This window comes from Hydra vulgaris, chromosome 04 (assembly GCF_038396675.1).
Source record: "Hydra vulgaris chromosome 04, alternate assembly HydraT2T_AEP".
NCBI classification, from domain to species: Eukaryota; Metazoa; Cnidaria; class Hydrozoa; order Anthoathecata; family Hydridae; genus Hydra; species Hydra vulgaris.
Window position 1 is genome coordinate 13,416,303 of NC_088923.1, and position 72,089 is coordinate 13,488,391.

The window sequence follows — 72,089 nt, forward strand, 5'->3', positions numbered from 1 at the left end:
CACTTAACTGAACACGTTTCATTTTGGGATCTGAAATTGAAAAAAGTATGCGAAAAGATGTAAATAAGAATGATTTGTAAAGATCCAAATTTTTCATTTGTTCCTCTGAAAGTCAGACCAATCGCTCGGCTATATTTCTTTAGCTTGTTTTCTCTTTTGTGCACCACTTAACTGAACCCGTTTCATTTTGGGATCTGAAATTGAAAAAAGTATGCGAAAAGATGTAAATAAGAATGATTAAATGATATAAAACGAAAATGTAATTTACATAAAAATTAAAAAATTATGCAAAATAAGGCTAAAAAACAATAAACTTAAGGTGTAAGCTCTTGTAAATAATTCCTTAATATCAGAATCAATAAAAATGATAAAACGAATGATAAAACAGCTTTAATAATAGTTTCACGTTGTTAATAAAAAAATATCCTCAAGTGAAGTTGTTAAAGCGCAAAAAAAAAAAAAGTCATTAAAGCGCGAAAAAATTGTTAGTTTAAAAAAAAGCTAAATAGAAAAAACCATGATAAATCCATAGCCTAATTTTTAAGCATTCAATATATTACCAAACTCGAATGTGAATTTTTATTATAATGTATTTCTTCATTTTCATAGCACTTGTTCTATTTTCAGTTTTTTCTGGACTAAAATTTGTTTAAAAATAATATTTCTTGAGGATTGTGGTGCCCCCAAACGCTTGGTGCCCAAGCCAAATGCCTTGTTTGCCTAAAGGTTAATCCAGGCCTGCCCTCAAATAAATTCTTTTATTTATCTGTCAAAGAGTGCGTCACACCAGACATGCTTATTAGAGATGTATCAACCCATGTTCAAACATAATTGTGACAAGCGCAAAAAAAGCAAATAAATAATTTTACGCCGTTCAACTGAAGAATTACCTCGATAAAAATTCCTAATAAAAGCTAATAATTTATTCCTGTAAATTGCAGTAAATAAAAAATTACAAACCTTTGATTTGATTTCCACAGAAGTTTTGCTTGTGGTCTTAGCAATATTAAACATTTCTCTCAGTAGCATGTTGATATATAGCTATCTGAAAGCTTATTTCAGTATTCGGTGTTATTGGAATAAACTGAAGAAGGCAGTTAGTTAGCGAAAAATCCAGTATAACATGCAGTGATTAGTCAAATAAAAAATGAAGAAAACATACATAATGCAAACACTGAACTCAACCTTTAGACATAAGCAATAAAAAAGAAGGTCGAAAAAATGGTCTCTCGATTTTATATTGAAAATGCATCAAATCAGGCCGTGTAATTTGAATAAGCCATGGCTACACTAACTGCAATATTGTGATTGGAGAACTTTCTGAGTGGTTTTATACTTAAAAAAGGAGCACTTATCTATGAGATATTTCCTTTAAACGCTTGGATAAAGTTTCTAGACAGTTTTATACATATTTTATATTGCGCAAGTTCAAATAATAGAGAATAAAAAAAGAGTTCAAGATCACGGCATTTAAGACAACAGCATTTAAGACAATGGCGCGACATCAATACAGCAACAAAAAGAAATTTATCCAGCAGTTAAAGTTCAGAAAGAAACATCTAAGAGTGGATTTTCTCACAGTTGTTGAAGCAAGAACACCTACAATACAATTTGCTTGCAGTAAAGCTTTTAAAGTCTACAAACTGTACACAGCAAACATTAAGTCCAGAGTCTTTAAGATATAACAATTATTTAAAACTATAAACATTTAAATGATTGGTAAAAAATGCCGAAAACAGTTAGCGCATAAAGCAGAAATATTTATCAACTCACCAGTTGTCTTGCGGGTATCATCCAAGGAAAGCGTCTGAATACAAAAACAAAAATTACAGGGGACATCGTGAATTACATGCTCGTAAATGTAAAAAAGTTGAAAAAAACCCCACCAAACATTGGTCAAAAAAAAAAAAAGAATTATAATTCGTTGTAAAAATCATTGTAAGTATGTATGTTTTTTTTTTAAATATCTTCGCTTCCAACAAGGCTGCAAGCAGAAAAAGGGTGAGACTTAATTGAATGAGTAAGAAGTAAAAAAGTGTCGAGCACGATAAAGAGATCCAACCTTAGCAGATGCTAATTTTGAAATGGATTTGATAAATGGTTTCCAAAAAAGATCTGAAGTAAGATTTAATCCTAGAAGATGAAGGGTAGAGACTCATCGAGTACATTACCGTTCATAAATATAGGAAGATCTAAATTATTGCGACAACGAGCAGCTGAAATAAATTGGGTTTTATCTGAATTAAAGTTCACCAGCTACTCTAAGTCCCATGCTATAGCAAAAATGAGATTCTTTTCAAGCTCAAATGCCACTTCCAATCAATTAGAGAGTATTGGCATTTATCAAGACAAGAATAAATGGTAGTATCATTAGCGAACAATGCCACCTTTGAAGTGAGAATATCCGTAAGATTATTAATGTAAATTAAAAAGAATATGGGGCCAAGGATAGAACCTTGAGGAACCCCTGAAGTTACAGGATATGAAAATGAGTGCTGTGTAGTGATTGACCAAACCAGAAAAAAGCCGAAACCGAAATAAATTAAAATTTCTGGTTCTTTACTTCGGTGCCAAAACCGAAATTGAATTTTCGGCAAATATTTTACCGAAAACGATACCAACATTTCAGCTAGACAAAAATAATTTCATTAAAAAATTTTATTTAAAAATGCAATTTTGCATTTGTCATTTTTTATACTCTTATTAGTTTGGATTGGTTACACGCGTATCACAACTTGAGATTTAATACATAAGTTGGCAATATAAGTTATCAGCGAAAGTTAACAACTGGCAAATTTTCTCTGAAATCGAGATTTTTTCGAGATATTTAGTGAAAGTTGTCAAAACTTTTATGAAAATTTTAAAAATATTTTGTAAAAGTTCTCAAAATGAACTGTTTTTATAGATTAGTTAAAAATTTAAAATTTCATTTCAAATTTTTAGGTTTCCGGTATGTTTTTCAACCAAAATTTTGCTTTTACCGAATTTATAAAAAGTAATAAAGCCGAAATTTTGGTATCGGTTCAAATTGAAATTTCGACCAAAACCGATACCAAAAACAGAATTTCGGTCAATTGCTAGTCCCAATGTCCCAATGGACAGCACTAGCAATTGACCGAAAAGTTGTCCTCAATAGGACAACTTTTATATTACGATTGGAAAGGAAGGATTCAATAATCTTAAAGATGTTACCTGATATACCGTAAGAAGAAAGCTTATGGAGAAGACCAGCATGCCAAACTTTATCGTGAGCTTTAGAAATGTCAAGAGTGATAGCCTTAATCTCTCCACCTTTATCTGATAAAACCCATCGGTTATTACTGTTAGAAAATCAGCTGTAGAACGAGAATATCGAAATCCATATTGATGATCAGAAAGTAAAATTTATTTCAAGATGAGAGATTAAGTGTTTGTTAATTAAAGGTTCAAAAATCTTGCTTATGATTGGAAGAAGAGTAATGGGAAGACTAATAGACGAGTCAGATTGCTCTCCAGAATTTTCGAAAATAGAAATAACAGATGCCGCTTTTCAGCAGGCTGGAAAACAAGCTCTGATAACAGAGCTTTTACACACACACACAAGCACATGCACACTTATTCAAACATCCAAAATATGATTTTGTACTTGAACGATAAAGAAGGTTTAAAAGGATTCTATACAATAACTTATTTTTATATATTTCTAAACAGAAAAAAGTTCCTAATAGTAAAAACATCAAATTTTACGGAGACTCCTAAGCGATTTGTATTACTGCTCCTCGCAACACACAGGTTAATAAACGATACGCATTAAAATAAACTGAAAATAAGTATGCAACAGTGTCAATTTTTTAATATATATATATCTAGAAATATATAGAAATAATTTATTTTTATTTTTTTCCATTCAAATTTAGATTCTGACTGCCTTAGCCATCCTTAATTTCTGTTTCAGCCCTCCCACAACGTTCTTGACCTTCCTACCCCACTATAAAGGGGCGGATCCAGCATTTTTTGGTCTTTGAGATAGCTAACTTGCAGACATGGAGCAAACTCTAAACATATATATGTTTATACTTATGTAAAATAAGGGTGCTTTGCAAAAAATTGCGATGATTGGAGCCTGGGAACAAAAAGCTCCAAAATTTTCGCCCCTCTCTGCCCCAAACTATAGAGCAACACGTTGATAAAAAATTTTTTTGTACTTTTCTTAATTAGACTTATATTCATCGATAATTTTTAAGTTTCATAGTATAATCTCTCAGCGTTTAAAAATTATGGTCATATAAAATTTATAACCTTCTCAAATTTAGGGGGTTCAAACTTTATATGGTGATAATTTTTGAACGCCAAAATAATTTACAATGAAACTTAAAATCTATCGATGAAAATAAGTCTTACTAAGAATAGTACAAAAAACATTTTATCAACTTGTTGCTCTCACGGCACGGAGGGAGGGGCGAAAATTTTAAAGCTTTTTTGTTCCCAGGCTCCAATCATCGCAATTTTTTGCAAAGCACCCTTATTTGACATAAGTATATACATATAAATGTTTGGAGTTTGCACCATGTCTGCAAGTTAGCTATCTCCAAGACCAAAAAATGCGGGATCCGCCCCTATATATATATATATATATATATATATATATATATATATATATATATATATATATATATATATATATATATATATATATATATATATATATATATATATATATATACATATAATATATATATATAAATATATATATATATATATATATATATATATATATATATATATATATATATATATATATATATATATATATATATATATATATATATATATATGTATATATATATATATGCACCACATTCCTATTGTTCCTGATATGCTAAATGTTTATGTCTTGTTCATAATTCAATCAATTTTATATTTATCTGTAAGTTATAGTACAAAGTTCAACAAAATTTATAATCGCCGTACTTTGGTTTTGAAAAATGACTTAAATAATTTAAGACAATTGCATAAAATTTAAGCCTATGTTTGGTTTAATTTAGATGGAAAGTAAATGCATTAAATTAAACCAAATACACAGGCCTTAATTCTTTGCCATTGGTTTAAATTATATTTAAACTACTTTATATATAATCTTAAACTGATGTGCTAAATGTTTATATCCTGTTTACAATTCAATCAAATTAATATTAGTCTTTGAGTTCTACTTTTAAAAAAAAAAAGTTTACTGTGTATAGTAAATATATGCATAATCAATATGCATATTGATCATGTATATATTTATTATAATCCTAAACTTTTATTTTGAAAAAATAAAACTCATAGACAAATATATAATACTAAATCAAAAGTGGTATGATACAAATATAAAAGTAGAACTCATAGACAAAAATCACATATATTACTAATTTCATGAATTTGTTCTTATTACGCTTCCAAACTTTAAAAGCAATATAGCAATAAAACGTTATTACCGTTTAAATTTAAACGCATGAAATTTAAACGCAATTCAAACACATAAAATTTATTGTAATAAAATTAAAAACTGAAAAAATAATTAAAAATTAAAAAAAATTTACTTTCCAAAATTAAAAAGTACAAAGTTCAACAAAAGTTATGATTGTCATGCTTTTTGATAATGCATTCACTTATTATTATGGTTGTCATGTGATCTTCTACACTACGCATTGCTATTTCATTGAAGATCAAATTACAAAAAATAATACAACTTTTATCTGCGTATATTTTTTTGTGTGAATTATTAGAAACTGCTCTGTGTGTATAATTATTGTAATTTTTTTATACATTTAAGTTCGATTGAAATTTTTAAAATTGTTATGCTGAATAGCTCGTGAATAAATTTAAGAAGTTTTAACATTTGTATACCAGTTAACTTGGTGTAGATAGTCACTCGTAGTAAAAAAGTTGTAACTGTGATTGAAGCGATTAATTTTAAATGGAGTGTCGGTGACTTTTGTATTACCTAGGTTGTGCAAGCAATGTTTTCAAGAATTTTAAATATAAAGAAAGAAAAAGTTGTTACGCCATGTGAAGATCTAAGGTTAGTCAAATAAAGCTAAAATTTATTTACGTAGCTTAAAGATTTGATATATACGATATAATAATACCTTTTTTAAAAATTTTATTAATGTAACGCTCTTAAATTTATTACTTTAAATACGAGTTTTATTCCATCTTGCCTATTAAAGTTTTCATTTTATACAATCCAGAAAAATTTCATCATTTTTAAATAATTTTCTGCAAATATAAAACGTTCAAACGGGTACTGCCAAAAGCAATTTTTTTTAAAGTTCCTAACTGTAGGTTGAATTTAAAATTTACATTTATTTAATACATGTTGAATATTATTGGAAAATTTATATATTTTATGACATTTACTTTTATTTCAAGTTCCAGGAAATCAGTAAAAATAGAGAAAGAGTTTCAAGCTATCCCTAGGTATTGATAACATTCCTATATACTTCTATAATATTTATACATAGTTGTTATTATTATTATTATTATTATTATTAATATCATTACTGCAATATATATATATATATATATATATATATATATATATATATATATATATATATATATATATATATATATATATATATATATATATATATACATATATACATATATATATATACATACATACATATATATATATATATATATATATATATATACATACATACATACATACATATATATATGTATGTATGTATGTATGTATGTATATATGTATATATGTATATATAATTGTTATGTTAAAGGGATATAAAAAGAGGCGGTTTAGTTAGGTACTTTTTAAAATGGTGATGAGTATTTTGCACACACACACACACACACACACACACACACACACACACACACACACACACACACACACACACACACACACACACACACACACACACACACACACATATATATGTATAAGAAATTTTGTGTTTTTGTGCCTTTAGGTATTTATCGAAATGATGTTGAAATAACTGGGTCAATTAAGTTTTTTTAAATTACCAAGCAGTTGACAGTTGAATAATGTCAACTGTACTTAGGAAAAAATTAACAATGAAAAAAAAAAATTCAAAAATTAAAAACAATGGCATAGAATTAAAGCTAGTGTTTGGTTTAATTTAGTGCATTTACTTTACATTTAATCTTAAATCAATACAGTAAAACTATCTTTATAACAGTGTTTTTTGTTGACAATGCAAACTAATATGTTTATTTTTGTATAAAAAAAATGTAAGCATATTATCAAATCATTAGTTTCATTTTCATTTTGTCATGTGATTCTTTTTTTATTGTATTGATGCATTACTCATGGTTTTTTTAAACACATTTGTATTTAAAAAATTTATTTAAAAATTTATGGCATTTGAAATGTAAAAATACAAAAAAATAATTTAGAATAAAAATAAATAATTCATAGCAATAATAATCAGTTTCCAGATAATGTTTTTTATTTTCCAAAACATCAAAAAAATGTTTTAAAAAAAGTATTAGAATTATAGTATAAGTTATTTTATTTATGAAATCTGCTGCCAACTAACCACTTAGTAAAGTTTGTTGGCAACAGATACTATTTAGTTTAGTCTTAAAAAATATATTAAAGAACTATATGTATGTATGTATGTATGTATATATATATATATATATATATATATATATATATATATATATATATATATATATATATATATATATATATATATATATTATAGATTAAAACTTTAATATTCTCTTTATATATATATATTTATTTATATATATATATATATATATATATATATATATATATATATATATATATATATATATATATATATATATATATATATAGATTAAAACTTTAATATTCTTTTTCCTATAGCAAACTTCCAATATTGGATAAAGATAAGATTCGTGTTCTTATTTATAAAGACGCGGAACCTAGAGGAGATAGAACACTGCTTTTTGATTCTGATGCTCTTCAAAGTGCAGCTATAAATGTATGTTTTGTGATTACAAATTTTTTTTATTTAGTGTAGTTCTTTCTTATCTACTAATAGTAGATAAAAAATCTATAGACATTATTTTACTACGAATAATTTTTTTTTTTTGTCTATTTTAATTTTAATTGTTTTAAAATGATTTTTTTTCTCTAAAAAGCTTTCTGTTGACTTGATATTTTTATTTTTATACTGTATATGATCTTTACAGTGATATTATACAAGTGCCTTATGTTAAATTGCATTTAAGTTGTTAAAATAGAGAAATCAAAAACCACTTGGTTTAAAGTAAAGGATTAGACAGCTGTTTAAATTAAATATAAAATAAAGATTAGAAGCTGTTTGACATCAGCATTGTTTTACTTTCCATTGAAAAGAAATCTGTAACAAACAAAATGCTTATTTAGAATGTTAATTACAGAGATAGTTTTCACAAGGATTTTTAAGTCATGAATGAAATAGTAAAATTCCTACTTTAATACATAATGGCTAAAAATATTTTTTTTTCTATAAACAAAAACTTTAATTTTTAAATATTAACAATAATTATTAATAATAAAAAAAATAATAATAAAAAAAATGCTATTAAAATAAAATGGATATATAAAATAATATTAAAAAGTTTTTAAATTTGTTTGAAGGAAAATGGATATTCAGAATAAAAAATTAAAAAAAGATCTAAAAGTGAGTATATATTATATAATATACTTCCTTATCTGTATTATAAAATTTTATAATTTAGTTTCAATAAAATATAAATTAATTTTGATAAATTATACAAGTTTAGTAAAAATGTAAATATGTTTTTTTAAATGTAACTAAAGTTTCTAGATGTAATGTAAAAACGAAAAACAAAACAAAAAAACAATTTATTTTAAAAAATGTAAAAACAGTTTCAAGGCAATTTAAAAAAAAAGTTTTCATTAACTTTTGATTAGCTTATGAAGTCTGTTTTGTTTTTTTGTGTTAAATAATAGAATAGAACATTAATAATCAAAAAATGTGAACAATATTAGATTAACAATAGAATATTAAAATAAAATAGTGATTACATTAGCAAAATATTAAACTTGTTTAATGTATCATCTTTTTATTTTTGTCTATATTTATTACATTTATTTTTTAATTTTTTAACAATTGTGTTATATAAAACCATAAACATCTTTATGGTTTTATTTTAACGGCTCCTAAAAGCATTGTGAAAATTATAAACCTTTAGTAACATAAACACAATTGCAGACTTAAAAATAAAAATAAAAATTCAATAGACGAAATTTATTTAATAAAGCAGTTTTTTTGTATTTAAGTAGTTACTTTTGCGGTTCTAGAAGTTAAATTAAAAAAAACAATAAAAAAATTGTTTAGTTTAAATTATTGACCTCCAAAGTCTGAATGTTAAAAATGTATCTAAGACTATTGCAATTAAAAATCAATTTTAAAAAATAGCGTAATGTTTAGAATTTAAATTTTGCAAAAACTAAAATTTCGAACAATTTAAATAAAATAGTTTTGGCGTAACTAAAATTAACTAAAATATAGTATATATACTTGTGTATGGTGAGTCTACTGCAAGTTTGAACATAAGTTGCATGCAGCATAATAATTTAAAACAAGGCAAAGTTCTTTTCAAAATAGTTCTTGGGATATGTAATAAGATCAGATCTATTTATGAAACATGTTAGACTTTACTAATGACATTTTTTTTTAGCTATTTTCTAAATAATATTAAGATGTTTTTCTTCATAAGAAATTTTATAATTAGAAATAACAACTGCATATAAAGAGAAAACCATAGAATGAGGCTTGACTTTAAACCAATGAAAAGAAATAGAAGATAAACTGGTCTGCATCATCTCTTTATTTAGATAACTCATTTAACTTGTTTATTTACATAACTTTTATAATTACATCAAACTATTTTCAGTTCAAATTTGTTCAGATTTCAATAAAAAGTTAGGTGGTATAAAAAAAAGTTCTTTTTTTAGATCAGACTTAAGTTCAGACTTAAAGTTAGTTCTCTTATATCATATTTGTACTAAATTATAGTCTTTAATACTGAAATATGACACACCAACTAAATTATAGTGGCCTTTTATGCTGAAATATGATATATCCACTATAAATCTAAAAATTGTACTGAAATATAACATACGGACTAAATTATAGCAGTTTTTCATACTGAAATATGATTCACTGACTAAAAAGTTAAATATCAAAAATTTTATTTGCGCTTAATTGTAGATAAATTAAATTTCTCATAATTAAAAAAATATATTAAAGACTTATTAGTTGTGCTTAATAAATTTTTTGTACACTTTTTGTTAAATTGCAAAGTTATCGTATTTTCAAGAACTTGTATTAACTATGCTAAAAAAGTACTATAAAACATTAAATAATATAAATTTTATAAAGAGACTTCAAAACTATAAATATATTACTAATTAGAGTTTCTAAAGTTAAAACCAGCTTATAACTGGTATACAATAATGATTTGGTAAATATGCAAAATGTAATATAGTTATGATGTCATTCCTAAAGTTTTATCTAGTTCATCAAAATATAGGGAAAAAAAAAGAATTTGCAGTATATTTTGTTTATAGTTCTTGAATTTGATTTAAGAACTTAAATTGTTAAGGAACTCATAGCAAAATAATCTTAATAATTATTAAGTTATTATTATAGTGATGCCATAATAATTTTATTTATTAGTATTTTAGTGATGATTCTTTTTTTCTATATCTTGTTAAGGAACACTCCGAGTCGAAAAAAGAAAAGTCAAAAGAACAGGAAGAATTAAAGCAGAATACAGAATTAAAGACAAAATTCAAAGTATAAAAACATAAAGTTAAACTTATCTATTATTATGTATTAAAATTTTGTTGCATTGTTAAACAGCAAAATAAAACATGCAGTTAACAGTGTTATTTGCGACTCATAGAACTTATTTATTTACAGGACAGCTACTACTTCAGGAAACTGCAGAAATTTAAAACACTCTTGAAAAACTACTTATGGAAAAAGCAAAAAAAAAAAATTAGCAAAGAAAAAAAATATTTCTAATCACATTATTTTAAGTTCTGTTAAATTTTAAAAGTCCTGAAGCTATGAAAATTGTTATCTCCCCTTAAAGTCCTTTTTTTAAATTATTTTTATTCTATAAAGCATAAATATTAAATTTTATGTCATACTTAATGTTTATTAATACTTTATATAAAAATTCATTAGAAGTATTTTACTTTATTAAAAAGTGTTTCAATAATATAAAAGCATTTAAAGATCAAACTTATTTAATTGTAACAGCTTGCAAAAATATTTGTCTTTTATTTTCAACAAAATTTTTAACTTTAACAAATTTTTTTTTCATCTTTTTAATGTAATAACTTCAATGATTCTTATATTACAATTTGTTAAAGAGACTTTCGTTGTCTTAGAAAGTCATCATTCATAAAAACTAAAAAACTAAATTTTTTTAGGTGCCTCAAGAAGACCTAACGATCTTGTCACAGAGCACTGCGGAAGTGCATTTAACTAGGAAGTTCATGCCTCCTTCCTTACCTTGACGCGATAATATGTCCAGTGCTCGTTTCGAGCCTAGATCTCCTGCTTTTAAAGCTAACGGTCTAACCACTGCGTCACTGTCGCTTAAATGCGTAACTGTTACTTGAAAAAGTAATTTATTTTTAGAAGTAAAAATAATTTGCATTAAAAAGTTGCTTACTTTTATTTGGAAATGTAATTTACTTTTAATGGTAGGTCGTGTAAAGTAATTTACTTTGAAAAGCAATTTTGTTTTTAATTATGTAAGAAATTTATATTAAAATGTAATTTATTTTTTATATGTAAAAAAAGTTATTTATAAAGTAATCTTATGTAAATATAATAATTAAAAAACATAACACTGACTTTAAAAAGTAAAATAAAACTATATCATAAAAATAAATTACTTTTATGTGTAAAAGGAACTAATTAGCAAAGACAACTTACACAAAAGCAATTTGATAAAAATTGTTATTTACAATTACAAATAAAAGTAAATTTTATACTTTACTTTGTAAGTAAAATTTAAGTTATATTGTTTACTTCTTCAATGAACAGTCACTTCACGTTGATGTAACATAAATTTGGAGATAGGTTGCGTATGCAAAACCATTGCCTGTTTGTGGGAACTTCTGGGTAATACTTCTAGTATAACTCGATGTTTGTGGTGGGGCATTGTAAAAGGATAAAGTAAAAGGGAAAGTAGGGGCAAATATAGTCAACATGGGGGTATACCAGTAAACTAGAGACAGGCCCCAGCTGCGTAAGAGGCATATTAGTGATAGGGACAAAAGCTCCTTAATAATAATTGATTTTTTATTTAAATTTTTTGTTGAGCAGAAAGAGCTATGCTACTGTTTGCTACCCTTGACTAAGTCACTGTATATTGTATCAAGTTTACCACCTCATTTGATGAAGGTGTAAACTTTACTTTATTGAAACTCTTGATCACTAAAAATTATTGAATATATGAATTTTAAAACCTGTCGACTTAAATTTAATAAAAGGAAATAAAAAGATAAAAGTTATTAATTTGTTGCCCTCGCATTTATGTTTTAGTGTGTTTTTGTTTCCAGGCTCCAATCACCACAAATTTTTTCTTAATTTACATATAAATCATTGCTACGCTACAGCTCGGGTTATATGCATATTACACAGTGGCGTATCAAAGTATTTTTTCTGTGGCCAAGGTGCTCAACTACTGTTTTTCTGGAGCAATATCTTTTCTAAAAAAACAAAAACTTAAATATATTTCGATGCTCTTAAACTCCGCGGCCCTGGGCGAAGTTGCTTGAGGGACCGTAAGATTTCTTTACCTTGTCTTGTGGTAGCTAGGCTACTGAAACTACACGCAGATAAAGATATTTGCATAAAAAGTGTAAAAATTTTCATACCCATATAAAATACCGTAGTTGTTTAAAGCAAAACTGTTAGTTCTTGTTTTTGTGCGAGAGTTAAAAGACAGAAAAAATTAGGATTTTTATGGCGAACTCCTACATAAAATAAAGACTTTACTCATCTTATATATTCTGAATCTTTTTTTATTTTTATTTAAAGTTTAAATAAAACAATGAGAATTGTTTAATTTTATGAAGGCCATTTATCAGTATTAGTTTTTTTCCTTCTATCAAAGTGATGTTTTAATTAATAATTTGGATAAACGAAAGTATTTATTAGGGATAATTAATGAGTTATTACATGTTTTATTTAAAAATATTGGTTGATTTAGTTCAAATTGCTAAATTTTGTTAGCTTGAATAGGAATAAAAAGGTAATCATGTTATGTTTTCCATTTTCATTTTGATAACTATAATATATTTGGTAACTCCATACCAATTAGAACCTTTAAGCAAAAAAGAAAACAAAAAAAAAACAATGAAGAAAACCTGTAATTAGTAAAAGGATTACATTTTCAGGTCTGTACAATTTCAAGTATCGTTCTAAAATTCAGTGAAAAATTTACTGTTCGTTGAAAATTTTAAAAATATATTTTTTGTGCCCTTTTTATACAACTTATACTTAACATGCTTACTATTATTCAAACCAATAATTGACTTTTAAAATTAATTAAAGCACTGGTTCAAGGTGCACAGTGATTTATATTGTAAAAGCATCATAGCGTTCTTTTATAAAGCATTATGTACTTGGTATTTCTAAATTTATATTTAGAAAGTATTTTATTAAATAAATTACTTTATTTTAAATTAAATTTTGTTAAGTATTTTGTCTCTTAAAAAAATACTTTACAAAAATTAATTAAATTTTTGTTAAGTATTTTATTTAAGTAAAATCAATAACTTTGCATTTACAGTTTTAAATGAAGTTTGTAATTTAATGATACGTTTTTCAAATTTTTGCAAGCCATCTAGTTTTTACCTCGATTTAATTTATTTTACCAGTTTGTAATCTAAAGAACTTTTTATCACCATCAGCAAAGTAATAACTTTATATACAAACATTTTCAGTTTACGATTTATGCATTTGCTTTTGTTGTCACTTTTTTGACTAGTTTAGCAGTGAGCGTTTAGTTTATAATTTGTTAATTTTCAATATTTGAATAAATAAAATTAAAAGTTACTTTTTGTAACTGTTTTTATGACATTTTTAAATAAACAGAATTCACAGAAATGAAGAACTCATAATATTCAGTGGGTATAATAAGTATAAAAAAGCGTTTTGTTTACATATAGTTTAGTCATTAGAAATAAAGATTGAACAAATGTAAAAAAAATATGTAAAAATGACAATTCTAGTAGAGAATTGTCATTATTACAGTCTGGATGCTTTTTGGTATAGTCTTTTTATTTTTGCAGAGTTTTTGATTGTTTATATTCCTCTGCAATAAATAGTGATGAGTTTAGTTATTATCTAAAAATTATGGGCAAATATTAAACATAGTTTAGTAAGTTTTACATTTTTAGTAATCAAATTAATCAGATTTCATCATGTAATATAGTGTAATTTTATTATATTACAGGACGAAATGTAATAAAAACTAAAGATAAAATGTGATGAAATAGAATAATAAAATTTCTTGATGCATGATAACTTAATCAGTTACATAAATTTGTTCTGAATGAAGGGTAATGAAAGATTCTTAGTATTTCATTGCCATTAAAAGAGTTTTTTTTATTAGAGTGCTAACTTATGGATTAAATAAGTTAAGATATTCCTATTTGCAGTAATTTAAAAATATTTTAATTTTTGTATTTCTGACTGCACTTTTTAAGAAAAATATATTTTTATATTAGGTGATAATAAACAATTAAATTTTGTCTAATTTTAACCATGTTTTATAGACTATTTTGTCAGAAAACTTTTTTTTGTTTGTGATTAAAAATCACAGATAAAAAAGTACAGATCTTTTATAACCTGTATACTTAAAACATGACTTTTTGAAATTTATTAATTTAAATAATTTTCTATTGAAAAAATTTTTGTATTTTGTTTGGTTTCACTAAAATCTACATTGCTATTTAAAAAAATTTTTTCTACTGTCTTTATTTAAGAGTGATTTAATGACTTTTTCATATATCAATAAATTTTGTTTTTTAGCTTAAAAAGCCAAGTTCAGATGTTAAAATGCTAGGCGAAATGATTTTTGGATCAGTTGCAATGATCTATAAAGGAGCAATTGTAAAAATTCATATAATCAGGTATTTATATGACCAATGATATAATTTAGTAATTTGTTTTATTTTTTGAAAATTCCTAATCTATGAATAATCTTACAGATCACCTCCACAGCTTTTAATGACAAAAGTGTTTGCTCTACGTTCAAGAAATCATGAAGTGAATTTATGGTAAGTTTGGATTAAAAAAATTTTTTTCACTACTCTTAATAATTACTCATTATAAAATATTATGTAAAATTGTATAACAGACCTTGTTGTGAGATTTTGTTGCATAAAGAAAACGCTAATAAATGTAATTTTAACTCAGCTTTGATATTGATAAAGAATTTGATAAACTTACCTTACCTAAATTAAATTACCTCATAAGTGTGTTTTGAATTATCATATGAAAATTATCAATTATAAAAAACTTCTCCCTTTTTAAAAGAAAAGAGAAGTTTTTTTGCTATCACGCATTTTAATAGATATGTGTAATAGATTTTAATAGATATTTTTTTTAAATAATTATTGCAAAACTATTTTACATTCTTTTGAAACTAAATTTTACATTTTAAAATAAAGTTAGTATTTTACATTTCTTTAAAACTAAAATTTTCATTTTTAATATATATACATAATAAATTAGCAGACAATAAGAAAAATTTTTTTTAATTAATTATTGCAAAACTATTTTACATTCTTTTGAAACTAAATTTTACATTTTAAAATAAACTTAGTATTTTACATTTCTTTAAAACTAAAATTTTCATTTTTAATATATATATATATATATATATATATATATATATATATATATATATATATATATATATATATATCGCTTAACCTAAAATTGCTAAATGCATACCTAATTTGCCACCAAAATTTTTTGTACCCAAAATGCAAGCTAGGCAGGGCTTATCATCAAGGCATGGCATAATATCCATAGAAATAGTATCCATATAATAGGATGTGTGTAGATTTAATGATCAGCACTGTTTTTTTTGCTCAGAAATTGCTTAGAAAAACAAACTAAAAGTTTTAAATTGTTAACATATAGTTATTTTAATTTTTTTAAATAAAGTTTACAAACCATTATTTATAATATGTTCAGTTCATGTTTGAAGCATTGAGAAATAAGCTTCTCATTTACCAAATAATATAAAGATTTCATTTTGGTAAAAAGATTTTAACATTAAATGTTAAATCACTATTAATCCCAATAAATAGGTTTTAACTTAAATTGTTTAAGCATTATATTATTAAATATAATAAAAATGTCAAACGAAGAATTTTATTGTGAGTTAATACTTAATGTAGGTTTCAAAAGTCAACAATATTTTTGAAACAATTAGTTGTTCCTTTTTATATTTGATAATGATAAAAGTTTATTGCCTTTGCTGTGGTGTTGAAATGTTGAAATTTGTAATATTGCAGCAGTAATAAAAATCTTAAATAATGTAAAAGATTTAGCTTGTTCTATTTGTAAATCACATTTAAAATGTTTTAGCATTTTGAAAAAAAAATGTTTATCTTTAATTGCATCATCTAAATAGTGGCAGCAAATTCTAAACACAAATGAGTAAAAATAGGCAAAAATAAATGTGGGAATTATCCTAAAAGCAAAGATTCATTAGTGAAAAAGCTAAAAAGAAAAAAAAGACATGTATTAAATAGTTTAGTTCGAAACGATTGTCTGAAATTGAGTTATATTCAAATGTTGACAAAAAAATAGTCATAGGGTATATTTCTTTTCAATTTCTGAAAATGTTTTTCAATTTTCAATTTATGAAAATGTTCAATAAGAAAAATGCATTAAACTTGAATTTGGACCCGTAAGTACATTATCATCAGTCCTGTTAGTTAGTTTTATGACATTTCCTATGGAAAGTTTTATGTAAAACAAATGTCAATACCTTATACATTGTTGAAAACATAAGAAAAACGGTTTTAAATTTCAATTTTAATTCTAGTTTTCTAGTTTTTAAGCCTACAAATTAAGTTGAATAATATAAAATTAATTAATGCATTATTAAAGATAATAGTAATTTTGTTTTTCCTAGTGATTCTAATATGTCTTTGGATTCTATACATATGTGGCAATCTGATTCGGCAGATTCATCAAGTTCAGAAAGTATAATGAGTAAGTTATATACCCATTAACATATTTCATGAAATTGATTTTTTTTGTTTTATATATTTTTTTTAACTTTTTTTTATTATTATTATATCCTGTTTGTATTATTATGTTAATGGTTTTGTAATAATAAAAACAATTTCAATATCTTTAGTTCTAAACATTGTAATTGTAAAAATTTTGCTAATAGGTTTTATTATTATTGATTAAGAAACAGCAATACAATACTATTTATATTTGTTTAATTGACTCGTTTTATGTTAAGGAACCTTATCTAAATCATCTGCTGTGAGCCATCCGATTCCTACACCAGTGCAACCTTCATTTTTATCAAAATCTAAAAGTGTTAATGGTTATTCTTTAAGTGACTGCTACAAAAGCTCCTCTTTAGTTTCAGAAAAAAGTATGTCTTCCCCAAATGGTTGTTTACAAACACGTTTTCATCGGTTTCAGAAAACTAGCCTAGATTTACCAAATCTATGGAGATCAAAATCAGAGAGTTCTGATGAGGTGTTTATTTATTGAGTTTAATGACTTGAAATAATTTTTGAAAATTATTAATTTTAGTAAATCATTTAAATTTCTGTGTAGCGTATGCTTTATATATATAAAAAGGAAGGAAAGCTAGAAAAATTCCAACTTTTTTATTTCCAATATAGATAAAATGGAATTATTGAGATTAGTCAGTAATCTATTTGTTAATCATTGTTAAGACACACTAAAAGGAGCACTAAACTGGCAATTTTATTAAATTAAAATATATATATAAAATTAAAAAAATTTTTTTTTTTTTTTGCTTCTAATTGATAAAATTTAAGGAGGTGAATTGGTTTGCATGGTTTCGTGTTACTTAATTATTTATTTTTTTTTGCCATTTTTCATCCTCGTGTTTCTTATAAAAGAGAAGTGCCATGTTCAACATGGTGTGTTCCATTTTTAACATGTTACACTTGCAACAACTTTATCAAAAATTCTCTTATTGAATTTTTGATAAAGTTAAAAACCCTTAATTAAACTTTTAGCAATTTTAAAAATTGAAAGTTGTTGGTCTAAGGAATAAAATATGCTAAAATAACTTTATTCTAGCAATAGAGTATCAAACTTATGACCAAAAATGCCATTTAATTTACATTATGCACTAAAACTTAGTAAAAAAATGTTTCAACTTTTGGGACAAATTTCTGCAAAACAGTATTGTGATTTGAATTGAAAATTTTTACAAGATGTTAATTTAATTCTTAATACAAAAATAAAAAAAGTTATCCTGATATCATGCATTTAACTTACATTACATTCATTACATTACCCTGCAATTATTATTTCCTCCGAAATAAGCTCACATCTCTGCAACAACAACAACAACAACAACAAAAACCTAGAGTTGACAACTTACAGAATTGAGTTTATTGCTTGTGGCAGCTGAAAAAGTAACCAAACCTGTATTAGATCATTAGTAAGTTCAGTAAAACCATGTGTGGCTATTGTATATTATATATTAGCCAAAGGGGTGGGAAATTGTTAGCATATCTTCATATTAAATGCCATGTATTCCTCCTACTTGTGGCATATGAGGTAATTTTAGTCAGTTTAAATACCCAGATCAAAAGCGGTTGATCTTATTTAGACATGCAATTCTAGGAGCCCTGAAAACTGTTTTTATTTTAAAAAAAAAGTCCTTTAAAATACAATTGTTGTTATTTAAACAACTGTTCAATAGTGTCATTTGCTCACTTTTTGTTTTACACAATTTTTTTTTTTAAGAGTGAGTAAATAAATTTTAAACATTATTTTTTTAATAATATTAAAAAAGTTTTTGAATATTAAATTTTGAATAATATTTTTTATTGTGTAAATAATAAAATCATTTTATAAAAGCGCCAAAACTTTTGGAAGCAACACTAATTCAAAATTAAAATGTACTTTAACTAAGCATCTTTGTTTAAAACTTTAAATGTAAAAATTTTCAGTTATATGACAAAACTTTTGGAAAAACATAACTTTAATGTGTATTTTTTAACTTACCTTACATAAAAGTTGCAAAAATTCTTTAGCTATTTTTTTTGAAATTTTCTTAATAAAAAAAGTAAAATATTTAACCAACAATAAATTGAACAGAAAAAAAGAGAATGTATGTATTTATGAATGTACATACATACATACATACATACATACATACATACATACATACATACATACATACATACATACATACATACATACATACATACATACATACATACATACATGCATACATACATACATACATACATACACGTACATACACAAACACACACTCTCATACACACTCACTCACATGTATATATTTAATTAAATACATGATAAAAAAATTCTTCCTTTTAAAAACTTAAGAGTGAAGCCATTTCTTTATATACATTTTACAATATTTTAAAATTGTTATTTATAAGGGACTATTTATTTATATTCATTTTGTAACACTTTTAAATTGCTATATACAGGGAACTTATAAACAGCAACCAAAGATTGGTATTGGTATTATATTTAAACAATGGAATACTGCTGAAGAAAATAAGTATGACAAAGTTTTTTGTGTTAATGTTTTGATAAATTTTAAAAATTACCAGTGAGTAAATTTTGAAATGCCTTATAGATGATTGCCATAGTATTATGATTAAAAATAGGGTTCTTTAAAATAAAATAAAAATTTCTAAAAAATATAACAAAAAAATAAGTAAGGTTAGGATTACTATCATTGAAATTATATTTGAAGCAAATCAAGTTTGAATAAGGTTATTTTATTACAAAAACGTTATTGAGTTATCTTTGCTCTTATCTTCTTAAACAGTCGTGCAGTGACAAGTCATCAAATCAACTAAATTAATGAGATGATGACAAATGTTGTATTAATATTTTTCGATCTAAGCAAATAAATAGTCTTTGGTTTATGATAAATGATTTTCTATCAACTATATGCTGGTTGTGTATGATCGTCATTGGATGTTTTATTGGATACATGGAATGTTTCATCTGTTAATGTACTCCTAAAAATGCTGAATGAGATGTAGATCTGGGCTCTGTGGCTGCTCAAAAACAGAAATTTTTTGGTTTTTGTGATTTAAACTAATTTTTAATTAATCTATTTTGGAGTCGTTGTACCTTTGCAGGTCGTAGCATAATAATATTCATGGTATCTTAATAAACTGTTTTTGTTCACTTGAGATATTTATTTTTTTTATCGTGTTTTGTTTAAATTAAGTTGATATAGAAATTTTGGATATTTTTTTTTCCATTTATATAGGGGTTCCTCTTAAGCTCCTGGTAATATCTTTTAATAATCTGTCATTTAAATTTATTTAACAGAATATCTTATTAACATTTCACAAACAAAAATATCAATTGTATTGTAAAGTTAGAAAAATTTTCTTCAGGGCTTTTCAGGCATTCTTCTTTTCTCATTTTGCCCTTATTGAATGGCACTTACAAGCACTTCGCATAAAGATTGAAAAGTCGTTTTATCTACATAACAATTTTATGAAAGCATCTATTGTAGTATGTATATTTTTAATTTATTTTTCAATTTTTATTGAAGTGAAAGTAGTTTTTTTTTAAATGTTTTGTTTCATATAGGGTGTGGAGTGTTTTAAAGAAGATATTCTGAACCTTTTTTACACCCCAAGAATTTTGGTGAGTACATTTATTACACTCCAAGAATTTTGGTAAGTACATTTATACTGCCAAATGCTCACTGTTTTATTATGTAACAGCAGCCCTCTGAATTAGGGTCGGCATTCGGCAATGCCGACCTAATTGCTGATCTAAAAGTGTTTGAGGTCTGCAAAAAATTGCAGACATCATTCCTATGTTTATGGTAAGACCTTCGTATTAAATTTTTTTGCCGACCTGATGCCAACCTCTAATTGATTGAGATCGACAATAATTTGCTGACCTCATTTTTCCTAATTCCAAGGGTTGGTAACTGTGAATATATTCTTTTAATTTTTTGAATGAAGTAAATTGATTTTGTTTTAATTGTATAGGAGCCAACTTGGTTGAGTCTAATGACTTCTGATGATACACATAATATTGAAAATGTTAACAGTTTTATGGAATCGTTTATGAGCATTGCAAGTGTCTGTGAAAAAAAAGAAACGAATTAGTAAGTTCTTTTTTTAAAAAGTTTGTATAAATGTTGATCAAGTTATTCTTTTTTTGTGATGTATTGTATTATTTTGTATTAATAATACTATTTGCTTTTAATATTATTAATAATTTTTTGTTACTTTATACAAATTGTTTTAGCTTCTTGTCTATATTATTGACGGCAGTGCTTTCCCATCATACTTCTTGGGTTGCAACTGTTATGTCTAGTGGACTTACATCAAAGCGTGCTTTTATGGACAAGCATTCTTCAAAAGCTGTAAATTTATTTAATATAGGCTTTTTATTTAATACAAATTTTTGTTTTGTTATTACAGAGTATTTTTTTGACTTTTTGTTGCTATATCATTTTAATATGCTTTTTTTTTTTTTTCCGTTATAGGTTGCTGTTTTAGCTAAATGTCATCCTTATAATCCATTGTGGGCCCAATTATGGTTATATTTTATAATTTATGATTATTTAATGCATTTGTAGTCTTACTTTTATAAAGGATAATTAATAACTATAATGTATAATCTTTTGTTTTTATAATTATTATTTCAAAATTAAGAATTCCTTAATTAAAATTTAAAGGGTTGTCATCATTTTTTCCAGTGATATGTATGGTTCAATAAGTGTTCCGCTAAAACTAGCACGTACTGTTATTGTTGGTCAAAATAAAACTTTTGTTTGCCAGCTGTTGCAAGTACTCACTTACTTTATCAGATGTAGCGATGTCAAAGAAACAATTATGCAAATGGTGCCAGAGGAGGAAAAGCAGGTACCTTCATTAGGTACCAGTTTTGAAGAGAGCACTTTGAATTTTTCTTCAAATACTCCAAAAAACATCAAAAGTTGGGTTGAGAATAGTCAAACACCTCCAGAAGTTTTTTGCAATGATAAAGAGTTTTTTAGTGATAATATATCAAATAAAAGTAAGAAATCTGAAATTTTATTAAATGGCTTGGGTGAAAGACACTGTGACTGTAGTCAATTACAAAAGATGAAATCGGTTTTGCATCCACCACTAAAGTGTTGCTCACATTTAGATAGTCATAAATGTTTTAGTGATAACTTAAATTCTTTAACTGTCATAAATCAAAAATCATGTTATATTTGTGGTACATTAGAAAAATTAATGTATGACATGTTTTGTGAACATTGTAAGAAAGATAAAAATTTTATAGGAGATCTTTTATGTCAAACTTGTTTTAAATGTTTAGAAAATTTGTATAAAAACTCGCAAGATCTTTTAACACAAACTAAATCTAATAAATCATTTGTTTGCTATTGTTGTCCTTCTATAAATCAAACAGAATCTAATATTTCCGATAAATTTTACAGACCGCGTAAATCTTCAGATCCTATACCTTGTATTAGCCCTAAATCTAAGTCAACTCTGAGAAATAGTACTAAAAGTCACGATAGTGGTACAGAAGATATGAACTTTATTCCTTATTTAAATGAAAGAAGTATTTCTTGTAACAGTTCCATTAGTTCCCATTCTTCTAGCATTGCAGTTGCAGACATGGATTCAGATTATTGTAGTATTGATAATGATACAAAAAGATTTTCTCTTAAAGAACAATCTGGTTTTAATTCAAACAATATTCAAGTTAGTGAATCATCAGGAACACTTAAAAATATAGAGCTAAATTTTCAGACAGAAATAATGCTTAAAGAAAAGCAAAGCACGTTAAGTAAAGATTTGAAGAAAATGAGCTTAAAAGAACTTTCCATGCCAAGGTGTTTTTTTAATTAGAGTATTTATAAAATATTATGTTAGTTAGAATTTGATAAATTTGTAGGTATACATATACATTATGTGATTGATACATTTGTATGTATACATAGACATTCTGTGTGTTTTTAACTTTTACATGTGAGCGTATTGTAATCTATGTGTATTTTGTTGTGCGCTCCTAATATATTATGCACACTTTAAGTTTACAATTTTTTTGTTGTTGTTGTTGTTGTTAATATTTTTAAAAAATATGATAAAATGAAATATAATTTATATATATACAGGCCTCAGTGGGAATAAATGAGTGTGAGAGTGGAGAAAAGCTCTCCTAAAACAAACATGGTGAGCCATGCGAGCCATTAGCAGCTCCTCTCAATAGCTTTTTACAAGAGCTTTCGGTTTATACAAGAGCAATCTGTTTATTTGTTAAAAAATTGCTTGTTAAATACAAAATTGGATTTTATACTTGTTACTAGCATATGTTTATAACATCAATGTTACAAGAATATATACATAACAAGTGTTGTTTATCATGATGTAAAAAACGTTTTTTCCAATAAATTGCTTTTAAAGCATTGCAGTTTTTTATGCAATTATTGGTTTATTTTAAAAATGACTTTTGCGTTTTCATCTAATACGATATATTATCATCTAATAATAGTTTCAGTTAATACGATAATGGTTTGCTTTTAAAAACAACTTTGCCAACTTGACCATAATGTCATAAATGTTATAGTTATATTATTTGTCACACAAAAAAAGCAAAAAAAAACAGACCCATTTTGTAAGCAAAAAATAAAAACTGAAACTGAAACTTTTTCTTTTTTATTTTATGTAGTTGCACAAAAATTTTGAATTATTTTTTATTATGATCTAAAAACAAAAGAAAGTTATTTATATTTATGAAAAAAATATACACCTTTGCGAGAGCCATAAACTGCTCCCATAAACCACTTTAGGGGAGTGTGGGCGAGAGCTTAAGCTCTTGCTTCCCACCAAGGCCTGTATATATATATATATATATATATATATATATATATATATATATATATATATATATATATATATATATATATATATATATATATATATATAGCATTAATAAATATTATTTGCTAACCACATTAAATAATCGTCCCCTGAGTTGAAACTGAAGTTATGTATGTATAGTATGTAATATAAAAATATCTATGTGCATTTGCCTATATAATAAATTCTTTTTTTGTTTTTGTTTTTTAGAACTCATCAAACCATAGAAAAAAAAAGGTTTTTATTCAAATTTTAATGTTTTTCATTTAACATTTCAATGTTCAATTTTATACTATCTATTTTATTTTTATATTTAATACTTTTTATTCTTTTTTTTTAATTTATTATCCATTATTTAAAAGTTTTAATTTTAATGTGGAAAAATTTTGCAAATTAAAAATATTTACTTATTATTATTGCCAAAAACATCTTTAGGAAAATCAGTTATTTAAAGTTTTTTTTTTTCTCCAATGTTATGCTTTTTTTTATGTTAATATATTTAATTTGATATTATGAAGTTTATTTTACATGTAATAAATAATATTTTAAATTGACACCAATTTTATACTGACACACCAAAAAATTATGACTTGACGCACCAAAACATAATACTTATACACCATAATCATCATACTTTACACACCTTCATACTAGACACACTTTCGTATTTGACACGCTTTTGTATTTGACACACCTTCATACTTTATACACCATATTTGACATACCTTTATACTTTACATAACATAATTGACACACCAAAATATAAACCGCTCTTAAAAAGAGTGTTTTGAAAAAAGTTTGTGACGGTAGATAAAAATTATGCGTTTTTTATTTTTAGAGACAGTCTAGATACTTCTTATATGACTTTTGGAAGGTCTTTGCTTGCTGGGTAAATGAAATACAGTTTTTTTTGATTTACTATGCTGTTTTCAATTGAGTTTCTTTTTTTCTTCTTTTAATCCTGATTAGTCCTAAAGATGATGTTAAAATAAACAATATTTATTGTTTGTTTTTTGTATATAAAAGATAATAGACATCATTAGTTGTTGCAGCTACTGTGAATACAACACCTAAAAGGCAAAATGGTAAATAAAAAAAGTAACTGAGTAGAGCATTTAAAAAAAAGCTTACTGCTTTCAAATCTAAAAAAATAATAGCTTACTGAGTTCTATCTGACTGTCTAACAAATAAAAATAGTATTTTAAACAATAAAATCAAAACAAAAATAAACTTTAGTTAAAAATTTTTTACTCCTTGTTATTAAACTTTCTTTTAATAAGCTCTTATAAATAGTTAAAGTATGATAAAATTGCAATTGCAACAATGAGTGATTAACTTACTTAAATTGCTGTCAGTTTGGCGTCTAAAATTTTTTTATATTCTCATTAATCCTTCTTATTTTAGGCATAACAAAAAAAAATAAAGAGAATTGAACTAACTAAAAAGGGCTTCCAATATGCTTCCAATAGCTCTGAATAAAAAAATAAAGCTTGCTTTGTTAGCAATTAAAAGTTTATCTTATAAAATTGTTCTGAAAAAAGCTTAAGGCAAAACTAACTGAAATCACATTGCACTAAAAAACCTTTACCAGTCATACTAACATTTCTTTTAAAATTTTTCTAAATAGACTAATTAATTAAGTAAATTAGAAAAAAAAAAGTCAACAACAAACAAAGGTTAAACTGAACTAAAAACTATAAACTATATATGTATCAAAACATATATGTATACAAATATAAACAAAATCCTAATCAAAATGTATTAAAGTTAAAATAGTGTTAAAAAGTCGAGAAGAAAAGCGTGAGTTAAAGAACACAATTCAGTTAAAGAAGCGGGAGAATAACTAACAATTGTAACTAAGCGCATTAAATTAATAACTTACAAGCAGTTTATAAAGTTATAGTTAAATTTAAAAATAAAATTAATATTTGATACAAAAAATAAAATTAAGTTAAAAATGAATAATAATTTAAAATATTAATTTTAAGTTATATACCTGTGACCTGATTTGTTCACATTAAAACTGTTAAATTTGATGTCAATAAATAGTGCAAGAGAATAAGTCATAATTTTTATAAGGCCATTAAATTAGACTTCATATATAGCCATTTACACGTTAGAAAACTCTACTTTAGCCAATTACAATCATAAAATTGTAACTAAATGCATTAAACAGTAATTAAGCACATTAAATTAGTCATATATAGCCAATTACATGCTAGAAAATACTTTTTTAGCCAATTAAGTTACACAATGGGTTTAAAAAAGCCTAGAAACTACTTAAAAGCGAGTTAATTGTTAAACATTAAATTGTTGAAGTATTAATATTTAGATTATCTCACATAAGATCATATTATTATCTCATGATGTTATAAAAAAATTAAGATAATATTATGATTAAAGTGCCAGAATTTCGTTCGGGTCGAGATTTGTGACTTTTATGTTGTTCCAGTTCCGGCCGGATTTACAATATTTCAGGCTGAAATGCTGGAATTTATTTTCTACTTTTTTTTTAAGACATGACGCCGACTGAGTAAAAAAAAAAAATTATATCCTACGGTGCAATAAAGAACTATAGGTAAACCTAGATAAAAAATACAAAATTCTTAACAATTCATTTCAGAGGCCTGGTCTCAAAATTAATTCGATGTAGGGACAAAAGTAAAGATGGTTACTTTTTTATTAAAAAAAATCAACAGTACTGTCGCTGCTACTATTAGTTCTTAATTTATCATTAAAAACCTAAATGATTAAAAAAATACTTTCGAGAAATTGCGAAAGAAAATGCAAATGTATTTATGTTTTTAATGCTAAAAGAAAAAAAGTAAGCCTAATAGACTATTGAATATTTTTATTAAATAGCAAACATGTATTTTTAATGAAGTATCTCTTAAAATACCGAAAATTACAGCTGAATGGTCATCAAACAAGATGTTTTACGAATAGAAAATTAGTGAAGATATCGTTTACAGATATTGTGACAATAAAAAGGAACATGAAAAATGCTACAGATGCAAGTTGCTAAAGTTGCAAAATAAAGTAGTTACCTGGTTAAATGTTACATGCATTAAATCTATGAGTATAAAATTATATATTGACTATTTGAGATCAGTTGTTTTACTTTTTGATTGATTTATTACTTAAATAGAACATTGAAGTTGTCCTGTTAGTTCTAGTAGGTTGTGTACTGGGTTTACTTTCACTTTTGTGTTTACTTACTTTCACTTTTGTGTTTTTTAAAACACAATAGTGATAAAATACTAAATACAATGAAAACTATAAAAGAAAAGATTTAGGCTCTTTCTTGCACAGAACAGTTACAAAGTGTAATCATTTCTTAAAATTAACTGAGTCCTAAATAAAAAATATGACAATTGCTATATCAGCATATCCAGAACTAAACTATTTTTAAACAGATGTATCATTGTTTAAAAATTGAAATAACACTTTTAAAAAATGGCTGTTTAGTTGTACAAATGAAATTAAAATTTGAACGCGAATCATTTATCTGTCAAAATTTATGTTATAAATACTCACAAAGAACTGCCTTTGTTTTATCAGATTATATTTGTTTTAATACCTCATTATTTGATCCAATTATACTTCACATAGATAACACTAAAATTAAAAATATTGACTTCTATATTAATAAACTCACGGAAGATTCAAATTATAATAATACTTGAAGAAACTTCTTCTAATACTTTTAAAAATAATACCAAAATTGCCACTAATATTATTTGAAATAAGACTGAAAATACTGATGTACAAAGAACATATGATGGTTTAAAAGGCAAAGCATATTTCTCATTAATAGATAACTTTTTAATTCTGGTATTGTAATTATTGACCTTAGTAACCGCATGGCTCCAAAATGATATGGTATTAATTACATAAGCATAAAACAAAATACAAAAAAGTAGCATGATTACAGAAAACAAAAAGTTACAGCTGCTTGACTATATAATTTACTTGGTTTTTCCGAAAAACTTTTAAAGTTATGTTATTTAGAAAATATTCAAAAAGGTAAATTATTTCAAAACTTCTTTCTAAAGCAAAAGTTGAAAAATACCTATACTTTATTAGCCTAATCAACAATAAATATGGTTGTAGCCCTGATAAATTATATCTATCAAGAAGTTTGTTAGACTAGAAAAATCAAGATTGTGTTAATTGTGTTGGGCCATGAACAACAAGTAGAAAATTTTCTTCAATTTTATGTTCAATGCCAGCTACAGATTGAGTGTACAGATGCAATACATCAAACATTTTTAAATTAAGGAAGTTAATACCTTATTAGTAATTGTTGAAGCAACAGTAAATTCAATGTATGATTAAAAGAAAATGAAAAACTGAAATTATCTTGAAATCAAGTTTTGCAATCTAATTTTGTTATGTTAAAAGTCAAATTTGACAATCTGGTTTTGTTATGTTAAATCATTAAGAAATTTTATAAAAAACTTGAAGTTTTTTGCCATTGTAATTTTTTTGAGATAAAAGCAATTTTAACATTTTGAAAATTTTATTTTTGAATTTGTATTTATAAAGGGTTCCTTTTATAATTTTTATAACTATAATTTTCTCTTTGCTGAATTTTATTTTTGTTTCTTCATATCACTTTGTTTTTATGATTGATTCAAGTTTTATTTTAGACAGTTTTTTTTGCATCTTCTTTCTTATTACTTAACTGAAATAATGTCTGGCAAATTGTTTGTATTTCTGGCAAATTGTTTGTATTAAATCTCTCTTTTTATAAACTTGTTTTAAACAACTTCATATAATCTTTTGGTTTAAAGTTTTTATAAAGCATAAAGCAAAAGCACAATACAATTAAAGCGTTTTAAAAATCTAGCCCTAATAAATACAAACCTCGTTCCAGCTGGAATTTTATTTACAAATCCGGTTCTTGCCGGAATTCCAAATTTCCAATACAGTACACCCCTATTTATGATCTTATTTGAGATATCATAATTTAAATATATGAATAATATCATAATCTGATAATGATATTATTTTAAATAAGATCATTACATCATCTGAATTAAGATCATTACATAATCTGAATTAAGATTATTATGTCATCTCAATTTAAAATGTCTTTTTTTCAAGATAATGCTACTATTACACATATGGTTAAATTGTATGTGTAGTCTTGTGTGTTTTTTTTTTTATATATAAACATTCTGTTAAAGTTATATTTGTGAATGTAAACATAGTTTTAGATTAATTTTTTTTTTTTATAAACAGATATTCTGAAAACTACACTTCCAATTTTGTCCTTCAAGGTGTTGCTAAACTAAACAAAGAGAAATTGGCCATGGACTTGAAAAATTCTGTTCAAGTAAATATTTTAGTCAGCATTTAAACTTTATAAATTAAATTATATACTTTATAACAAAGGGAGTTTTTTTTAGTATTCTGTATTAGATGAAGTGGCTTCTGATGCAATATGCATTGTGGCAAATGTAGACAACTGGTATTTTTAATTTCAATTGTAATAAGGAAAAAGCAATTTTTATACGGCCAATAGTTATATTTAATTATTATCCTTTATGATTTGCTGTTTTTTTTATTTTCAAATCAATAAATTATAACATTAATTATAAGTAAAGAATGAAAATAAAAAATCAATAAATTATTTAGTTGGTAAATTATATAATCTATATTTTTTTAACTTACTCACATTATAATCATTAGTTTCTTTAGTTTACTAATATGCTGACTTCATTCTGTGAATTATTGGTTTACTGACTCGATAATTTGCTGACTTTATAATTTACTGAAAAGATAATATATGAATTGCATCAGTTTATGCAATAAACATAATTTTTATTTAAGGACATGCGAAACATGGAGTTTAACAAGAAGAACTAATTCTAGCAACCTCAGCATAAGGTATATTTTTAATCTGAAAAGTTTATGCATTAAGTTGATAAATGAATTTTTGTAATGTGTTTTCGACAAAAAGTTTGAGACCAATTGAAAAATAAATACAAATAAAATAATTGTTCACAAATTTTAATGAATGTGAATCATAACTCTGGTTCTTGGTGTAACTGTATATAATTAAGAAATATATCTAATAACACAATATTTTACAACATAAATATATTTTCTTAAAATTTATTGACAAAAAAATTATGTAAAAAAATGCTGTACTTTTGAGAAAATTTTATTATAATGTTTTTCAGCAACAATACAAAAATTATTTATTTTTATTACAAACTAATAATATTTTTAAAATCTCTATGAAAATAGGCTTCTTTTGAGATCCAGGTTGACATACTTTTGAATTTTTTTTGTTTTTTGTTGTTGACAATATTAGGGATTTTACCCCAAATGCTAAAGATTTGAACCCAAATATCTTTACAACTTGACGTGATGGTGAAAATTGAATTGCATATTTTTAATCAAAATGAGAAATGCTATGCAAATTGTTTGCTTGGCAGCAGAAAATTTTGTTGTTGCTGTTGACCTGTGCAATAATACTGTTATTATACTATTAAATAGTAATAAACAAAATGTCATTAAATAACTTAGGATACACTATTTTTGTTTTTCTATTAAAAAAAAATTCAAGTTTAAACTGTTTGGGTTTTACTTTGCTTTATTTATGTAACTGGTTTGAATAAATAAATTTATTTTCGGCGTATTGATTAGTTATTTATAATTTTTTACACTTGGATATTACATAAATTTCTATTTTTAAATTTTTGGATTTATTTAATATTGAAAATAATTTGACAACAATGTTTTTTTAACTTATTGACTTGTTTGTGAAAAAAAATGAAGATGAATACAATATTTTTGAGCATGTAGGATATTACAAGAAATGGAAACGATAAAACACCAAAGGCTGAGTTTTTGTTGCAAGATAGCTTATTTGAGCTGGAACCGTGATAAAATTTATAGAAAAGAAAAAAAAGTGTAACTTTATGCCAATGTGACAGAAGCTTTAAACCTGTTTGCACTTCACTTTCTAATAGAGAGACTGTGTTAATAGAAGCCTAAATTTGACATCATTATTTCCTTCATAGACAAATAAAAGATTTATAATTGTTGTGAAGGGAGTCATAAGTAAGATATAAGTGAGTATTAGTACTACTATGTATTACTATGTAATACATAGTAGTACTAATGTCAAAATCGATTTTATAATGACGGGGTGAACTTTTTTCAAAAGATATGCAAATAATACTTTATTTCATGCTTTTTAGGTAAAAGTTCATCAAACTACAGTACAGGGCATGGGGTAGAAAAAATGTCATAACCCTAGTGAGTATAACAAAGAGAGACAATTTTACCAGATGGTAGTCTTGGAATTTATTGGATACATGCTTTCCATCGAACCCTTAAGCTATTGTTTAAATTATTAATTAAAGATCACGTGCAAGGTTGGTTGGCAATAAAGCAATAATAAAAGCTATGACTTTTATTAAGGTTGGAATATATAGTTTATCATTAGCATATAAAATCACTTCTTAAGAAAAATTGTTAGGAAGATTATTAATGCAATGAGAAATAACATGGGACCAAGAAATGAGACTTACACCCCAGAAATAAATAGAAATCAAGAATACTATTGTCTATCAAGGAGAACTTTATTACTACAATTGGGAAAGATGCAATAGATTTAAAGTTATTCTTAGATACAAAAACCTTATGGAAAAGATCAGTGTCAGGCTATTAAAAGTCTTGAATAAGTTAAGAGCAGTAGTATTTGCTTAATGGAATTCATCTTGTGGCTAATGTGCTATGTGGCAATGGTATAGTATAGGTATGTGGTGTAGCACAAAGGTTTGTGGTGTGGTGTATGCAATAGTAGTAGAGCACTCACTTAGTAAGCAAGAATTTGATCTTCACCGTATCTCTGATATCACCGTATCACACTCAATTTGTTTCTTCATACATAAGACTTGTTTTTCAAAATTCATGTTGTGTAGTTTAAGAAATATGCTGAGCAATCAAGATTTATGTTGTAGCAATTTAAAAAAATAACTTTCTTGGCTGTTGTGTTCTCTCAATGTTGGGAAGTTAACAAATAATTTAAAAAAATGGAATTATGACTTAAAACTAAACTGTGAGCTAAAACTGTTTAAATTTCATAAGAATATATATTTTTTTTAATATTTTGTTTTTAACATTTGTATTAATGCAAAAAAATGTAGATAATATAGAAATCAAAAATTTACATAAAAAGATGTATATAATCCTTTTAGTTTTTTGAGTTTTTGAATATTTTTATAGCTTTAGCTTTTTCTGCATTTTACTAGAAAATTGTTTCATGAAAGTTTTTACAATTATTCCATCATAACTATCCCACAAAAAGTTATCTGCAATCATATTTGGTTGCAGATAACCAATTTGCAAATTGGTTATCTGCAACAAATATCAACTAAAAAAAAATTGTAAATCATAATCATTATTGCAATTACTTAAAACTAAAAAAAACATGAAAAAATATTATTTGTGTGTTTTTTTTTTTGTTTTTTTTTTGATTTTGCAAATGTCATTTTAATTTATTCATAATTATGGTCTTAATCTTTTGGTCTGTATATGATCTATAATCAATGTTCTTTGTATATGATCTATGTTCTTTGTATATGATCAATGTTCTTTCTATATGAAATGATGTTTTTTTATTTGTTATGTAAATTATAGAATTTTCTTTTAAACAAATTGTTTTAGTGAAAGTTTAAATACAAAAAGTGTTTTTGCATCAGATTTGGTGTCCTCTCTGGTTGAGTCTACAAAAGGATTATGGGAACTAAAATTTTCACCAAATTCGGTTAGTTTTAAAAGATTGTTACCATTTTTTTAAATATTAAAGTTGAGCAATACCCCTCTATCTCATTCTCTCTAACTTTTTAATCCACCACTGATTACTGTTGATATCAATTGTTGACATTTTTAATATCCAAACTATAATTTTTCATTCTAAAAATATGCAAATTTAACCCATATTTTTGGAAGATTTCAGTTGTACTGTTTGGCTATTTATAATATTTTGTAAATGTTACTATTTTGTTTACAGTGTTTGCTCCATGTTGAAGAACAGCTAAAAGATATTTACAATCGAGGAAAGGTTCTTGTGGAGTTTGCAAAATTAAATCCTGAAAATGTTTTGTCAGCATATGTTCAATCATCTGGGTAAGTTATTGAGAGGTAACTGGAAAAATATTGTATTTTAATTTTTTGCCTGTTTGGAGTTTTTATTTGTGTGTATATATGTATATGTCTCTCTCTCTCTCTCTCTCTCCCTCTCTATATATATATATATATATATATATATATATATATATATATATATATATATATATATATATATATATATATATATATATATATATATATATATATATATATATATATATATATCCCTGGTAGTACAGCGCTCAACTTGTTTCTCCGCGCAGCGGCCTTGTTCGTCAAGGTTCACGTTTCGGAGTTATAGAGTTGAGAGAGGGTTATAACCACAATTAAGTAGCCTCCTTATCTAGAGTGGCCTTCTGGGCCTTGGGGAGGTGAAAATGTCATAGCACAGTGACATTTGGTGCCATCAACAAAAATGGCAACCAATTCAAACTATGACATTACGTTTTTACATATTATATATTACACACTGTATATATAATATATAATACTTCTATCAAGAGTGATCACTTTAAGAGTAGAGTTATAATGAAGACTTGATAATATACATAATATAACTTATATAACTTAATTTGACGTTGAAAATTTATTGACAATTATGTTTTCTTTTTTTTCTTTTTCTTTTTTTCGTGCCTATTTTACTTAAATATTTATTTTTTATTATTTTTTTTATTTTTCATGAGAGTGTGAATCGACATTCAAACTGTAAAAGTGTACTCGATCTTTTATAAGCAAATATGTGTATTTTAGTAAATAACATTATTAGTATTAAAATATGAAAAAATATACAAATAAGCTAAATTTCATAGTAAGTTGTAGAATAGGCGATTGAGTAACATTGCTGAATTCGAATGTCAATGTGAATGTTCTGAAAATTGGCAAAAAAATTGTTGAGTTGGTTGATTTTTATTTATTTAAACGTTGACGTTTGCCTAACAATTTAAAAAATGAATGTGGCATTTTTACCACATTCAAAAAATATCTTTTTTTTTTAAATGTGTTATATATATTTATTTTACAAGCATTATTTAGGGTTTTAAGAAAATGAAATACTAAAGTAAACATATATTTTAAACAGAAAGACCTATCTGTAAAGCTGTAGAGACTAAATGGCTAAACGGGCTCAAGAAAATGAAAAATGCAAATTGTTTTATTTTATTATAGATAAGTGTACTAGAAGTACTTGCAAACTTAATCTTTTTGAATTCACCGAAAAAACTAAAAAGATTCCATCAAATAAAAAAATTGCTTTGCTTAGAATGCTGTCAAATAGTTGGTCTTGGTATTCGTCACCCTTTCAACAAAAAAATAATACTTCAAAATCTTTATCTCTATTAACTTCAAAAAATCTAAATGTCGCTGACAAAGTTTTTTATTGTACGTTAAAAAAAAAAAATTTCTCGACAGTAAAAGTATAAAACTTGCAACAGGAGGATAAAGATGTTCATGAGTTTGAGGTCAGAGGCTAAGATTAACTTTTATTGTTTGAGTTGAGAGAATTAAGTTATCAAAAAAAAATTATGAATTTTAATTTGAGTGTTGAGAAAATCGAATGTTTCATAACAGACAAAAAAAGAAAGTTAAAAAATACGATATAAGTGTTCGAGTAACGTGTTTTACTGGTTTATACAAAATGTCATATGCATTATCTATGATAATTTCATATTATCATTTGGTTATGCAAATTGATTCCCAATATTTAGATATGATTATTATTTCATTTTAAGCTGAGATTTATAGAATTTTTTTTTTATCAGGAAAATTTGTTTGTTTGTAAAGAAAATCTTTAGCTTTTTTCTCATTTAGCTATCATTCAAATGATGTAGATCTTTTGACTGCCGTTGGATCAACGTACACTTTCAATGATGGAAACGTTTTTTAACTTGAAATGTTATTTATATGTAATTTGAATATTTGTGCATTTGTACATTTATGTATATTATTTATTTTATACAGATTACCTTGTAAAATCTTTTTACAAATTAAGGTCTTTTGTTTATTGACCGTTTATATTGTACAAATATTGGAAAAGTATTTATTTTTGTAGTTTACATCTGAAACATCTTATTTATTGAAGATTTGTCTTTTTTTGCGGAGTATCTTCTTTTACTATAGCACTATGTGTGTTACTATGCATCAAATCCAGAAGTAGTGTCGACACAAAACTTACCACGAAGGGTTGGTATCGTAGAAAAATAAAGAGGGTCTTTTAAACAGATTTTTTTTAACGAATCAAAAAGTAACGCGTAAACATTTTCGATCATTTTATTTAGATTTATCAGCAATGCTCTATTTTCTTACATTAAGTATGCTATTTTTAATGTGGAAATCCCGATTGAAATTTCAATCTTTTGACCAGAATTATATCTAATTATATCCCAAGAATCAGCAATAACAGCATTTTGAATTATTCAAATATAATTCAAAATGCTGTTAATGCCCGGGCCGTATTAACTTATTAACCGAAAGTATACAGGATATGAATATTAGGCTCAAAAATCGTAGGTCCTAATGTTATATCTTTGTTAGTAGGTCAAAAATCGTAGGTCCTAATGTTATATATTTTTAAAGGTTTTTTGTTTTTAAGTATTGCTTAAGACCCTCTCTATTTTTCTTAAGAAAATTTAGTTAAATGAATGTTGCAAAGATAAAATAGTATAATAAAAACTGTATTATTAAAAAACATGCAGGGAATTACGTACAATCCCGAACTTCGGAAACATATGTTTCAAAATGTCATTATTTTAAATGAAGATGATCATATTCTTGCTATAAATCTTGTTAAAAATAATACTAGCATTGTTATAATTGGTATTTATCTAACTTCATCGCGGAATAATCGAACATCATTAGATGAATACACAAATCAATTAGATATAATTAAAGGCCTTGTTAATAATTATGAGGGTATCGGCGAAGTAATTGTATTTGGTGATTTTCAATCTTTTCCTCTCGAAATATACGATTTACTAGAAAGATCAAGTCCCACAAAAAATAATTACTCCGCGGCTCTATCAGAATTTATAAAATCGAGTGAATTTGAAATAGTGGACGTAGTTAAAGGTTCAGGCCCTAAGATAACATATCAACATAATACACTACCAAATGCATAATATATTGATCACATAGCTATCTCAAAAAACACTTCTCTTAGGTATTACAACTGTTTTGTTGCCCCCTTTTCACTTCAGAATATGAGTGATCATTTGTCAGTATCAATTGTAATTGAACTCATCGGAAGATCTCTCAAAGAGAATATTCACAAAATGACAGACAAAATTAGCATTCCAAATTATGCTTGGAATAATCAACGTTTTATACAATTATATAATGATTTCGTAAATAATAATATTAAAAGTCTTAGCCTTACAAATAACAATTACGATAAAGAACTTGTCAAAATCTATAAATTGATTACAAAAAGTGCATCTGAGGCTCTTAGCCAACACTTATCTGAGAAAAAACAATCACTATATTCGAAATCTTGGTGGACTCCCGAGTTAAATAGGAGTAAAAAAGTTCTTACATTTCATTTTAAGAAATGGCGTGACACGGGTTTCGTAAAAGATTTAAGTTCGCACATTTTTAACCAATACCTAATTGCACGAAAAAATTTCCGAAACGCTGTTAAGAAAGCACAAAACTATAACCTTTACAAAAAATACATAAAAATTGAGATGTTAAAAAATACCAATCCAAAAATCTTTTGGAATACTTTTAGAAATATACAGACTGATGCACACTCAAAATTATTTACAATAAATAATAAAAAGGACAAGGAGTCAATCACAAGAGAATTCGCCGATAGTTTCGAAAAACGGTTGAACACTAAATCTATAACGCATACCGCGACGAGTTTTCAAGTTTCACCTTATACAAAATTTGACTTTGTAGTGATATCAGATGAAATTATAAGAACGGCTATCTCTTGCCTAAAATTAAACAAAACCAAAGATGCATTTGGAATCTCTGCAGAACATTTAAAATATTTGCATTGTGAAGCCCTAATAGAATGGCTAAAAAAATTCTTCACATTTTTTCTTAGTCATGGTCAAACGCCAAAGTCGATGTCTATATCACTTATAATACCACTTGCTAAATCTTATAAAAAATCATTAACTGATCCAAATAACTACCGTGGTATCAGCATCATTCCAATTTTCACAAAACTAATCGAATATATAATCCTAATAATCTGTCCAGATCTAAAAGAAGCTCATCCTCTTCAATTCGGTTTCACCAAAAAGAGCTCAACCCTACACGCCGAATTTGTTATTTGTGAAACAATTAAACACTACAACAACAACAATTCACCTGTTTATCTCTGTTCCCTCGATGCTGAAAAAGCTTTTGACAGCTGCAACTGGGACATTTTTGAGAAACTATACAATGATAAAAAATTACCACTGTATATTGTTAATACAATATCGTCATTATACACGGAAAGTAGTGCTTCTGTGTCTTATCTAGGTTGCAAATCATCCCCATTCTATCTAACGCAAGGAGTGAGACAGGGATCGATTTTCTCGCCTCATCTGTACAATCTTTACACTCAAAACCTACTAGAAACCTTACAAAATGAAAGTGTCGTAGGAACATCAATAAATGGAAACTACACGGGTGTTGTAGCATATGCTGATGACATTATACTTCTTAGTTCCACCCTCTCTGGCCTACAAAAGCTAATTAATATCTGTAATATTTACACAAAAGAAAATTGCATAAAATTGAATGCTGACAAAACCGAGTTTTTGGTCACCGGAAAACATCAAATTAAAAAATGCACGATAACTCTCAACCACCAAAAAATAAAACTAGACAATAAACTTACTCATCTAGGCTTTATATGGGACACAAAATATTCACCAATTGCCTCACTTAATCGTTTAAACATTGATAACCGAATATCCCATTTCCGGGCAGTAATACAGTCTTTAATTCAAGCTGGAATTCGTTTTGTTCACCCAAACTCTATTGTCCAGTTATATAAAACTTTAGCTGTTCCAACACTAACGTATGGTCTTGAGCTTTGCGACCATAAAGAAATGTTATTGCAAAAGCTTGATATAGTCGGAAGAATTGCACTGAAGTCACTACTAAACGTTTCAAAACATAGTAAAAATTATATACATCCCCTATTTTGTATTGAAGATATATCTATAATTATGCAACAAAATAAGATAAACTTATTTATTCTCCTGTTGAAAAATAAAATGACATTTGCTATTCTTAAGTCGCAGTTGAACAACGAATCAGGTCCACGACCTTTTGTAGATAGCGTCAAGGCTCTGTGCAAGAGTCATAAATTAAATATAGAGAAACTAATGCAACACAAAGAAAAAATAAAAATTACTGGTTTAAAAAATATAATTCCTGAAACGGATCTTAAAATCTTAAAATGTGCAGTTGCGTACTGGAACTCAAAAGAACAAAGAACAATCTTCAAGGATGTTCTTGAAAATAAAATTCCTAGATCCTAGAGATTTTTTTTGAAACTTTTTATTAACCTTACTTGTAATATATAGTGGGTGTTTAACAAATATATAAATTAAAATTAAAATTACTCGGATTTGAAGTATGTAACCTTGTATTGTCGTATCTTTCTAGTCAACCAGTTCAGAGCGATTCCATTTCGTCTGGGAAGGCTTGTGTACTTTTAAATAGGGATCAACCTGTTATTGCCCTATTTATGTGGGTATGTTTTTAGCACATTATATCGTCGCATCTGGTTTGCAGATATTTATAAGGAAGAATAATGTCAACAGTATATATCTATTTTACTTGCTGCTTAATTTGCCCTAAGCACAAACTTGTTAACACGCGTAACAGTACAGGCTTGTGGAAAATGAAAATTAAGACAATATGTATTTTCATTACTGCTGAAACAACCTTTAAAAATATGGCTCGTAAGTCTATCCATAAAGTTGACAAAAAAGATATTCTATCCTCACTTCTTAAAGATACAAATGTTTTATCAAATTTTTCGAAGATTAGAAGTGAAACTGATACATTTGTTAATAAAGAGGTTTGTTTAAATGTTCTTTAAAAATATCTTGAATTTGTATGTGAAAGCAAAAACATTTCCCTATGTCGAGGATAATCTATAGATTTACAAAATTAAAGTTCAACAGCTTAAATCTAAGTCACTGCAAACTTCACTAAAAAAGAAGAGTATTTATTAATAAGTATATATATATATATATATATATATATATATATATATATATATATATATATATATATATATATATATATATATATATATATATATATAACAAAGCTACAAGTGGCTAAAAATATTTTTGTGGTATCAGAGTATATAATACTAGTTTTTTATTAAATTCTTTTTTTTATATTCTTTTTTATTTATTTTTTCATTAGAAAAAGTATTCTACAATCAATTTAATTTATCAAACTAGAATTTTGGTTTGCAAAAAATTTTAATAATTGGGAGTTGATCGAAAGACATAACTATATAAAATTTACAAACTCTTTATTTTGTGGGGATTAGAAACTTTACATAGTTAATAGTTTTTAGATAACATTTAGGGCCGATATTTTTGGGTTTTTATTACCATATTCCAAGTTTATATATATATATATATATATATATATATATATATATATATATATATATATATATATATATATATATATATATATATATATATTTTAATTGGAAAGGTTTAATTTCTTCTCAATTCTGTGTTTTATTAATAATTTTAGTATTTAATCTTAATTAATAAAAACTCTAATAAGTCTAATCGTTGTGAGGGTCTTATTATTCCGTCCGGAGCGCGTTATCTTTTGTTCGTTATCTTCGTTTATTTCGTTATTTTCGTTTATTTTGTTATCTTCGTTTATTTCGTTGTCTTTGTTTATTTGTTTCTCTTCGTTTATTTTGTTATCTTCGTTCTCTTCATTTATTTCGTTTTTTTTGTTTAATTCGTTTTCTTTACTTCTTATACTATTTGCACCATTTTTTGCCGTGTCACATGCTAACATTCGGACAGTACGGTTTTTATCACCATAGATTACGGCTCCTCCAAATTTTTCAATAGCATCCATTCCAAAAATCAAATTAAACCCGAATGGTTTGTCTTTTACAATTAACGAATTAACCATCCGATAAATTCCATCAATTTCCAATTTTATTACCATCACAACTTTGGGAGGAACTGTGCAAGTATTAGCTAGTACTTGCACAGTTCCTCCCAAAGTTGTTACGAATTTTTGACTGTATGAAGATTCAGCATGAACCACTGTACTTGAGCATCCAGAATCAATTAATGCTGTTCGGAATATTCCGTTTCTTTTAACTTTTAATGATGGCAACGCCGTTTCCGGGAGAATACTGGATGCCATTATTTCTAAATTCTCCCTTTTCTATTTAAACCTTGCAATCGTTGATGCAGTCTTTGGCTCAATGATTGTGTGAACAGTTCTTGCATTTTGTCTCGCAGTCCCGTGCATAATGTCCAAATTTCCCACAATTAAAACATGTTAATGTTATCGTTTTTTTCTTTACTTAGTCAATGTCCATTGCTGCAATATATGTTCGCAGTTGACGGATAAATCGTTGATGGTTGCCATCAAATACTGGTGGCATAATGGCCAAAATAGCTTGTTGCATTCTCGCATTGGTTTATATATATATATTAAAAACAATTATCTGGGTGTTTTTTACCTTCTCTTCTATTACATAAAATCGTATATAAATACAAAGTTATAATTCCACGACCATTATAAAACTACTATAGTCATTAAAATAATAACAATAAATGAATGCGTGACTTTCATCACGTTTATCTACGTGACTTTTACCACGTATACGTAATAATTTTAATTCGGTATAATAATTTTAATGCGGTAGTGGTGTAGTGGTAAGAGCGCTCGCTTCATAAGCGAGAGGTTCGGAGTTCGACTCCCACCACGTCCCTGGAAGTACCGCGCTCAACTTAGTTTCTCCGCGCAGCGGCCTTGCTCGGAAAGGTTCGTGTTTCGGAGTTAAAGAGTTGAGAGAGGGTTGTACCACGAATAACAACTAAAAAAAAAAAAAAAAAAAAAAAAAAAATGAGCAGCCTCCTCGACTGTAGTGGCCCCCCTCGGGCCTTGGGGAGGTGAATAATCTAAAAAAAAAAAAAAAAAAAAAAAAAAAAAAAAAATTCATTAACTTTACAACTTTATACGTAATAATTTTAATTCACCAACTTTACAACTTTACTGTAATAGAACATTCCCAGATTCAAAAAGATTTACAGTTGATGCTAATGAATAAAACAAATTTGTGTCATCAGCAAATTTGTGTCTGTAGAAAGTTCATTGTCATTTTTATATTTGGGTGCATTGAAAGATTTAAGATAGTTGGCATACCTTATTTTAAATGCGGTTTCACTAATACCGAAATAAACTTTATCTATGAATTCAAGATCTCCAGAACTTACAGTGGCTTGGTATACGAGATTGTTAAAAAGGCATTGGTTATTTAACGGACAATTTTTTTTGTCTATGCATTATTTTGATACTATATTTTCATTGGGTAGTAAAATTTTGTTGTTTTGTGCATTTATTAAAGATATGACATTGGGCTTGCAACTATAACTTTTTTTAATATTTCGATTAAAATATTTATTTCAATTAAAGCTAAGAAACAATTTCCAGTTTTTTTATTTTTGCTTATTTGTGGTTGTTAGGTGAGTTTCGAATTGTATCCTTATTTGCCTAAAGCCTTTTCATAAGGAAGAATGGAGTGATGAAACACAGTTTCATTTACTGCCTTAGCCGATAATCTTAACTCAATAGTGCGAGGGATTTCTTTTATTATATTAGGTGGATGGTTTGAGTCCGAATGAACAAACAAAAGTTGGTTACTAGGTTTACAATATGGTTGATAAGAACTGATTAAAATATTGAAAAGGTTAATAAGAACTATATATATATATATATATATATATATATATATATATATATATATATATATATATATATATATATATATATATATATATATATTATATGATAAATTATATCATATTATATGATATATTTATGATTTACTGAACTATAATTAGCTATAACTAATAATCTTGATTGTTGTATAAAAGTTTATGCTGATAATATAAAGTTGTATAGCTCATACTGTGACATGGATTTAAGCCAAGATTTAGTTGTTGCTCTTTTTTTTTTTTTTTTTTAAATATTTTGCCGTTTAAAAATATTACAATAACCAATTATATTTTACAATTTTTACATTAGTAACGACAGGACTTCTAGAAGATCATGTGGATCTTGTCATGAAGCCCTTTACAATATATGGTTAATTTTTGATAAAAATACAATGTCTTAAGTGAAATAATAATAATAATACAACTTTATGCAAAAACATGTAAAAACCAAGATAAAATTTTAAAAAGCCAAGATTAAAAAATAAATAAAATATACAAAATAAACAACGAATAAACAAACAAACAAAATAAAAAAACAATTAAAAGTAAATCAAAATATTTTCAATTAAAAATATAATTCTTTTAAGTTTTTGTTTGAATGAGGCAAAAGTCAGTTGGGTAGAAAAATCAAAATTTGGTAAGACTATTTTGTTCCAGAGATAAGGACCTCGATAAGAAACAAAAAACTGGTCTTTGCTTTTATGGCAAAAAGGGGCAATAAGATTGTTATTAATTCGAAGATTATATTTGTTTTTAGGTTTCATACAATAAAGATTTTGTAATACGTTTGGCAACAAATTTTCTCTACATTTAAACATGAAACATAAAATGTTAAAGACATTTTGTTGATATACATTTAAAATATTCATTTCTTTAAAAAGTTGTTTCGTATGAAAAAACCGATTTTTAAAATTTATTGCGCGAGCTGCGTGTTTCTGATGAAGGTAAAGAGATTTTAGTTTTGTTCTATGAGTGCTTCCCCATATAATATTCGCGTAGTTTATATGACAATGTATAAATGAATAATATAATTGTGTTAACTGGTGTTTACATAATACATTTCTTGCTTTATAGAGAATTCCAATGCATTTAGCGATTTTATTGGAGGTATTATCAATATGATTTCTCCAAGATAGATTCTCATCAATATATACACCAAGAAACTTAGTAACTTTTTCTCTTTTTATTATTATATTATCAATTAAAAGGTCTGGCATGATATGAGGCAGTGTCTGTTTTTTTGAAGGTGGATAAAAAAGTGTCCATTTAGTTTTTTCTATATTTAGAGACAATCTATTTTGTTTAAACCAAACAGATACTTTTTTTAATTCATTTGTCATATTAGTAAAAAGCATATTAATATCTTTATGAGACAAAAACAAGTTAGTGTCATCTGCAAAATTTATTGTTGTTAAGTTTGATGATTTATGAAGATCATTTATGTATATTAAAAAAATAAGTGGACCAAGTATGGATCCTTGTGGAACACCACATGTTATATTCATTAATAGATGAGATATAGAATCTTTATTGTAAACAAACTGTTTACGGTTAGTAAGATAACTTTCAAACCATAATAGGGTTTTATCTTTAATACCATATGATATTAGTTTTTTTAACAGAATTTGATGATTGACAGTATCAAATGCCTTAGACAAATCAAGAAACACTCCTAGTGTAAAACAAGAGTCTTTAAAAGAGTCAGTTATATTGCGCGTTAGTTGAAGAATGGCATGCTCGGTTGAATTATTTTTTTTGAAACCAAATTGGTTTTCGTATAGAATTTTATTTTCAACAAGATAAGAGTAGATTCGGTTGTACATTATTCTTTCTAAAATTTTTGAAAAAACTGGAAGAACTGAAATAGGGCGATAGTTTGTTATATTTGTACGATCCCCCGTCTTAAAGATTGGAGTTACTTTTGCTATTTTTAGTTTATCTGGAAAAGACCCTTGTGCAATCGATGCTCTGAAGATTTTATAAAGAATATCTTTTATAACATCGTAGGAATCAATCACAATATTTGTGTTAATATCATCATACCCAGTAGCTTTATTACGTTTTAATGACTTAAAAGCAACCTCAAATTCATTAAAAGTTAACTCAGTATAATTTAGATTAGAACTTATTGATGTTTCGAACTCATCAACAGATTTATCTTTAACGAACGAAATACTATCGCTTAATTTTGTACCGATAGTGGTGAAAAGCTTATTAAATTCAAATGCAATATCATTTGAGTCATTTATTAATTTGTTATCAATTTGTATAAAATTTGGAAGTAAATTTTTATTTGGTTTAAGTTTTCCAGACACCTCCTTCATGATTTGCCAGACGCGTTTTGAGTTGTGCTTATATTTATTAAGCAAGTTTGAATAGTAGTTTTTTTTTGCACTTTTGCGAAGCTTTTCAAATAAGTTTGTATAAGTTTTATAATTTTGTTTATGTTTTTCAGATTTTGATTTTAGGTATTTTATGTAAAGCTTCTGCTTAATTTTTGACGATTTTCTGAGACCTTTAGTAATCCATGGAGATGATTTCTTTATCGCTTAAAACTATTTCAATTAAAGGAAAATTGGAATCATACACTTGGTGAAAAGTTTTGAAAAAATTGTCGTAGATTATGTTGATATTATCATTAAAGTTAATATAACCCCAATCTACAAGTGATAGTTGTTCTCTGAAAGAATTTAAATTATTATTATTGATAAGCCGTTTTTTTATAAAAACTTTTCCCTGCTTTTCTTTTTTTAAATTAACACATATAGAAAAAAAAATCGGGAAGTGATCGGAAACGTCGGTTTTTATAATTCCTTTTTTTAGCGACTTATTAAAAAAATCGGTTGTTAAAATGTTATCAATTAATGATGATGAATGACTTGTGATTCTAGTCGGGCGATTAATTAAAGGTATTGTTCCAGTTTCAAATAAACCATTAAAAAATTTTCTCGAACTTTGATTTTCATAATAATCAAAGGAGTTTATGTTGAAATCCCCAATCAAGTAATTTTTTTTCTTTTCAAGATCAGTTTGCTTTATTATGTTTTTTAGTAAAAATTTGCCAAAGTTTTCAATTCTTCCAGCTGGTGGCCGGTAACAACAGCTTATTAGTATATTTTTTGAACGCTTATTGATAAGTTCTATTGTTAAAATCTCTTTGTTTTCGTCAGAAACGCACATTTCGCTTCGAACTTTATACAGAAGGTTATTTTTAACAAAAAATAAAACTCCTCCTCCTCGCTTATTAGTACTTCGTTCTAAAATTACTGGATCAAAACCTGGGAGATGGAGATTTGAATTATTTTTAAAATCTGCTTGTAAACACCACGTTTCAGTTAAACAAATTAAATTAAAAGAACTTTCCGCTTCGCTAATAAAATTTAATAAGTTTTCAAAATTCCTTTTTAAGCTACGTATATTAATGTGGACTGCATTAAGATAATCACTTTTATTATCGCCTTTTAAATATTTGCTCATGTTACTAGGATAAAAATAAGAGGTTTCAAATTCAGGAGAATTAATTTCATTAAAATAATTAATATCCGGATCGGATTCGTCGTCTAAGTGTAATCTATACGTTTCAAATAAATTAACTTTTTTTTCAAAATCATTATTAGCTGTTTCCATTTTCGCTATAATTTAGATTTAGCAATAAATAATAGTATGCGACAATTTGAAAATCTTTTAGGAAGACTTAGTGATCAACTTATTGTAGACCATAAAAAATAAAAAATAAATTTAAAAAGATAAGATATTACTTTTTTTGGAATTCCAATCTCGTACAATAAGTTTGTCGTATGAAATGTACGCGTATTTGCCAGCTTGTCTTTCTACTTTCATTTTTTCACGTAGTGTCTTTCGTATAACATTCGTTTCGTTACAGTAATCTTCATATATGAAAATATTTTTACCTTTTAATTTGTAAGAGTTGTTGAGAATTTCAGTTTTTTCCTTAAAATCCAGAAGTTTTAGGATTATTGTTCTATGTTTGTTGTGAACAAACTTTGCCTATTCTATGTGCTCTTTCAATGTTTACACTTTTGACTCCTAATATGTTGTTGAATATTTCTTTTACCTTTTTTTCACATTCAGCCCAGCTTTCATTGTCATTTTCAGGGACACCATCAATTCTTAGATTATTACGCCTTGACCTATCCTCAATCTCTCTGAGTTTGTTATTTATTTTTATAAGTTCATGGTTGTTATTTTGTACTTTGATGTTTGCCAGATTTTCTATTGCGAGACAATCAATGGCGGTTTTTATTTTTTTATCGAAAAGATCTTCATGAAAATTTAAACTTTCTTTGATTTCTTCTACTTCCTTTGCAATTGATGCTATTTTGGTTGAGTTTTGAAGGATGTTAAGTTCAACTCTGTCTAATCGATCATTTAATATTTTTGTGTTAGAACTAACTATGTTGATAAAAGTATTTTCTTGTTGCTCTAAATAAACTCGTATTATGGGCAGAAACTTGGCAACTATTAATTGCTAGTAAAATGTGTTTTTTACTTAGAATAGCACCTCCCTCATTATGAAAAGTTATACCATACCAAATTGGATTAATTAAATCAGTTAAAAGTGCCGAAAGAAAATTTACAAAGAAAATTAGGAACTTTAAAAATTTTTCCTATTATAATAGACTACAGTTACTTGGTTTGGAGTCACTTGATGCATCGTTAAATCATGCAAGACTAGTTCGTTAAACAACGCATCAAAAGAATATAAATAAAATGTAAAGCAGCTGAATTCAAAATTTAAATTTTATTTGGTTATTGTTATTTGCTATTGTGCTACAATAATGGCAAAGAAAATTTACAGGGAAAAATTTTTTTTTTTTTTTGGAAAATTGAATCAAACTATAAAATTGTTTACATCATTCATGTATTTCATCTGTCTTAAGTTTTCTTTCTTAAACAAGATTTTCAACTTTGGATGCTGACGGATTTGTTCTCCTGTCACCACAGATATTTCCAGCTGTAGAAAACACTCTTTCAGAGCTGAGGAAGCTGCTGGAGTTGCCCATGTTCTCATGGCGAAGCAAGCAAGTTTGGGATACTTAATTGATTGGTTCTTCCAATAACAAAGTATATCCCCATTATCGTCAATTGGTGTTGTTGTTAAATAGCTTCTATCTCCGCCTTGGTCTCCGTTATCAAAGATGTCCTTCCTTCCGGGTTATCAACCACTTTTACAAAAGTTTGGACCTTCAAACTTCTGCAAGACCTTCTTACTTATCCAGTTGTTGTGTTTTCTTGAGGCTGTGTTTGTGTCTGTGTCATTGTATCTTGTGTGTCATCAATGAGGGATTATAGTGTGTTGGATGAGAGGGTGTTCCTAAGTTCAGCCATGCACATGTTAAACACATTTTTCTTCAAGGATATCTTGGTCATATTGTACCTTTTCCCGATGCAATGCAATGTTGATCCTTTGTAACGTGGATTCAACATGTTTGCATATGCGTATTCTAAAACTGTAGCTCCACATTCGGGAAACCTGTCATTCATTTTCAACAAGTAATGATCAGCGACCTCTTTTATCATGAGATTGGATGAATCATGTAATCTTGACTGCAATTCATCTTCCAAATCAAAGAGTTTTGGAATGACCTAGGCTATTGAGACCTCGTTCTCTGAACTTGCAAGGTTGGTGATTTCCTCAAATTTTTTCAATTTTTCAATTATTTTCCTCAATTGTTCAATCTCCTTTTCATCTGGTATTTTGTTGACTAACTTTTGTGAAACATATTTTTTTTGCTACAATTTTGATGGCAGGCAGTAGCTTATTGATTGATTTTAATTGATGGAGCTCACTGCTCCATCTAGTTGAGCAACTTTGAACTAGTTTTGTAATTGTGGTGTCTGGAATTTTTGATGCTTCGACATCATTAGTAGTTCCTTTGACATCTGAGAATGATTGAAAAAACCAACCAGTCCGTTCATATTATCACTCAAATCTCTCCACAACTCACATTTCAAGGCAGCATTTTGCACTATCAAATTTATCTTATGATTAACACACCAGAACACATCACTTGTAACACATTTTTTTCCGGCTTTCTTCATATTTGCTCCACTATCGCATGCTATTGTTGTGCGCACATTTGGTTCCAAATTTAGGTCTTTAGTGAAGCCATCCAATCTTTTTGCAATTTCTAATGTACGCTGCGTTGGTGGTTTTGTTGGTCCACAGATCAGACGTAAATGGTATTTGATCCAGATGAGGTTTGTCTTTGTTAAATATTTTATCAACAGCTGCCTTCATTGCATTGTATAAATCCGGAATTTTAATACATGAAACTGTCCTTGAACAAATTGGCTTATACTATCCTTTTGTACATATTTTCACTAAGTGTTTAAAGTCATTTTTGTCAACTCCATCAAAAGGCAACATGGCACTTGCTATCCATTCCATCATCGCAGCTGCAACTTCCGTCTGTTCGTCCTCATTCCTAGACCGTTGACTTTTAGTAAATACTCTTTGTCGCTTTAATGGTGTTTTGCCGCCAGACATTTTCTCTTTTCTTGACCTTATTCTGGCTGGGGTTTTGACAGTGGCTGTTCTTGATGGTCCAGCACTAGAAGAGAACTCAAGTATAAAGTCGTTTTCAGAGTCAAAGCATGCATCGAAATCGAAAGTTGAAGCTTTTGATATTGCTTTTGCCCTGGTCTTACTTGCTACAAGTGTTTCAAAACTGGTCTTGTGCTTTGTCTGAATATGGCCTCTCATCCCTGTTGTGCTGTCACTAGGTACCTTATAATATTCACCACATTTAATGCAACTAGCTCAGTTGTCAATAGTCCCAAATTAAAGAAACTTCTGGCTCCTGGAAAGTAAATAAAAAAATTAAATTTAGCTACACCGTACATATATATACGTATATATATATATATATATATATATATATATATATATATATATATATATATATATATATATATATATATATATATATATATATATAAAAGAAGCTTATTTTGTGTATAAACTGTTAGTAATTTTCAGGTTTTAGCATTATGTATAGATAACTTACTCCATGCATACTTTTTGAATATATCCAAATTATCCCACTCTACCCTATTACATGACGCATATAAAAAAATTTAATATACTTATTAACAGTTTTATTTAAAAAAAATTATAGATAGCAAAGATTATATAGATTTATTTGTCGTTTGAAAACAATGGCGCAAGCTGAAAATATTATAAACCACCAAAAGAAAATGTACATTATTGTCTAAATATTAACAAAACCTAAATGATTTTTACATTTTTTAAGTTATCAGTCTATTCGCGCTTAAGTCATTTCGCGCTTACCCACATGCACGCAAAAACTTTAGCGACAGCATAAAAAAGCGCTTGCCAAAAAATAAAAGCGTTTTGTTATAAATTGCAAGAAAAAATGTTTTTGTTCATTTGCTCAACTTTTATGAAAAATTCTTTTTTTTAACGATTTTTTTTTTTAATCTATTTTACCTAGTATTTATTTAAAGCATTCTTTTCGCTATTTTAATTTTAATTTAATTAGCAGAAAAAAATAAATTTTTAAATCGCAAAGGCTAACTTAAAAAAGACCAACATGTCAGCGCTTTTTCGTGTGCTGGCATTAAATTTCAATTGGAGAAGAGTTATTTAATTTTGAGTTATTTAATTTATCTTTCAGATAAGAGTTTATTATTGTTATCTCACTAATGTTAAAATTCAAATTGAATTTATAAAGAAGAAAAAGAAAATGACATTGACATCCCAGACTTTTACCAAAGCATTCAAGACTGTTGCAAAATTAATTCAATAATAAGTCCATGATTAAACTAGACCTACCTCAATATTTAAGCAATAATAATAAGTAGTGCCCAAAAATTTCCAAAAAGTGTTATATAGTTTGAAAAGTTCAAAAAGTTCTATTGATCTGTTATTTTAAAGTATACATATACAATTAGTAACAATAAATAAAGCTTGTGGGCACAAAGAAGTAAGTATAAATAAATTTAGTTCTGAAAGTTTATCAGTACCACTGTCAATAATATAAAAACAAAGTTTACCAAACAACGATCTTCCTAAATTCTGGGAAATAGCACTCTTAAAAGAACATGTAATTGTACCACAGTATAAGTAAATAAATAGTAACACCTTCGCACATGTAGTATATTTTTCACCTTAGTTAATTATAAATAATTTTAAATTTATTACATTAGTATTGTATAGTATTTACTTAACATGAACTATTGTCATCTCTTCATTGAACTTGCTTAAGAGTTCATAAAGCTTGTAAATACATTGCAAAAATAATCAATTTTTTTTTATAATAAATGTAGTCGGATAAGAATATTGAAAACACTAAAAAAAAATCAAATTTATAATATATTTATTAAAAACATTGCCCAAAAAATATTAAATTTGTAAAAACTAAAATGATTAGTGCCTCCAAAAAGGACAATATTATCAATCATAAAGCACCATATTGTCGAAAAGGACTATATTTATATCAAACGAATATGCTGAGATGGGTTTAATTTTAGACATAATGAAATATGGATTAGAGTCTTAAAAAAGTAAACTGATGTTAAAATTTCACAAAACAAAATTAATAATCAAATGATTACAGAAAATCACTTAACTAAAATTTTTTTCATTTTACACTGTGTTTCATCAACAAAGATTCATCAGAAACGAATGATCAAATTAATAAAACTTCAATTTATACAAAAATTCAATTACAGGAAGTCGCAAATGTCTTAACTTCTGTAAATTTTCACACATTTATGGAATTTGGTGACACTATTATAAAAAGAATTCTTTAGAAATGATTACTTACGCTTTTTTTTAAATGTTTTTTTTAAAAAGGGTATTTAATGTAAATATTATTTGAACTCATTTATTTTTATAGTTTTTTAGGAGAAACTTATTTTCGTGCCTACATTTAGAAATTAATTCCGATTTTTTGTTTCATAAGCATTCTTGATTTGCATGTGTAATTATTTCAAATTTTTCTTGTGGGCATAGTATACATTTTTTGAAAATATTGTTATATGCAGGCGCTGTTTTAAGGACGGACCAATTCAGTATAAAATCATTTTTTTCTTTTAATTCCCATAACTATTTTGACAGCATGGTATCTTTTGAATACTTTTTATTTTTTAAAGATTGCTTATGATTGGCAAAGCGTTTTTTCTATTCACCGTCTAACAATATTTCCAAAAAATGCATACTATGCCTTCAAGAAAAATTTGAAATAATTACACATTCAAATCAAGAATGCTTATTAAACAAAAAATCGGAATTAGTTTCTAAATGTAGGCACAAAAATAAGTTTCTCCCAAAAAACAATAAAAATAAATGAGTTTAAATAATATTTACATTAAATACCCTTTTTAAATAAAACATTTAAAAAAAAGCGTAAGTAATCATTTCTAAAGAATTCTTTTTATAATAGTGTCAGCAAATTCCACAAATGAGTGAAAATTTACAGCAGTTAAGACATTTGCGACTTCCTGTAATTTAATTTTTGTATAAGTTGAAGTTTTATTAATTTGATCATTCATTTCTGATGAATCTTTGTTGATGAAACACAGTGTAAAATGAAAAAAAATTTAGTTAAGTAATTTTCTACTAATATATAATTGCTCTGTTTTTTAAGAACATTGAGCATTTTTAAGAACATTGAGCGTTTTTTAAGAACATTGAGTTTTTTAAGAACATTGTGTAGAATACATTTTAAAGTTGTTTATATATATATATATATATATATATATATATATATATATATATATATATATATATATATATATATATATATATATATATATATATATATATATATATATATCGTTATATATTTATTTCTTGTGTTCGTGTGTATGTGACTGATCTCCTCCTAAACTACTGGACTAATTTTGATGAAATTTTTTGTGTGTTTTCAAGGGAGTTCGAGAATGGTTTAAATTGGGTTTGGGGCAACAGCGATGGAGGGACGCGGGATGTGTGGGTGGAGGAAAGTCATAAACGAACAAAAAATTCGTTACATAATTTATGGACGACCTATATATATATATAACGTGTATATATATATATATATATATATATATATATATATATATATATATATATATATAAATATATATAGAAATCTCTCTATATATAAAAGGCAATGTTTGTATGTTTGATGTTAGCTATAGGCGTCAACACGTCTGGACCAACCAATACAAAACTTGGCACAGGCACTAAGTAGGCCTAAGCGGTGGTTTTGGCCAGCTTTGGGCCACCAGCGGCCCCTCCTAACCCTAACCCTGAGAAACCCGCGCGAAGCGCTGGGTAATCCAGCTAGTATATGTATATATATATATATATATATATATATATATATATATATATATATATATATATATATATATATATATATATATATATATATATATATATATATATATATATATGTAAATTATGTTAGTGTATTCTACAGAGTGCTCAATGTTCTAAAAGATCAGAGCAATAATAAATTAGTAAAAACAATTTTTGATATATATATATATATATAAATATTTATTTCTATATAAATATTTATTTATATATAAATATTTATATATATATATAAATATTTATTTATATATATATATTTATTTATATATAAATATATATATAGGTGTTGACGCCTATAGCCAACATCAAAAAGTCAATTTGACCAACTTTTTGAGACAACAGTATCAATGTTTGAAAATTCCAACGTGTAAATTTTGACGCGAAAATTTGTCCAGAGATCGTTTCGAACCTGAATCTCCTGCTTATTTAGCAAGCGCCTGCTTATATAGCAAGCGCCTGCTTATATAACAAGCGCCTGCTTATATCGCCACGGCCGCATTTCAATTATCGAAAGATATTATATTGTTAAAAAGGATATTTTTAACGATGAGTATAAATCCTTCTAAAACAGTTTGAACAATTAATTTTATAAACAATAACGAAAATGATTTTTTTATTGAACTTTTTGATGAATTTTATAGTTGAACACAATAAAATGATCGTTTTTTATTATTCTAATAAATTTCTAATAAATTTTTTTTTACACTTCATCGCATTTAATTAAAGTTTTAAAAAGTTATCAATAAAAATTATCATGGAATATCATTAAATAAAATTGTCATTAAATAAAACTTTTATTTACTTCAAAAGTTTTTCTTTTTTTAATAAGGATTTTTTGTATTCTTAATTTTATAAACAATGACGACAAAGTGATGATTTTTCTCTTTTAAACAATTTGTATTCTTATTTTTATACACAATAACGACAAAGAATGCGTTTCAATAAACTTTTTTTGAAAATACTTTTTGGTAATTTAAATAAAGTTAGTTTTTTATTAAAAGGTAATTAGATGCAAGTTTCTTTTTCAATTAAAAGAGTTCGCCTAATATTATAAAGACATTAAAAAAGATCGAAGTTTTAAAGTTTGTCGCGTTGGTTGGAAAAGAAAACTGAAATATTTTGTATTAGGAGAATTTAAAAAACGTTTTTTTACATTTTTTATTGTTTAATTAAAATTATTTATATTTATTATTATTTTTTATTTGTTTATGTATTCTTTTTTTTTATTGATTTTTAAAAATACATGAATAAATAAAAAATAATAATATAATTATTTTTATTTAGATATTAAAAATAAAGGAAAAAGTAATAATTGCTATTCTCCTAATATAAAAAAAATCAGAAACTCGTTAAACCACGCGATAAGTTATTCAACCTTAACGTAATTTTGACAAATATAATTAATAATAATTTTCTACTACAGTTTTAGTTTTTGAAATATCATTTGATTTTTTTTAGAACTATAGGTTTTTAATTTTATTTTTAATTTCTCTTTCGCTAAGATTTTTTTTTTTATATATACAGTGTAGCCTGTTTATATAGTGTAACCTTTTATCTAGTGTAGCCTGTTTGTAATTTTCTTCCCGCCTGTTTTTTTCAGCGTAATTTTAATCTAAAAAACCGTTAAGCTTTAAAAAAAAAAATTACTTGCATGGTCATAATTGGAGTGTGATCGCACGCCTTTCCTGTCCGTTGCTGATATATATATATATATATATATATATATATATATATATATATATATATATATATATATATATATATATATATATATATGCAGGGCCGTCTTAAGGCCATCGGGGGCCCTAGGCTAGACTTAATTTGGGGGTCCCCTTTTTCCTTAGTAAAAAAATTAAATCAAATACTAAAATAGGAAACATTTATTAGAGCAATGATAAAATTTACATGTGACGTTTACGTGATTTTTTTCTTGAAAATTCTTTAATAATATCATCAAAATCAATGGTTAAAAGAACATCTGATTCAATTGACATTAACGACAAACAGTTCAATCTTTCTTGCAGCATGGTTGAGCGGAGTTCATTTCTTATAAGTTTTAGTTTTGAAAATGATCGCTCGCCAGTGCAATTTGAGACCATCATTGACAGAAAAATTCTAAGGGAAATTTCAATATTTGGAAAAGTTGATTCCAAGTGGTCTCTTTTTAATGTTGAGTAAAATTCTGTAAATGAATGTTCATCTTTTGAAATGTAATATTTAAATTGCTGGCACTCAAAAAAAAGTTCATTTTCATTTATGTCCTTCTTATAAATTTGTGCTAGGTTTGAAAAATGGTCTTTTAGTTCAACATTGGCAATTGTTTGAATGTTTACTAGAAATCCGATATTGTCATTGATCTTCTCATATGCTGATGTTCTTTTTTCTAAATTTGATGTTAGTGAATCAATAACAGGAAGGTATGCTTCAATTTTGAATTTATAACTTCCCTGAAATTCCAATTCTTCAGCCTCACCATCAAAGAAGGCCATACGTCGGCTTCTTTTTTTTGTTCTTTTTGAAGAATCTCTGTAGTCAATGTTTGGAAGCAAGATTTTGGCTTTTTCCTGGTAATTCTCAAATTGACTCCTCAAATCTTTAATGAAATGCAACAATGACTTTAGAATCCGAACTGCAACATCCAGGTTTAAATTTTCTTTCTGTAAAATCTTCGATGTTTCATTAAAATGACAAAGAATATCATTCCAGAAAATTGTCAGAAAAACAAAAGTGTTCATTTTCGTGATGAGATTTTGAGCATCATTTTGAGTTTCTATTGACTGACTTATGTCCTTGATCAAAAATTCAAGTGCTTTTTTAATCTCATCATAACTGTCATGCAGACAAGTCACAGCATCTGCACGTGCTGACCATCGAGTTCCAGAAAGCTGTTTGACAACTTTTTTGCCTTTGCCAACAAAAGACAGAAGCACTTGCCAACGATGAGTTGATGCAGAAAAAAAGTTGTAGAGGCATTGAACAAAGTCAAAAAAAATAACTGCTTCTAAACAACATCCAGCTGCACTGTTGCCAACCAGATTTAAAGAATGTCCAGCACAAGGAATAAACAATGCTGATTCACTTTTGTCTTTAATCCTCTTTTGTAGGCCTGAGTACTGTCCTGCCATACTTGATGCATTATCGTATGACTGCCCACGACAGTCAGATATTGAAATTTCATTTTCTTGTAAAAAATTCAAAACCACTGTTTCTAAATGTTCAGCTCCATGCACGTCAATGGGAACAAATTGCAAAAAACGCTCAACTGGTGCCAAGTCTTTAACATATCGAACTGTAAAAGTTAATTGATCTACATGTGACAAGTCTGGAGTTGAGTCAACGCTGATTGAGTAGTATTTTGCTTTTTTTAGTTCAGAAATTATTTCGCTCAAAACTTTATTTCCCATTAGGCATATAAACTCCTCACAGATATTGGCGGAGAGGTATGAAGTATTACCTTTTCCAGAATTTCCATGTTTTTTCATGTGTTCATGTAGGAATGGGTCAAACTGGCTAAGTAACTCAAGAGTTCCTAAATAATTACCATTTTGCTCTGAACCAACGGTTTCATTTTTTCCACGAAATGGCAATCCTCTTGATGACAAGAACTTTACAACTGCAACAATTCTTTTCAGCACATTTTGCCAGTACAATTGTTCGTTATGTAACTGTTTTAATAATACAGAGTCAAGCTGGCCACTTTCTCTCTGCCGACTGGAGTAAGTAAGCATATTTTTGTGATGTTCAGAACCATTCTCGTGTCCAGATATACATTTTAAGGCATTTTTCCAGTCATCAAATCCAGTTGTGGAAAAATTAGAGTGTTTGCTGGAGAATAAGGTACAAGCAAAGCAAAAAACAGAACCTGTTGAAGGTGAGTATAATAGCCATTCACGATTGACAAATTCGCCATTGTGTAGTTCACGTCTAAAGCAAGATTTTGATAAGTACCTTTTTTGTCCGCAACTCAACCTTTCCGAATTTTTGAAGCTCCCATCATTGTTCTGGCACATGGACGGGCCATTAGAAATCCAAAATGATTGAGCTTCTTGGGATAACTGATGCCACAATGCTAGGTCAGTTTCTTGAGTAGTTTTTGTTGTTGCGTTTGAATAAGTTTTAACTTGATTTGATTCTGGCTCCTGTGCTGGTTCTGGCTCCTGTACTGGTTCTGGCACCTGTGCTGGTTCTGACTCTTGCTCTGGTTCTGGCTCCTGCTCTGGTTCTGGCTCCTGTTTCGGTTCCAGTTCCTGTTGAATTTCTAGAGTTTCATTTGGCAACAAAGCACTATCAATGCTTACGAAATTTGAAGTTGGACAAAGAAATACATATTCGGACACAACAGGCTTTGACTTTTGCACCAAAAGAAATGATGTCAAAGGAAGATATTTTGAAATGTCTTCTTTTGCTTTAGCGGCTTTTTTCCTCTTTGCAGCACCACTTTGATAAGTCCGATTAGACATGTTAAATGACTTTTTTTCAAAACAGATGTTTTAAGTTGATCACAGCAATTTCAAATTCAATCTAATGGGATATTTTAAGTGCTTGTATTTAACACTTCTTATCGGAAAATTTATGTTTATTTTCGGACGCATGCATGCATTTTTGCTTATCAAGAAAAAAAACATTCCCTAGGGGGCCCCCAAACTGAAAAACTGATACTTTTCTAAAAATAATTTAAAAAAATCTTATCAAGAAAAAAATTATTCCCGCGGGGCCCCCAAACTATGATTTCTTCAGAAAATTTAGAAATATAATTTTTTATTTATATAAATTTGAAAAAAAATCCAGACACATTTTGGGGGCCCCTAAAAATTGGGGGCCCTAGGCTGCAGCCTACCTAGCCTATGCATTAAAACGGCACTGAATATATCAATAAATCAATATATATATAGATATATACATATATATATATATATATATATATATATATATATATATATATATATATATATATATATATATATATATATATATATATCAGTTATACTGATATACAGTGGTGGCGTTAGGGTAGGGCCTGGTTGGGCGATGGCCCAGGGCGCCGAATATATAGGGGCGAGACTAATTGGTTATTTTACCCTTTGCTTTTTTTTTGAATGGGATTAAATTGAGCTAGGGGCGCCGTAGAAATCTTGCCCAGGACGCTGGTAGTGCTATAACCGGCACTGCTGATATATATATATATATATATATATATATATATATATATATATATATATATATATATATATATATATATATATATATATATATATATATATATATATATATATATATATATATATATATATATATATATATATATATATATATATATATATATATATATTAGCGCCTCACGGACCATTATTCATTTATAGGAAAGTAATTAACAATGGTTTTTTGCCCTCCTCTAGCAGGTTTCAAGAATGGTCCGAGGGGTTGCGATGTCCAACATTTATTTTGACCTATGTATATTTATATATACACACATAACAGATGATGAGGGCTTATCAGGCTTTAAAAGGAATAGCTCTATTCTTATAGCTTTAGATATAATTTTATTAGAAGATAAATTTAAAATAATTCTATCCTCTTTTATTAAAAATTCTATATTAATATAAAAATCTCTATTCTAAACTTTTTTGGTTTTCACCTGGGGCTGTATTCTCATCTCTCCGTTAAGCTTAACGGAGCGTTAGTCAAAAATTTCTTTTAAATTACATTAATAAAAAATTCATTTAAAATGATGATATTTTAAACATAAATGTTTTATTTTGGTATATGTTTTATTTTAACGAATTTATATAAATTTTTGTCATTTCTTTACTTAGAAATATTGTAATGAAATTTCAGACAAAAGCTTCGTTAAGCTTAACGGCCCCAGATGAATAACCATATTTTAACTATAGCTATTAAACTGTCTATCTATTTAGTAATGTTAAATTTAACATTACTAAATAAATTAGTTTAATAGCAATAGTTAAAAGATGGTTATTCGTCTGGTAAATAGCAAAAATGTTTAGAAAAAGAACAAAAAAGTTTTCTGTTCTGGTATAGACTTGAAGTGCAGTTTTAGCATTTCTATTTATTGAGTCCATTACACAAAATCATACACAGTTGAAACAACAGCTTTTTTTATTCTTTGCATTAAAGTTTTTTTTATAAAATGCTGCTCTCGATAATTTTTTTAAGTTGCAGAGTGTTCTGAGATTCTACTTGAAACATTTTATCATTTTTTTTATAGCTGACATGGACTGAACAACCATAAAAATACATCATCATTTAAGTTAAATGGTTTAAACAATAAAAGTAATAAATTTATAGATGATTACTGATCATCTAATTTGATCTGTTCTCATTCAGAGTAAAACACCATGGGGTTGTTCTCAAAGTAATAAGGGTCTGCGTCTTGAAATAAAAAGTCTTATTAAACTCATTTTAGCAAGACAAGACAAGACAATACTAAGACAAGACGAGACAAGACCATTTTAATCTTGTCTTGAAAAGTCTTGAATGAATCAAGACCAACCTTAAAAAATAACTAGTAATTCAAGAAATAAGACTTCTCTTGGTATTTTTTAAATCAAGACTAGGCTAATCAACCTGAAAGAATTCTAAGATGAGTTCACAAATTTAATTTTATACTAAGAGGTCATCAATAAAGTACATCACACTAATTGGGGGGCGGGGAAGCAAAATTTTGTGACAAGGAGAGGGAGGGGGTTAATCGAATGTGACGTCACAAAATTTATTTTAGCATTACAGTAGGGTTCATTATCGAAATTGCAAATTTCGAAAATTTTTGATTAAAACGGTACCGAAATACTTCTTTTTTTTTCGAAATCTATAAAAACTTATAAAAATAATCGAACTAGCCAAATTAATTTCGGAAATAAAAAAGTAATTTCGAAATGTAAAATTAATTTCGAAATAAAAAATTGGACTTCAAAAAGTGAAATTAATTTCGAAAGAAAAAACAGAATTTCGAAAAGTGAAATTAACTTCGAAAAAAAAAAGTGTATTTCGAAAACTGAAATTAATTTCGAAAGAAAAATCAGAATTTCGAAATGTGAAATTAACTTCGAAAAAAAAAAGTGGATTTCGAAAAGCGAAATTAATTTCGAAAGAAAAATAATAATTTCGAAATGTGCAATTAATTTCGAAAAAAACCAAACAATATTTGATAACCTAAATAAATTTCGAAAATAAAATTAGATTTCGAAAAGTTTAATTAATTTCAGGAAGAAAAAAAAAAGAATTTTGGAAAGTTAAATTTATTCTAAAAGTAATTTTAACACATTATATTTTATTTTATTAATATTATTTTATTTTATTATATTTCAATATTAATATATAATATTATAATTGAAATAACCGTGCGCCTAAATAATTTACCACGAGGTGTTTCAGCAGGTAGACCTTTTGTTATATATATATATATATATATATATATATATATATATATATATATATATATATATATATATATATATATATATATATACATATATATATATATATATATATATATATATATATATATATATATATATATATATATATATATATATATTAATGTATATATGGCAAAATAATACTATTTTGGTAAATTTAGTTTGGTGCCAGTATGTTTAGTATGTAATGAATCTGTTTTAGTGTGCAAAGAATATAATTTAAGGAGGCACCATGATTCAAAACATCTAAAAAACTTAACCAGTTTCTTGACAAATTAGGAAAAAAAAACAAAAAACAAATTTATTATTAGTTCGTTGGACAACAAGATTTGTTAAAAAGAGGCACTATCTTTACAGTAAATGCTACTGTTACAAGCTGTGAATTTAGTCTCTTTATTTACAAATTCTAAACCATTCAGTGACGGGGAAAGATAACTTAAATTCAAAATTATTCACACCCCTTTCCTCCTCAATGAATTTTTGTGCATTTAGTCGGAAAAATTTACCCTTTTAAATAAGCCGGCAAATGTAGACGTTTTAGACCAGTCAGTCGTCGAATTTCAAAAAACAAGGACCTTATTTTTTACTTAGCAAAAATTTTAATTGCACCCCACCACGTGACACATACTAGCGCCTGCCCTGATGGCAGCTCAATAATTGAATACTAATGTTTTTTCCAGACAGGAAAAGAAAATAAAGACTGGAAAGAAAACAACTTGTCATTAATTAAGCTTTTTGTTAAAACGCTCATCAGATGAACAAAAAAGAATACAAGTGTTTTAAGTTACTAAGAATTATAAATGAAAACAAATTTCAGTTCAATTCGAACTCTTTTAACATTATTTGATAAAGAAATGTTTTTCATTATTTGTTTTCTTTAATAAAAACTAACTGCTTCAATAAGCTCGGCGCCAGCCGGTTCCGTAGCTCCGTACCTATTAAATCGGTTGAACTAAATAAGCATTCTGATGGCACTGGAACTAAAAATATTACCCGTGCAATTTGTGTCAAAACCGGGAACAACTTTTGATTAGCTTGGAAAAATTCGATGGCACTATTTTCGTAGCTCCGAAAGTATTGCAGACTGTAATTGTTTATTTCTTTTTCAAGTTTATCATTGTTTTCAATTAAATGACAACATGCTTTATCTGTTACAAGTTCAATTAAGTTGATTGGCTTTCGTCTTTTGTTATTAACGAAAGTAGTAGTATTTGCAAACGGTGGCGTTGACGATTCCTGAAATGTTTTTATGGTATTGTCAGTTAAGCTGTTTGATGAGTTTAAAATGTTATTTAAACAATTTGTTTCAATTGTTATATCGATTTCTTCGGATTCTTTTAGATGCACTTCATAAAATGTTTTTATAAACATTTTTGCCTTTGTAATGGATTCATATCTATCGATCTTATTTTATGATAAACTCAAATTTACGAAATTTGAAATCAATTAAAAGTAGCTGCTAAGAAAAAATCATTAGCAAAAATGTATTTAAAACGCCTTTTTGAGACCTTAATAATTCCTTTTGAAAAGTCTTAACTAGTTCTGTAAAAATGGGTTGCGATTCAAGTATTCCATTTAGTAGAGAATACAATGTTGGAAACAGAAATGTTACTGTAACATATTTCTTTCCGCTAAAAAGTTTTGTTAGCTCTTTAATTGGGTGTAATAAATCACATAAATCCTCCAGCACGCTAAACTCATTAGCAGTGGGAAGATAGTCTTTTATATTTTGGTATTCGATGCTTATCATATCCAACGCAGTTTTATTAGTTAATTTAGATTCAATCATATCGAATTGGCTATTCCAGCGAATAGCTATATCCTGTACTAACTTTATTTTAGTTTCATATCGAAGTGTTTCTTGAACTTCTCTTAACTTTTTTTGTAACATCTCCGAATGCTTAAATGAACCAACAATGTGCCTACAGGATGAAATTACCTTGGCGGTTTCCAATTTGCCTTCGTTCATTTTTTCAATTTCTTCAACTTCATTTTCTGTAATTTCTTTAATTTTCCATTACCGTCGTAATCCTTTACTTTGTAACGCTTTGAACCATTTTTTGATTTTTTTACTTTTATATCTCTCGTGTTTAGAAGATCGTTAACCACAAGATTCAAAAGATGACCAGCACATGGAATCTTAAAAACATTATCATCAAATTTATTTACTGCAGAGAAAATGTTTGCACCTGAGTCAGTAGCTAGTGCAAAAATCATAATACTGATTGACCATTCACTGAAGATTTCGTTTAACCTATTAAATAAATATTCAGCTGTTTTCACTTCAGACATAAACCTAACATCCAGGTTTCGGTCAACCAGAATCATATTTTTGTCAATAAAATGACAAGTCACACCGAGGTAGCTGTTTTTACTTACTGATGACCAATCTCATCTAAATAACCACTAGAGAGTAATTAGCCGTTTACGTTGCAACAATGATTTCTTATACTTGCGTTAGAGGCCCTTAGGGAATTGCATATTACAACTTTTAAACGTCATAACTATATCCTCTAGGAAAAGCGCACGAACTTTTATGTAAATTATAAATCTAAGGTTTAAACTTACGCTATGCAAATTTAAAATTAAAAAGTGTTTAAAGTAGTGTTGCTATCGACTTCGACTATATCGACTAAAAGTCAACTAGTCGAAATTAGTCGACTTTGAAAAATCTAATAGTGGATCTAATTGACTTTGGATTATCTACTAATCGACTAAAAGTCGATTTAGTCGAATAATAGTACTTATACATGCATTTTTAATATCTTTTTATTTGATTGAACATTTTAAATCTTTTTAATTTTATTTTGTTAACAAAAGCAAATATGACTGTTGAATATAATGTAGTTTTTTCAGAGCCGGAATAAAATATTTACCCCCCTTTCTTTTATATTAATTTAAAAAATTAAAATCTCCTAATCAAGCACTAAGTTTTTTGTTTACTCTCTTGAAGTTCTATTAAGGGTTTGAGGATTTCAGCAACTTCCAAAAAAATAACTTTTAGTTACCGGTACTGGTATCTGCGGTCACTTGAGAACAACTAAAAGTACTCAAGAGTAACTTATAATACACTGAAAGTAGCTTCACAACGTCTTCCGGTAATTATGTATGGTAACTAGAATTAAATTCCGCCTAAGTTAACAATTCGTAATGTTACCAGTAAGTAACTTGCCGATTCTTAGTTCTAATATAGTATCTAAAAAATTATATACAAACAACCAGGCCTGAAAAGAGGTTGGGAAAGATTCATTGGGTGTGTGTTTGTAAAGATAATATTATTTTCATCGTACGCTATTTTTGTATACTTTTTCTCTATTTTTACTATATTAACATTTTATTTATATTATCTTTTCATTTCTTTAGTATTTTTATAAATAATAAATAATCAAAAATACAAATTTCTTTTTTACGATATCCCAATTAACTCAAATACAAAATATTGTTAGTTAGCTTCTGTATTTCTGGGTTTACGACTGATCATTTAACGAGCGCTCGCCAAAAAAAACTTTTTCCGCATGCTTTATGGCAGCTGCCTTTTTATGGTCCAAAGATTTTTCCTGACGGCCCTGCATTATTAAACAACTTCATAACATATGACAATAATTATTATATTAAAAAACTTTATAGTTATGTGTTTTTTTTTTGTTTTTTTTTAGCAGTCTTGACATGTGATTATTAAAAAGATTCTCATACAATATCGATCCGATATACAGTGCCGATCCGTTCCGTTCTTTAGGGCTCTAAAGATAATTAAATTGTGAGACCCTTCATATTTAAATAGTTCATTTTAAAATTTATATTTACTTTTATTTTACTATTTTAGACTTATATTTGTTTTATATTTATCAAGAAATCAGAAGGACTTTTTCACAATATTAAATCATTTGGACCTACCAAAATTTATCCTTCTTGGCGTTCATATTGTTTTGTTTCATTAACATTTAAGTTATATAATTTAAAAATATATAAAACAGACATAAATTACTTGATTTCTTTTATTACTCTCCCCCCCCCCCTCACATTTCGACTAATAAACTATAGTTTAACCAAATACAGTTTTGAATTTACAATTTAAATTGTAAACAAAAACACTTAAGTAGCTTTTGCTATAGGTAGGTTTTATTCACTATGAGAGAGCTAATATTTTATATGAAACATTTCACCGTGTAGATGTAAGGGGTCATTTGCAAATTATGTCAAGCAAAAAATTTTTCAGATCCCCCTCCTCCCTTTTCCACAAAATGTCACAAAATATCATATCCTGAGGGTTCTTATCCCTGCAAAAGAATCGTTCTAATCCCTGAAAAAATATTTCGAAGCAAATTTTAGAATTTCGAAAGTGAAAAATTGTTTCAATATTATTTTTAGAATTTCGAAATCTCAAAAATGTTTCGCAGCAAATTTTAGAATTTCGAAGGTGAATAATTGTTTCGGTAATATTTTCAGAATTTCGAAATCAAAATAATATTTCGAAGCAAACTTTACAATTTCGAAATAAAAAAATCGTTTCGATGCAAAATTAATTAGTTTGAAATTATTTCGAACTTACGGAAACAAAAATAGAGTTTCGAAAACTTTTTTTTTATCGAAAATTCAACCTTTGCTTCCGTGAACAACCTTAGTATATACATTGAATCAACGTTGGTTTATACACATCGAATCAACAACGGGCTAATAACATTGGATCAACGTTGGGTTTAGATTGTAAAAAAAAATCAAACTTTTGCGATGTTTTTACATACATTGGATCAACACTGATTTATATATATTAAATCAATGTTAGGTTATATACATTGGGGCGACTGAATAAGTGCGAATTTCATAACTGCGAATCTGCATAAGTGCGACTGGCATAAGTGCGAACTGGCATAAGTGTGAACTGGCACAAGTGCGAACTGGCATAAGTGCGAATCACTTGCAAAAACTGGCATAAGTGCGAACTAGCACAAACGTGAACTGGCATAAGTGCGCCAAAAGAACTTGCAAACATTGGCACAAGTGCGAACTGGCATAAGTGCGAATCAATTGCAAAAACTGGCATAAGTGCGAACTGGCACAAGCGCGAACTGGCATAAGTGCGCCAAAAGAATTTGCAAACATTGGCATAAGTGCGAACTAGCATAAGTGCGAACTGGCATAAGTGCGAACCAATCGCAAAAACTGGCATAAGTGCGAACTGGCACAAGCGCAAATTAGCATAAGTGCGCCGAAAGAATTTGCTAACATTGGCATAAGTGCGAATTGGGATAAGTGCGAACTGGCTTAAGTGCGAATCAATTGCAAAAACTGGCATAAGTGCGGCATAAGTGCGAACTGGCATAAGTGCGCCGAAAAAATTTGAAAATTTTGGAATAAGAGGGCGGTAGCATAAGTGTACCGAATAGATTTTTCAACTTTTTCTTATTGGGGGACTCTTGAATTTTTTTATTTTTAAAAAGTACTCAGTAAATATTATTATTTTCTTTGTCTAAAACTCAATTTAAAAGTTGGTATTGTCGTTCAAAAACTGTGCGGGAACGGGACACCTTAGTGAGGCTTCTATAAGGCTTAGTGGCCTCAATGCCACAAAGCCGTTTAGATCTTTTTTTATCAAAGGCTCCTAATAAATTGGGCCTTAATAAACGTTTTTTCCAAAGTTGGTTAGGCCCGGTAGTGGGCTCGTGTTACAGTCTTTGTTAATAAAAGTATTAAAAGAAATTGTTGAACTTTCCAATGAATTACGAGGTTACTCCACACAATGTCTATAATATTCTTTATATAAAATATTTACAAGTTGTTTGCCGTTTTGATAAACAAGCTTTTGTTTATCAAAATACTACTCAATAGTTTGACTTATTCTCTTCTTTATTGCTGTAACTTGTCCAGTGAGCATGCATAGTGAACATAGAGTAAAGCATGGTGTGACAACCAATTTAATCAAGTTGTAGTTCCTACAATTAATCCGAGCATCACATAAAACATTTTAAATTTTTTCTTTTAAAGCAAAGTTCATGAATTTCCATGTCTTATTTATTTATTTCAAACTATATTTATAGTTAACAATTTACTATTGTTGTTCATATACGGGCAATATATGTTCATATGTCAGGCCTGTACACGGGCCTGAACATTAAGTTTATGAACTTTTAATTTATAAGGAAATCAAGTTCGTCAACTTTTTTAAATGTAACATTTTTAGTCAACTTGTACTTCCAAAAAAATAAAATTTTAATTGTAATTTTATTACTGAATGTTAATTTAGTCATTGCATAGTTGGGCCTGAGGTAAGCAAAACCATGCAAAACCAATATTGTGTTAGTCATTCAAAAACTGATTTAATATTACCCATACTTAATTTTTAGGTTCAGCATATCAATTTTACCAGGGAAATGGTAATATTTTATTTTTCAAATATTAGTCAAAATGAAAAATAAAATGAAGCCAGAGAAACAATTTTTTTCTATTCTAATGTCTTAACTCTACATATTAGACCAAAGACACCATATATTGAAATAAGAAAAAAAGATATGAAATTTTTTTTTTTTTTACAAGCATTCTTTCAAAGTGCTTTTTTTAGTATGCCCTAACGTTTTTGTAACACTTTACTTAACCCAAGCATAAATAAACTTATGGATAAATATGGATTTTAGCTGAGCTCAAGTCTTTTGTTATAAACGATATCGATTCATCAGGGGGCGTTGACCTCATTTTTTAGTGTTTAATTATTCCAAACATGTATATGTTTATGTTAATGTCAAATAAGGATACTTTGCCAAGTACTGTAATGATTGCAGCCTGGGAACCAAAAAAAAATAAAAAAGAAGTAATTATTTTACCATAATTAAATTATTTTCAATTTATCTACAAATTTAAAATTTCCAGAAATAATCTGCTATGTTCGGTTTTTATGACCCATCAAAGTTTAATATTTCTTCAAATCGAAGGGTATATGCCAAAAAAATTATGACCATGTAAAGTTTGATCCCCCCCCCTCTTGGTTTGAAGAGACATGATAGTTAAATGAGTGTAGCGTTGAGCAACCGACCTAGCTTCATCAATTAGTTGTTTGTGCTAGGAGGATCGATCTTCATCGCACAAACGGCTAATTGATGTAACTAGTTCGGTGGCTCTATGCTGCACTCATTTATATTAGACTTCTTCTCCGTTAGACATCCTAAATTAGTCTCATATAAAATGCTTGAGAACGTCGTATCCGGACAAACTAAAGACGTCTTTCTATACGTCACACAGTTGTGTGTGTGTGTGTGTATCTACAATAACTGTTAAAGTGACGTCATTGCAAAATTCAAATTTGATATGTTATTCTGAAACATCTCTTGAAACTATAGAATTTGAGTTGAAATTTATACAAATATTTTTATGGCATTACCAACCAGAAAATAAAATTATACTAAAAGAACATGCTTTCCTAAGAGTTATGTTATTATTATCAGGTGACATAGAACTATGACCTGGACCAATGTATTTGAACCATATTATTTCAGTGATGGAGAAACTTGAAAATATTCTGTATATGAAAGGCTTACAATGTTTTCATTTAAATATCCGTGGCCTATGGAACATTTAGCATCATTTATTTGTTTAACTGCAACAAAAACATTAACATATTCGCTCATATAAACCCATATAAGCAAGGAGGACCCTATTGAACTATATCATATCGAGGGTTATGCATTCCTAAGCAGCATACGTAAAAACAGACGTGGTGGATGTGTTGCCGTTTACATATCTAATAAATTAAACTGGGTAAGACGTAACAATCTCAAATCCAACGAAATAGAGAGCGTTTGTTTCGAAAAAATACTTCCAAAGACGAAGAGTATATTGTTTTGTGCCCTATATTGCCCACCGGATGGCTCGAAATACCTTAGCCACAATTTCTCTAACTTATTTTCAGTAATGATATCTAAACCTAATTAACCTAATTTTTAGAAACAATTTTAATTAGAGATCCTAATGTTAATTACATGAGGTCAAGTGATCACACTGAAATAAAATCAATGTTAAAATTCTATGGTTTCAAGCAACTAATAAAAAGCGCAACCAGAACAACGTTAACATCTTCTACTTTAATTGTCGTAATTTATACAAATAATCTAACTCCGAAATGTGAAGTTTTTTTTTAGTCATTTTTACACTGTGGCACATATACAATCGATCACTATGTACACTACAGCCACGTTTTTATTTTTTGCGGTCTTTATCAGTATGTACTACATTTTCACGCGTTTTACTACATTTAGTTTTTCATAACAGTTTTTCCGTTTCAGTTTTTCAATTTTCATTTTTTGTCTTTTGAAATTAAATTTTAAAATTATGTTCAAATATATACATATCCTTCATACCTGGAGCATTATTAACTTAACAATAGGCAATGTAAATTTCATATTTTAAAAGACTTCTTACTTCAATTATTTTTCATTTATTGAAACCCGTAGTGTTATAATTTTTCCAGAAATTTATTGATGTGATCTTTGAACCCTTGTTTTGAAGTTTCATCAAAAAACATTTTAGTCTGTTTCCTCGTTTTGAAGGTTATTGAGTATCCATAACCAAAATTCTTGTTTCATGATAATGGTAAACTCTTCGGTAACTTATATTTAAAGTGGTAAGATTATCTTACTAAGATAAAAATCTATACAAACCGGAGTTTTTAAAGATTTAAGGACAAGTAAAAATGATATGGTTTTCACAAGTTTTTATGTATGGTTTCATGACACCTCTTCTGGAATAGCTCAGTTAATTCTTCAAGTTTTTCTGGAGTAGTTTTACATGTTTTCTGTAGACATAAAGTTTGTTCTTTCTGAAATAATATGTTGTGTGCACTTAATTTGACGAGAAAACAATTTTTTTCCTTAGTGGTCATGGAACATTTTATCTTTTTTTATATTTATAAGGTCGATCAAATTGTAGTAACGGGTTTTTTCTATTCTGTGACCATGTTTTAGGTGCTGGCGTACGTTTCTTAGTTCGGGCAGACAAAAAACTGCTTTTGCATAAATAAAATTACAATTTTTTTTATTGTTGTTAACTTTATGGCTAATAAAAGGTATTTTTCTAAAATTATGGAAAAGGTTGGGAAGAGGAGGCGAAGAAGGACATTATATATTACTTTTACGGTTATGTCTTTTTTATTTGATGTTCGAAACCAAACCAAACAAAACCAAACAGTTGTAACAAAAGCACCTTCAATTTGGGCACTGATTCAATCCCCTTAAATTTCCCGCGTATTATAATCGAGTATATAATTTTTTTTTTACAGAAACCTTGCAATTGGGGTAAAGCGGGTAGGTGTGAGTAGAAGTGGGACAAGCAAGCGGGTGAAGTGAGAACTGTACAAAATCGTTTGTCTAAAATAAGTTGAAAATTAGTTTAAGCAAACTATTTTAAACTGGTTTTAAATTTCAGTTTATTTTAAATGAAACACAAACAATCAATATTCAAAAGTTTTTGATTACATTTGACTATTGACTATTGCGGAGTTTCATTCTTTCTTTGAAACATTAATTGATATATCACAATATATGATTTTTTAAGATTTTTTATTATGCTTTTCCTTAAAAAGAAAATTGTTAGTTTTAAATACTATGGGGTTCTAGACCACCTAAACCCCCTGGTTACAGCTCTATTCGGGCAAAGCGATTATGCGGAGTTTGAACTTTACTACATAGAATAAAGACCTTTATGATAATGTTTTAATTGGTTTTAGATTTAATTTAAATATTAGTTTGTTTTTAAGTTAGGGGCTGTTCAAATAATACGTTACACCTTTTTGGCTGTTTTTAGACACCCACCCTTCCTCCATGTGACATTTTATGACATTTTTTGTCAACCTCCTCCCTTTTTCCAATATGAGACGTGGCGTTATTTTTACCCAATTTTGCAACTTTTCGCTAACATTTTCATTGATTCCGCTGTGATTAGAATTTAAATTTTTAAAAATTTGTCACGTTACACTAAAGCTAACCCTCCTCCCCCATGTGACATTTGGTAACACTTTCTGATACCCCTCCCACCTTAAAACTGTCACGTATTAACAGCCCCATATAGGTCTGTAAAAATGATACTCTCATATTGATGATAGTATTAATTGGCTACAATTTTTTTAAATAATAAACATAATTTTTAATTATTCGACAAACAAAATTGCATCTCGAAATCTCAAATTTAATGTTTTATTATTTATTTATTTTATTTGTAAATATTATGATTCTTTGTAAGTTCAAATAAAAATGTTTTTTTGTAAGTTCAAATAAATTTAGTTTTGAATACAACTATACTGTTAAATTTCAACAAAAAAGTTTGTATATGAACATTTATCAAGCAGATCACGCAAATGTTTGTATAAACATAACAACTGTTGCTCGGCAACGAGGCTATTTTAACTGTAAATGTGGTATACACATTGTGAAAACCATGTGTCCGCAGGGAACAGCAGCGAAGTTTGGAGTATTTTCTAAACAAACAGGACATGTTGTTACATTAGTTTCATCCACTACTCTTGATGTCTCCGTGAATCCAACAATATCTGTAGAACTATGTAAGTTTTCTCCGAGTTGGAAGGTATTTTGCACTATAGCTACATCACGTGGTATTGATACATTTTTATATATATATATATATATATATATATATATATATATATATATATATATATATATATATATATATATATATATATATATATATATATATATATATATATATATATAGTATCGGACAAAACGAGTGCAACCAAATAATGCTAATTTAGTTTCTTTATATAAAAGTGGAGCATTTTTTCAATTTATAGAAATAAAAATGTAACTGTTTAGAGACAAAGTTCTTCAAGTTTTATTCATCACAAAGTTCATTATTTGTACACGAAAATTAATAAATTAATCAAAAGTATTAAAAAAAGTTGATTACCTTCTGGACAAAACAAGTGCAACTCGACAAAATGTTGACCAAGCTGTATTTCGCTATCAATATTTCGTGTCGAATCCTTTGTTGTCAATCACAGCCTTGCATCTTTGAGGCATAGATTCGATCAGGTGATCAATAAAACTTTGTGGAATCGCTGCCCAGGCCTTTTGGATTTGTTCAAACAGTTGATCCTTATTACGAACATCACGATTAATTATGCGGTTGACGATCTCCCACAGGTTCTCGATAGGGTTGAGATCTAGAGATTGAGGCAGCCAATCCATCACCGATAGGTGGTTGTCTTGAAACCACTGCTTGACTACTTTTGCAGTGTGTTTCGGATCGTTGTCTTGCTGAAAAACCCATTTTATTGGCATATTCGATTAAGCATGAGGTAACATATCATCTTTCAGGATATTTTTATACATGAAACGGTCCATTATTCCATCGTTTCGATGTATTGGACCTAGACCGTTAGCAGAAAAATACCCCCAGACCATTACACTGCCTCCACTATGCTTCGCGGTCTTATGGCAGTAACGTAAATCGAGGCGTTTTCCGGCCGATCGACGTACACGGCAAATGCCATCGCTCCCAATGATGTCGAACTTTGATTCATCACTGAACAGGACAGTTCGCCATTTTTGCTCATTCCATTCAATATGAGATGTAGCAAACAGGAGTCTTTTCTTCTGGTTTTTTAGTGAAATCAGCGGTTTCTTTGCAGGGCGTCGAGAAAACAATCCGGCTTCAACAGCATGTCGTCTGATTGTTCGGTCTGATAAATGCAGCTCTAATTGCTTTTGTATCTCGACTGATAATATCTAGGGATCCTTCTTGACGGATCTGACGATCATAGAATCCTCTCTAGAAGTGGTGGAACGTGGTCTTCCGCCATTGTCATCTGCTTCCAACTTCCCCGTAGAACGATATTTGGAACATAGTCTTGATACGGTCCATTTTTTCACGCGATATTTATCACAAATACTTCTTTGTGACATTCCACTTACGTAATCGCCAATAATTTTTTTTCTTAGTTCCAATCCAAGACTGTCGGGAGCCATTTTTGCACTTGAAGTCATAAAAATAATAAAAATAAATAACCACGCTTCTCAAGGCTTACCGTGTTA

The 72,089-nt window shown here is 27.4% G+C and overlaps 3 protein-coding genes across 6 annotated transcripts in view; 1 reads left to right on the plus strand and 2 right to left on the minus strand.

The window, feature by feature from the left end:
• The window catches only part of LOC136079198 (uncharacterized), a 2,490-nt gene extending 2,468 nt beyond the window's left edge, over positions 1-22 (minus strand). Inside the window, exon 1 of the mRNA XM_065794919.1 lies at positions 1-22. This exon is cut by the window's left edge and continues 78 nt beyond it. Coding sequence (XP_065650991.1) covers positions 1-22 — 22 coding nt within the window.
• A 5,486-nt stretch (positions 23-5,508) lies between these two features.
• On the plus strand, positions 5,509-35,395 carry LOC100215551 (folliculin-interacting protein 1). Of its 4 annotated transcripts, none has more exons than XM_065795501.1 (23): positions 5,509-6,043; positions 6,394-6,441; positions 7,871-7,988; positions 10,737-10,817; positions 15,081-15,181; positions 15,260-15,328; positions 17,203-17,282; positions 17,542-17,786; positions 19,754-19,827; positions 20,684-20,804; positions 20,883-20,939; positions 21,293-21,411; positions 21,555-21,672; positions 21,796-21,848; positions 22,009-23,139; positions 24,377-24,403; positions 25,005-25,055; positions 29,414-29,507; positions 29,581-29,642; positions 30,005-30,061; positions 32,855-32,954; positions 33,201-33,316; positions 35,126-35,395. In XM_065795501.1, exons 1-23 carry the CDS (start codon positions 5,982-5,984, stop codon positions 35,199-35,201), a joined length of 3,060 nt encoding a protein of 1,019 aa, XP_065651573.1. In that variant the 5' UTR covers positions 5,509-5,981; the 3' UTR covers positions 35,202-35,395. The 4 variants fall into 4 exon arrangements, 3 of the variants coding, with proteins under 3 accessions (XP_065651573.1, XP_065651575.1, XP_065651574.1); XM_065795502.1 differs by having other exon boundaries at positions 5,772-6,043; positions 6,400-6,441; XR_010638046.1 differs by lacking the exon at positions 29,581-29,642 and having other exon boundaries at positions 5,641-6,043.
• Positions 35,396-54,519: 19,124 nt separating this feature from the next.
• Positions 54,520-57,078, minus strand: LOC136079199 (zinc finger MYM-type protein 1-like). The gene has a single exon (XM_065794920.1). It carries the CDS (start codon positions 57,076-57,078, stop codon positions 54,520-54,522), a length of 2,559 nt encoding a protein of 852 aa, XP_065650992.1.
• Between the last annotated feature and the right edge of the window lie 15,011 nt (positions 57,079-72,089).

What these genes read in the sequence shown, in the direction of transcription:
- LOC100215551 (XM_065795501.1), top strand. Translation starts at nt 5,982, where the DNA reads ATGTTTTCAAGAATTTTAAATATAAAGAAAGAAAAAGTTGTTACGCCA. An exon ending in ACAAGCATTCTTCAAAAGCT is followed by an intron (nt 21,673 to 21,795) that starts GTAAATTTATTT and finishes TTTCCGTTATAG; the next exon opens with GTTGCTGTTTTAGCTAAATG. An exon ending in GTGGCAAATGTAGACAACTG is followed by an intron (nt 29,643 to 30,004) that starts GTATTTTTAATT and finishes TTTTTATTTAAG; the next exon opens with GACATGCGAAACATGGAGTT.
- LOC136079199 (XM_065794920.1), bottom strand. Translation starts at nt 57,078, where the DNA reads ATGTCTAATCGGACTTATCAAAGTGGTGCTGCAAAGAGGAAAAAAGCC.